This window comes from Callospermophilus lateralis, chromosome 9 (genome assembly GCF_048772815.1).
Source record: "Callospermophilus lateralis isolate mCalLat2 chromosome 9, mCalLat2.hap1, whole genome shotgun sequence".
Taxonomy (NCBI): Eukaryota; Metazoa; Chordata; class Mammalia; order Rodentia; family Sciuridae; genus Callospermophilus; species Callospermophilus lateralis.
Window position 1 is genome coordinate 71,357,405 of NC_135313.1, and position 72,089 is coordinate 71,429,493.

General features: G+C 38.5%; 1 protein-coding gene across 1 annotated transcript; it reads right to left on the minus strand.

Moving 5' to 3' along the window:
* Positions 1 to 4,950: 4,950 nt before the first annotated feature.
* On the minus strand, positions 4,951 to 45,247 carry Upp2 (uridine phosphorylase 2). Its single transcript, XM_077110317.1, is given in 11 exon segments — positions 4,951 to 5,073; positions 5,076 to 5,109; positions 6,382 to 6,424; positions 20,905 to 21,024; positions 22,495 to 22,641; positions 24,886 to 24,908; positions 24,910 to 25,092; positions 27,499 to 27,610; positions 30,218 to 30,380; positions 36,986 to 37,097; positions 45,186 to 45,247. Coding segments are annotated over 11 exon segments (1,122 nt in total).
* Between the last annotated feature and the right edge of the window lie 26,842 nt (positions 45,248 to 72,089).

Genomic DNA, 72,089 nt, shown 5'->3' on the forward strand with positions numbered 1-72,089 from the left:
TTCTCAAGCCTGTCTTCAAACTTGTAATCCTCCTTCCTCAGCCTCCCAAGCGAAGTTTCTGGAGTCACAGGTGTGAGCCACTGCACCCAACATAGATTGTCTTTTGAATTGTACTCATTCATATATTTGTCTTAGTGCCTCAACTTTATTAGGCTATAAATTGCTTAAAGGAAGTGACTTTGTCTTGCTCTCTCACAACACCTAGCCTTGTGAATTACAGAAAATAGATTCTTGTTGGTTGTGGTGATGCACACCTGTTAATCCCAACAACTCAGGAGGCTGAGTCAGGAGGATCACAAGTTCATGGCCTACTTCACTCAGCAATTCAGTGAGGCCTTGAGCAGCTTAATGAAACTCTGTCTCAAAATAAAAGTTAAAAGGGTTTGGGGATACATCTCAGTGGTAAAGTGCCCTTAGGTTCAATTCCCAGTTTTAAAATCAAACAAACAAACAAAAATAAAACATTCTTTCTGAATATTTGTTCCATCATTTCCTTGTTTACTTGTACTAGGTCCGTGTGCTTGCAACCTGAAACCAATTGTGGAATCAGTTCTATACGACATGAGTCCCCTGCCATCCCAAGACAGCCCTGAAGGTACAACCACCCAGTGAAGGCAGCAGGTCTGAGTAGGAAACTGGTGCTCATGACTGATCATTTACCCAAAGTAGAACCTGAGGTCCACTATGTTTCACCTCATCATTTGTTCTTATTAGCTGTAATGTTGGGAGGAAATGTGAATGCAAAGGAACTTAAACAGATAAAAAAAATAAAGTTATTTGGAAATAAAAAGAATGATCTAGATTTTTAAGGATTTATTCTTGTTCTGATGGGTTGAAGAAAAATCAGAAGACCCAGATAATTCCTGCAACTCTGGGACAGAGTTTAAGATGTCAACAATTAAGCTATTATAGAAAGCAATAGATTTTCTAAGAACTTTTAGATATTTAGGAAAATAGACACAATCCTAAATTACTGCCTTTTGGCAAGGTGATTCTAGATCAATACCTTACAGAATATATGATATTGGTTTCTAGGTTGTTTGCCTAATGAATTTTTAACTATACTTACAAGAATAATTATTAAAGCATAATTAAAGTTTCGGGGAAAAGGTGGTTTAATGGTGGGCATTTGTTCTCAAGGGAAAATTGGTATGCTCACTTTTTAGAAAAATAAATGTTAAATTGATTCTGGATTGAATGACGTCTGTTTGGAAGGAATAGAAAAGCACATCAGAAAAGGAGGAAATCATTGTGGACTGAATAATGAAGCAGATTGCAAATTACAAGTTTTTAAAATTAATCATTTTAGGAGACTTTGCATTGCAGTCACTGCTCTCATTTTAAGATTCTTAAAAGATGGAGAAAGTCAGAGAATCAAAGAAGGAAAAAAATAGATCTATTATAGTTCATTTGTTTTTAAAAGAGTTGAAGGGGAACCTTAACAATTAAAGATTAGTTTACTTAGTTCTCACCATGAGATGAAAATTGCAGATCAGATCTTCAAAAAAAATGCACTCGTGGTGTGTCTAGGGGCGTGCAGGAGCCTGAAGTGGAACAGTGTGGCTTTATGAAGCTCAGTATGTGTCAGACAATTCTAATTTCCTTTCATGACAGGATGACAGGACTTATAGCTTGGAGGGAAGCAATAGAGGCCATTTATCTGTCTTTTATTCAAGTTTTCAATTCTATCAAACATGTGATGCCCAGCAGCCAGATAGCAAAATAGGATGAGCATTGGGTTTCTCAAGTTGCAAGCACTGGAAAGTTCATGAGAATTTACAAATACAAGAACACATTCTTGTATAGAAGTCTTCTTCAAGGCATTCTACTTTTTTTTTTTTAATCTCAGAGCACTAACTTATATATGATGATCATTCTAATATTAACATTATATATAAATTATGTACAACCCTACATCTGTATATATAACTATATATGGATATATATACATATACATGGATATATGTCACAGTCCATATGATAATGAGGACAAGTCCTCTTTATCCCATATGATATAGAGTATATTATAGTGAGATATACCAATCCCCCCAGTCTTACTATGTGCTGGGCTCTGTGCAGGCTTCTGGGAACATAAAATGCTGAAGATGCTGTTCCTGGCATTAGGCATAAGAGTGAAGTGAAAGCTCTCCCTCTCTGTAACTATTCCAGTGGAGGGACCATCTGAAGACTTTCATCCAGCTCAGCTGGAAGACCATCTGCTGGATTTATTCTTCTGCATCAGCAGCTCTCAGCCCAGCCTGAGATATATTTTAGAATAGAGCTTCCTAGTCCCACTCCCAGAGGCTCTTGTTGTGTTGGTCTGAGATGAAGCCTCAAAAGATGTTTTTGAAAGCCTTCTCTGGTGATCCCAATGGGCCCCAGTGTTGAGAACCACAGTGCAGTGTTGTGGAGCAAATCCTTGACACCTGCACCCAGCTCATAATGAAGGGAGGTTCACAAGGAAAGTAGGGAAGTGCCCTGAAATATCATTTAAGAAGTATTTACTGAGCATCTAGTATATCACAAACACTGTTTCAGGTTCTTGGGGGAACAGCAGTCAATAAAGCAGGTGCAGTCTTTGCCCTCAAGATCTTTATAGTCTAGGCATCAGGCATTGATTAAATCACGACATAATTCAACCAGGTGCATGAGCTCAGGGGAGGCCCTGCAGGGAGAGTAGATAGCAAAAGACTCTGATATGGGAAGGGGTGTTGACAACTAGTCCTCATTATCCTATATAACATTGCTGGACAAATCAGGAAAAGACCTCTCTCTCCTTGGATGTGGCTGAACCAGTGCTCACAGCTAGATGAACAAGTTCCACTTGTCCCCTTAGCTGAATATTCCCATTTGAGGGTTCTGTGGATAATCCTTTGTGAAGGACTGTGCCTTTTTACTTTTGTGCCTTGAGCACAACTGAGGAGTCAGGGGATGCAAAAAAAAAAAAAAAGAAGAAGAAGAAGGAGGAGGAGGAGGAGAAGGAGGAGGAAGAGGAGAAGAAAGAAGGAGAGGGAGGGGAAGAAGAAGGTGTGAGCATGAGCGCCCAGCTGGGCCCAGCACTGAGCACAGGGCTCATGGGCTATGCTGAGAGCCTTGAATTTCTTGTTAGTCCAGTGTGAAGGCTTTGAAGCAAGATGGTAGATCAACTCAACTTTACAAATGGAGACATAGCTTTCCAGGGTGAGGCCACCTCAGTGGTGTGGGAGAGAGAGCGTTGTGGCTGGACCAGGGCAGGTGCAAGGGAACTGGAAAATGTGGAGAGGCTGGGGAATGACTTAGGAGAACCAGTTTGTAGGACTTGGTGATTGATAGGGAATGAAGAAGAAAGAATTATCAAATGAGTCTCAGGTTTCTACTGAGATACGAGATTGTAATGATTAAAACACACACACACACACACACACACACACACACACACACACACACACCCCTAACGAAGAATTGAAAAGAAAAATATATTTCATGCCTGTCCCTCCCCCCATCTCTCATAGCTTCCCCTTCTCCCAGTAAAGATTTCCCAGGAACAGATGGATAAAAGTTAGATCTTTATATTTGACGGTCAATTGTTTGGATATGGAAAAGTTGGACTCCAAAAGTCTCTACTGCCAAAGGAAGTTCACAAACCAAAGCACCCTTTAGGGGTTTGCTTATTGTTGCTGCTAAAGAGAGAAAACTGTTTCACCTTCAGGATCAGACCAATTCAAACTCCACCAGCCTAGAACCTGTTGACCATCAACAGGGAATCACACTCTATGCCTCCATTCAGCCACAAATGATGGACAATTATTCCCGGAGCCAGATACCATGGTTGGAATTAAGTTTTATTTGAGTCTCAACCATGTAAATATATGTACACAACATTACATTCTATACAAGTTTGCCAGCCATTCCCCACCCATCCGCCACCCATTCTTTCCAGCTCCTCAGTATGTCAAATTCAGAAAGGCCCCAGACAGGATCAATTCACAGAGAGCAAGGTGCAGCCTTTAAGTCTCAATTCATAGAGACCCACAGAACCTCCTAGAGGATCAAGTGGGTTGGAAGTATGTTCAAGGTCTAGAAAAGACCTGCTTCAAAACTACACAAAAGGATTACTTTAACATTTTAAACTCAACTTTAAATTTAGTTGTTAGTAATTTCTAAGGTTCATATTGAAATGAACAAAACACACCACACACACACACACACACACACACATACACACACACACACACAGCCTCCTCAAAGCACATTTCGTTCAAAGAAAAAAAGATTGCTGGAAGGCAATTTAGTCACTTGTGATTTCTGAACAAAAAAGATCTTTCTTTGCATCACCAAGAAGTTTCATTTGAAAATAAATGTGTAACTCAGAGTTGTTCTGTGATAAATCACAAATGCAGGCACATATAGACCTCTAATCCTATTCTGTGGTGCACTGAAATTGTGCGGGGGTTAAAAAAGAAGTATGGTTATATTTCCTTAGGGATAACTCATATGTGTAGACCTACAGTACACTGATACTTTTTTTCTGTAAATATTTTGAATGTGCATGATCAAATTTCTGTCACTGGTCCAACACCTAGAAGTGCCTGACAACTTTCTCACATGAATTTCTGGATTGGATTCAGCAACAGAGTGACTGGTAACTGTATCTACAAATGGCTGATCTATTTTGATGTGAGCTTAATTAATGCTGCATATAAAACTCCAAATGTCACAATCCAGGAATTTTTAAAATTTGAATTATTAGATTGATCTATTTAGCTTATTCTAAAATGGAATTTGAATTTCATTTAATATGGTATTAACTTCTCTCACTATAAATTCATTTTTAAGATAAAGGGATACCATGAAACCTCTCTATTATGATTTTAGTGTGTGAATGAGAACTGTAGGAAAATGCTACAAATAAAACATGGCTTCAAAATCATGATCTACCAACTGCAAGTTGGGGAGGGTTGGACTGGCAATTTATGACATCTGGTCACAAAGTCCAAGTTGCTTTTTGATGAAGTTTGAGATTAGGAGCTGAGGCCGTTGCTGGTATCCCATCAGAACATCATGAGACAAGTTGATCTGGTCACATTCGAGTCGTCACATTCGAGTCGGTCAAGAAGGGTCACACAGACACTTCAGCAGCTAGTAGAGAAAGTAATAGGATTACTGAAGTGAATGATTTGACCTTTTCTACAGGAATATTAGCCTAGCAAGCCACCATCCAGATTATATGGAGTTTGTGTTGTTTTCTCTGTAATTAGACACAATCTGATAAACCCTTTAGTTTTCTATATAATTCATATTTATAGTTCATATTTCTATGGAATCTCACCAAAGAGTTCATTTAAATAAGCTAATTGAAAATATCATGCAAACTCCTCTTTCCGCTTTCCCTCACAGTTAGATAAAGCTCAGGAAAGCTTCAGGTTTAAGCTAAAACAAGGAGAGATCTTTGCCATCTATAAAATAGGCTCTAGTTTTTGAACCTATTTCCAGTTCTTAGAGAAGATTTCTTCTTTGAGGATATACCTGGAGAGCTAGCCCTTATTCCTTAAGAAAATGTTTGATTTTTTTCTCCCTCAGCCCTTACTGGACAGTAAAATAAATAGAGAAGAGATATGGAACATCGACCTATGAAATGTCAATAAAGGTGAGTGTCAAATTCAGAAGGACCGCAAGGGAAGATGAATTCACAGACAGCAAGGTGCAGCCTGTATGCCTTATGAAATTTGAGAAAATCTTATGAAATTTGAAAAATGAAACATTTAAACATAAGAGCTCCATAAAAGAGCAAATATATTAGTATTTAATTTCTAAAGAATGGGAATAAAATTTTATGATAGATAAGAAACTAGGAGAGAAAGAACAAAAAAACTTTCCTAAAAGAACAAAATTCTCATTTTTTGAAAAGTTGCCACAAGAACAGTATCTTTGGTTTGTTTCATTGAAAAGTTAGAAAAAAATGGGAGGCATAAAAATTCCTTACTTCCAGTTTCACATCAAGGAATTCCTTGATTTCAAGGAATGTGGTTACCTACATTGACATCCATGTTAAGCCCTCATAATTGATAACATTGAAATAATTTCTATCTGCCTCTTGCCTCTGATCATTTTTAAAGAATGTCAGCATATATGGGATTAGACATATCTACAATAACAAGTTTTAAGGATATAAAGATACAGTTGGGCATGAGTGTGATATTTATTCCTTACCCTTCTACTACTTAAGACATCTTTGTAAGATTTGATTTGGGGAGAAATATATCAGAATCATAATAGGACATGCTATCTTTTAAATTTTACTTTCATTTGACAAGTCATCATACATATTTAAGGAATGTGATGTGATATCTTGATATATGTATACATCATAGAAAGATTCAATCAAGCTAACATACCCATTACCTCACATACTTATCTCTTTCCATGATGAGAACAGTTAAAATTTCTTTCAGAGATTTTCAAATATATTTTAGTTAACTGCACTCACATGTTGTGCAAGAGATCTCTAAAATGTATTCCTCTAATTGAAACTTCATACCCTTGACCAACAGCTAGCCATTTGCCACCCCTGCCATCAGACTCTTAGCCTCTGATAAGCACCATTCTAATATCCACCACTATGAGTTTGAATATTTAAATTTCCCCTGTAAATGAGATCATGCAGTATTTGTCTTTCTGGGCCTGGCTTATTTCACTTAACATGGTATCTACCAGGTTCATCCATATTGTCCCAAATAACTAAATTTCTTTGTTTACTAAGGCTGAATAGTATTCTATTTTGTATTTTTACCACATTTTTTTTCATCCAGTAGTCTGTTGATGAACAGTTAGGTCAAGTCTCTATCTTGGCAATTGTGAGAGATGCTGCAATGCCTGGGAGTGAAGATGTCTCTTTCACATACTGATTTGAATTATTTTGGTTATATACTCAGGAGTAGTATTGCTAGATCATATGGCAATTTTGTTTTTAGTTTTTTGGGAGAACTTCATGAAGTTTTACAAAATAAGGATGTATTAATTTACATTTTCATCAACAGTATACAAGGGCTTCCCTCTTTCCACATCCTCACAAACTCTTAGCTTTTGTCTTTTTGATAATAGTTATTCTAAAGAGTGTAAAGTGACCTATCTTTGTGGTTTGAATTTGCATTTCCTGGGTGATTAGTAGTGTTGAGCATTTTTTTTTCATCTATTTGCTAGGCATTTGTATAATTTCTTTTGAGAAATATCTATTCAGACCTTTTGCCTATTTTTTTTAATCAGGCTATTTGTTTTGTTGCTATTAAGTTATATGAATTCCTTAAATGTTTTGGATCTTAACCCCTTCTCAAATACATGGTGTGCAGATATTTTCTCCCAATCTCTGTATCTTTTGTTTGGTTCAATTCTTGCTATGCACTGAGTTTTTATTTATCATGTAATTCACTCAGCTGTGCCATGAGCTAGGCAGTATTCTTTCACTCTTTTGACAGATGATGAAATGAGGATTTAGAAAGGTCAGACAAATGACCCATTACAACGCAACTGGTAAATAATTAGCCAATCAGTTCCCAGGTTCCTAAACAGCTGAGAAGAGTTCTCTCCCTTCCATCTACTCCTCTCCTGGATTGGTACAAGGTGAACCATTAGGCAAACCCACGTTGACCTGTCAAACTGACCCTCATGTTCAATGAAGTGAAAAGCAATGAAAATATTCCACTTGAGCTGAGTCAAATATTTGACCGCCCAGGACCCTGTTTATTCAAAACCCACTCAGTTGTAAAGCAACTTGGCTGAACAGGTAAACAAGCAAATGGAAGAGATAGAAACTTCCCCTGGCTTTTCAAGTTAATGATCAGCAAGTCTGTGAAGCCTGACATGGGCTGGCTGTAGCAGAGAAAAGTTGAAAGTCCTGCTTTAATCCTTCACTTGGCAGAAGGATAAAAGGAAACCAGTGCTCTGTGCTTTCCGCAGAGTGGGAGCAGACTTTACTGAATGTCTTTTCTGTATTACAAGGGTAATGCCAATGATGGGAAAGAACAGGTAATAGCCATCTCGGTGGTGTTTTCTTGACCCTGGAGAGCCTGCTAACAAGCAGCATATAATAATCTTGTCACCTAAAATTACTATTTCCATGAGAAATTAAAAGGGACTAATTATTCAAAACAATTTATCAAAATTATTCCTGACAGGTTTGCTATCATAATCCTCAGATTAGGTGTGAAGGGTGTTTCTTGGAGAGAAAGGGACACTTAATGACCCGGCTGTCACCCAGAGGGTTGTCATGTAACTGACCTGAGGATGGAATGTAATAAGAGTACACAGATCTGAACTCAGAGCTTAATGAGCCCTGAGCCCGGCCAGGGATGCCCAGGATGCCCACTTTGGGATTATATATGGCAACTTTGAAACTCCAATTAAAATTGCAATTGGAACCTCTTTCTCCGCACACACACAAAATACTCATATGCCTATACACACATTTGTGTGTATTGTTTCAGGGTATCCGGGGCCCCACAAAAGTCTTAGGAATCATAGAGCCCTATGAACTGCTACTTCCACCCCACTTCTCTGATTCAGAACAAATTTCCAGGAACGTTTTCCCATAAATGATGACCAAAGATAGCAGAGACAGGCACCAATACCAGTGTACACAGCAGAAGCCAAATGAGTTGGACTTGGGAAAATGAGAAAACAGCAATGGTTGACTTGGAGCTCCCAGCCTGGCCTTTCTATCTGCTTCTCTTCTTCCATCTCTCCCCAGGCCCTTCTCACCGGGACAACACACAGACACTTCCTGCTCCTCATGGCTTTGAGTTCTTTACTTCCTGTGTTCCTGGCATAGAAAGCACAGAATCATTGTTGAATCAACAACCCATGGCCTTTGCACTTCCTGGATCTCTCTTGAGACATCATCTCAGGCTGTTGGCTGCTTATCACAAACCAGGTGGAGAAAACTGATACTCAAATGGGCTGGTCAATGCTAAGGACACACCAACAACTCTTCTACATTGGTGTTTTTCAAAATGCAGTCCACTGGGGCTGGAGTTGTGGCTCAGTGGTAGAGCGTTCACCTAGCATGTGTGAGGCACTGGGTTTGATCTTCAGCACCACATAAAAATAAATAAAAGGTATTGTATCCAACTACAACTAAAAAAAAAATATTTTAAAAAATGAAGTCCACTGGCCATCTGCATCAGAACCAGAGATTACTCATCATAGAGATTCCCTCCCAGACATAAATAATCAGAATTAGGGGCTGGGGTTGTGAGGGGACAGTAAATCTACATAAAAAGAAAATCTCCCCAAGATAAATTATTTATACATTGTCATTTTTAAACTACTGCTTTAAAGACTTTAAACTCTAACCCTAAACCAAATCAATTCATCATAAATGTACATACCTGAACCCTAATTCCTTAGGTTCCCAAAGAATCACTGAATTAGTTACAAGCAAAATTTTGCAATTTACTCTATAAAGAATTTTCCTATATTTTTATAAAAGTATTACTAAGGACACTGCCTATTATAATATAGCTGATGATTTCACCGTTTAATATTTTCATAAATTTAACATTTGGATAATATTTTTGTGAGACTTCAAGTGCTTTCTTTATATAATGAAGCATGTGTAACTCAGAATGTTTTCATTTTAACCTTGGCCTTTAGGAAACTCAAAGCTAAATCTAAGTATTTAAGTTTCGTATTGTATTCCTAGGTAGCATCTTTAGTATCAATGCTCCCTCATCTGCTCCCTTAAGTAAATGTCTCTTATTCTTTTTGCCATTGTTTAAATGATTATTATATATTCTTCTTTAATTGAAAATTGCCACTAATGCTTTCTCAGATAAAGGTGGATATCAATCATCTTTCAGTAAATTAATGCTACCTTTTTACACCCGATGGATTAATGGAGGGAGCGACAGAAAAGAGACAAGAGACCTCAGTTCTAGTTCATCTCTGTTACAGTTTAACTGTGTTTCATTAAGAAGTTCAATTACATTCTCTAGGTCTGATCTCATTCTCTGAGAAAGGAGGAGGTTAGGCCTCAGAGGTCTCACACAAGTCCACATACTCTGCTTAATGTACTTCACAACATGTTGCCAGTATGAAGACCATGCTGTCATCTCCAGGAGATCCAGCTGCAACCTTGGCGCCTTGAGTTTCTGCTGGATGCTGGACCTTCAACCAGAGATTGAAGTCTGTTGTGCTAGGGGTGGGGGTGGCCCCTGGCAGGGGGAATCCAGGAAGCCACAAGGGAGTCACAGCAGAGAAGAGGCCAGATACAGGTGAAACCAGCCACGCAGAAGGTTGAAGCAGTGACCATTAAAGGACCTGTAAGCCAGGCACAGTGGTAAACACCTGCAATCCCAACAGATCTGGAGGCTGAGACAGGAGGATTGCAAGTTCAAAGCCAGCCTCAGCAACATAGCAAGGCCCTAAGCAACTCAGTGAGACCCTGTCTCTAAATAAAAATTTTAAAAGGGCTGGAGATGTGGCTCAGTGGTTAAGTGCCCCTGGGTTTAATCCCTGATGCGCTGGCAGCGGTGGGGGAGGGAGGCAAGATATAGCATAGGAGAGTACAATTAAAGTGAATCAAACAAACCATAGACAAGGATGAAAAACACATACAATCTTACAAAACAAGCAGAAGCAAGTTATTTTTCAAATCTCATCTTTATAAAAAGTGATAAGTAAAAAAAATACCTGAACGACAGAATTTTGAATGTGTCACACAAAGAAATATTAAATATCTGAGGTGATGGATATGCTAATTATCCTGATTTGATCATCACACCAACGATACATGCATTGAAACTTCACTTGTATCCCATAATTTGTATAAATATTGGGTGCCAATTAAAAACACAAATAAAGTAATAAGTGAATTACTTATTATTTACACTCGATTTTGCAGATACAGAGACTGATTTTCTTGACAAAGTAATGGTTATACATTCTATTTTGTAAATATCTCTTTGACATTTTGATTCCAACACTAAATCTTGGGATATGCTCAGCCCTAAGGGTCTGCTTGCTGAAGTATCACAAATATCTGCTCAAAACATTTAAAATAGAAAAACTTCCATTGAATTTAATGGTGCACATTTTGGTTCTTCTGTCCAGAGACCACGGACCTTGGGTCTCCTGGGAGGCTGCTGGCAAGAAGAGCACAGCATAGTGCAGAGAGGAGTGAGTCATTGGGGGCAGTGTTCAAATTCCAGTTCAGCTACTTCTCAGCTGTGAGGAGGCTGGGAAGTTATTCAACCTCTCAGGCAGTTTCTCTCTCTCTCGGGAAGGTGAAAAGAGCTGCAGTTGGTTGCCTTGTGGAATGACTTTTCAAAGTCCTGATTTATCTCCATTTTAGGGTTAAAAATGCTCTAGCTCCAAGCTGACTAGAATCTTTAATTTTTGTTCTGATATCTCTTTTTGACTTTATCAATGATCATGGTGCAGTTTCCTGAGCTCAGTACCCTTCACTGCTGGGAACAACAGAAGAATGTAAAAGCAAAATTAAAGTCAAGCTTCTTCTACCTCTTATTGAACAGTTATAAAGTAATATAATGGAGACTGAACATATCCCCCAAAGTTACAAGTATCTGTCAGAAGAAATAACGCTGAATTCTTCTTTTACACTAAAGAAAGCCACTGTGAGTTACAAACAACTGAAGAGATTGAAGAGGATTCAAGCAAAACCCAATCTTAGACAAATATTAGGTTTCATATAATTTTTTTATATGAAACACAAGGAAGTGTCGAAAGGCAGCAATGTCTTTGAAAAACAGATACAAATCATATCTATCTCAAATTCACAAAGCAAAAGGATTATCATCTTTAATCAGAATGTTAGGGGCTTAATTAATGTACATTTTACTTTAAGAGAGGGACCAGATGTGTGCATCTTATTAAATGATAAATGAATATATTTATTCCGCATTATACAGTGTTTCCATTGTACATTCTGACATTATTCTTTAGGGTCAGCCTTCGGATATAGAACATCGGTGATTTACACTATTTCTCTTCACCCAAATCTTTGTTAAGGGAGCACTGGATTCCTAATTCTCTTGTCCAGAATAATGACATCAGTAGGGCAACAGTAACTTACAATGTTAGTAGCCTTATTCCAGGGAGTTTGCTTATCTATCAAGAGACCCCATAGATATGACAAAGGAGGTATTTGTGTAGACTTCATAGAAAGGGGAAACCTTGACCTTTGGGGAAACTAGAAGGCTCTCCTGTTTCAGACAATGCCAAACTACTAATGTATCTGGGCAATGAGGGATCCAGTTTGTTATAGACATTTGGTATGGCCAAGGGCATCTAGCAGCATTTCTTTTCATTCATTCAGCAAAGAGTTTTTGAATGCACATAAGAAAGACATTATTCTAAGTGCTGAGAATATAGCAATGACAAGCAAAGTCCCTGTTCTATGGCACTTACATCCCAATGGAGAGAGATAATAAATACATAGCTTTCTGTATTAATATACGAAAAGCAATGTATAAGTTAATATATAAGCAAATCAGAAATATAGTCAGTAATAGTAAATGTGATGCCCAGAAGTGAAGCAGAATGACAGTGTTAGTGGGTTTGTGCAGTGACGCAAAGCTTCCCAAGGGGGCGAGATCTGACGTTAACTGTATAGAGAAAAAGTGGCAATCCACACACACCTGAGACCTCGCCATGCTGGGTGCAGAAAGATCTTTTTTTCTGCATGGGTCCAAGCTCTGTGAGTGATTCCTCTGAATTAGGACTATGGGTCCCTAGAAGTCCCTTGTTTATATTTAATGTTATTGATAAGCTGAAACTAATAGCATGAACCTTGGTACAAGTTCTGTTTGTTTATGCAGTCATTTGGTCGTATTAAAGAGACAGAAATAAAAAGGTCATCTGAGAAGGCTGAAAGAGGCAGTCTGGGGTGGACCACTGCTAACAGTGGCAAGGAGGAGGTTGTAGGTGGGGACAGGCCTGGGAGGTTAAAGGCAGTCACAGGTTCTGGGCTTTTTTGTGCCAGGTGAAATATCTCTTCCCATGCTGCTTATCATTGCTATATACCCTCCCTAACTTCCTCTGTGTCAGCAGCTGCTTGTGAATGTAAGATTTTCTGACTCACACAGAGTAGGTTGTAAATGGGTTAAAATGAAAAGGTGCCAGGTGCCAGCTCCAAGCTTCACTGCTGTGGGGGAAGGATGTTATGAAGTGGTAATGAAAGATGGGAACATGATTGTAACTTATGCGTGAGGCTTTTGTCTGTGTACTTGATGGCTGATCTTCCAAGGGGCAGCTTACCAGGAATCCACCTTTTAAAACAGTGATGTCTGAGGGAGATAAACAGCCCCTGTCACCAGGAAGAAATTCGGATGGAAATATTGCCAAGAATGACCGAATTACAGAGTTGCAGATGCAACCTTTAGTGGGAATGTTGGCAGCCCAGAGGGGTCTGCTGGATGAAAAGGCAGCAGCAGTGGCCTGGAAGAGAGCTATTTGAGAGGTGAAATCAGCTACCAGCAGCTTCTGTTGCAACAAAAAAGAAAATGCAGCAGGAGGCCAGGAACCACTGAAAGGTAGAGGAAAGTAGCCAGGAGGGCCACCTGCAGGCGGCAGGTGGTAGGGAGAGTGAGGTCACAAAGATTTGCACAAACAAATAACAGAATTTGCAGCAAATCTCATAACAGAATAACTTCTCTCCAGTTTCTGCAACATTCTGAAGAGAAAAAGACTCGTTCCTTGAGTTCACAAGCCCTGAACTCTCCCTAGCTGCCAATAGATGCCTTCTAAGAAAGAACTGATGGTTCTCACCACACTTAGGCCTTGGGCCGCATTTGGTAATTCAGCACTTTATGTTTAACTAAATCAGTTACCAGATTTGGTTCATGTACATATTAGGTTGGAGACAGATGTGACTCTGGTGATCACTTTTTTCTACACTAAAGAAAGCAGAAATATCCAAATACACATGTCCCTGCAGGCTGTGTGCTAATTGAAGTGCAGCTCGGGCAAGATCAAGCTGTTCCACTCTTACCCAAAAAGGGGTATTAACAATGACCTTCCAAAGAGCACAAGGTTGCATTTGCTGTTCTTCACGCAGATAGCACAGGGATTTACATGCACATGTATGCTGAGATAAGAGTAAAATATATTGTTTTACAACTAATCTCTTCTTATGAACCATAACTTAAAGATATATATTCCAAAAATATTATCACACTTTGCATATAATGTCTATATTAAAATTGATAGTCTATATCAGAATTCAAATTCCACTTGTGATAAAATGAAGCATTATTTTGCTGTGATTCTTCACTTCTTCGAAGATTTTATTCTCAGGGGAGTAAAGGCTACGTACACTCTTGTGGTGTGTGAAGGATATGGACAATAGGCCCCAGCAAACTTCCCTTCAACTGCTCCCCTACCCTAAATGAGTCCACCACCAAAACTCTTCCCATGACCTAGCCCTGCTAAACCCTATGAAACCCAGACTCTTTTTGGAGCCCATCACCATCTTCCCCTCGAAAATGTGCCCCTCTGTTGCTTAATAAAGCATCTCTGGTCCACTGAGCTCTGCCTCCCCTTTTCCTTTTTTTTTGTATTCTCTTTCATGTGCTTTCCTTTGGTGCTGAAACACAGGAACCAGAGTTTTGGGGTCTTTACCCATCCCTGTCTTAAGGAAACTCTACCACTTTTTCATATTTCCCTCTCATATATCTCCCTCTCTCTCCCTCCCTCCCTCTCCCTCTCCCTCTGCCACCCCCTCTTCACTTTATACTCAAAGTTAGTAACAGTCATGTTAAAAGGCCTATGAGACCTGGAAAGTGACCACTGATTGTCTGGCACTTCTCTGGCTCTCTGAATCCAGGGAAGCTCCTAGTCATGGCTAGCATGGCTGAATTCTCAGACTGACTTTTTTTTTCTCTCCTTCTCTTTCCACCTTATGCTCAAAGAAGAAGGCCCTTCACGAGTCCTGGGCTAGATTTTTGCTGACTTGCTGCCACGTGGATGGAGCAAGGACCTGTCTCGGGCCCTTTATTGATATTAGAGGCATCCTCCTTCTAACCCTACCCTCTCCAATTCCTTCCTCCTCTTATGTATTCAGACTTCCAGATCAGAGACCCCTTTCTGCCATTTTGTTCCCATATGCAACACCAGCCTTCTCATTCTTTGCAGAGGTAAGATCCCTTCTGGTCTCTTGCAAAGGTAACCTTCCCAAGATGCAGGCCTTTTGGCTTACCCAGACCGTGGGGGGTCCTTCCCCAATGAAACTGAAGGAGGGAACACCTCTCATTCTATTCTGTCTGGTGACAGAAGACATCAAGAGATGCCTTGATCTTGACTGCCAACCCAATCAAACCTATCCAACAAGGGGGCTCCCACAGGACTCCCCCTTAGGTTGTCTCATTGCTCATCTGGACCCCAGGGTTCTCCACCAATCTGGCCACAATCTAAATTAGGCAACCTAAGTCAATGGCCTGAATTTGAAATTCAGGACCTTTGGCCTCCAAATCCTCTAAGACTTAGACAATTTCCTCCGATGAAATGGCAATGGCCTGAGGTTCCTTACCTCCAAGGTTTCTTTTTACCTTTGCTCAAGGCCCTCATTATACCAAACTTGCTCTCCTCTATAATTAATTCTCACACATGCTCCACTCCATGAGCCCCCTAGATCAGGTCCTAACCCTAAGCATCCTTCTTCATTTACCACCCCTGAAATAGCAGATGAACTCCCACCAAAAGTAAGTAAAGCTAGAGGCTATAAAGGAAAGTTTCATAGACAGTGATGCCTGATAACTATCAAAAGAGACTGCCAGAGTCAAAATTTTTTTCTGAGTCAATTTGAGACCCCCAAATCTTCCTAACCTCCTACACAGGCAGACTTGATCTGTGTTTCTGTATCTTCTAGTATGATTATCTAGCACCAATATTTATCCCTCAGAGTGGCCTAAAAGATGTAATGTGGCACATAAAAGACTTAACTAACTTTACTAAGAAAGGCCTGAATAACAGAAATAAAGGAATCTATACTAACCACAGAGATTATGCCAATAAAATGGTATTTTGTAAAAATAAGATGACATTAGATAGCTGAACTATATCTTATGAGGGGGCATCTATGACATTATTAAACTAAGTGCTGTGATAACTCCAGCGATGTTAAAGATTTACATTCGCCAATAACTGTGTTGTCCTCACTGGCCTTGTTTTGGGAACAACTTCTTAGATCTTGCACCTCCTAGTGAGAGATTAATGGTTTCTATTATCTTCATGATATTCATTGACATGTTCCAGATGCTGCAACATTTATTTTGTATTAATTTCATTCAAGTACTTATGTCTTTTTGTTTTTCTCATAGGAGCATTAAAAACTGTTGATAACATTACAAACTGTTCTTTCTGAACCAGACTTTTGCCATGAACCCCTTGACTAACCCAAACATTCCTAAAAGAAAAACCCATATTGCTTGCCTCACATCACCCCCTCCCTGCTTGAAGCAGCCAGAGCGGTTGTGGTCCATTTTCTCTTAAAGTAATATTTCCATTTTCAAAAGGGGGATTGAAGCTGAGGGACAAAAAGACAGTCAATGCTAATAATAAATGGTTGGGTCAGAAAGATGGGGGCTAATTCAGAAGGAAATAAAATGCTAATATATCCAAGGCCCTTCCCCCTCTTCTTTCACCTGTAGCCAAGAATACTTGCCTCCAGGGAATTGTTGTTAATGAAGTACCTCCTGGGTGGCTCCTTTCCTGCCCATTGGACAGACGTGAAAGAACCTCTGGGAAGGTTCTTTCCCACCTTTTGGCCACTAATCACATATGCAGGATGGGGTGAAGAGAGAGACAGGATGTGGGGAGGAGAAAACATGCTAAATGTTATATATAATGAGTCTATCAAATAAGCCCACTGTGTTGACCCCCATATGCTTTCTTTTAAAAGAAGCAATTTACCTGCAGCCTTGTCTGGTCTCTGAGGTCAGGATATGTCACATTCCTTAACAAACTACCTGTTTACTGCAGAAAAAAAGCAGACCCAAAATAATGTTGCTAAGAGGAATCCAAGTTTCCCTAAAGGAGGAGGCTTTTGTGACTAGATCCTGAGACTGGGAGATTCTCAAGATAGAGCTCCCCTAGCTTTAAAATTAGACTGCCTTTTCTAGACTCTCATAAAGCACATTTTCTTCTGTATTCCCCTCATCTGGCAGGAACAAGACCAGAAAATCTGTCTCAGGTAATTAAAGTAAAACTACCCCTCATCTATCCTACTTCAGGAATCCAAATGATTCATTTTCTCTAGTGGAGACATCACAAGAGCACTAATAGCCTTGCCTTCCACTTCAAATTGAGGAGCATCATATGAAATCATGGTCCTGTGTGTATGAGAAACCAAAGGGAAAAACGGAATATGTAAGAAAATTTAAGGGCAAAACTAGCTGACAAATGTCCTCCCTTAAATTAAAATAGTTATCAAAAAGTTGGTATCCTCCATTCTGAGTGAAGCCCCAGCCAGAGGTCAAGGAAGGAAAGGTAGAAACTGAAGAAAAAACAAAAGTGTCACTTTTAAATCCAGGCCACTTGTGGGACCCAAATGGCTGGCTGTCTTACCATGATGCTTCCTTAACAAGTTCCTACCTAAACATGACCACACATTGAAGCAAAATAAAATGGTCAAGTCTTCTTTACCTTGAGACTGTTTACCTACGTATTTCAGGGCGCTCTCATCTTTCCAATATCTAAACTAACTCTAATCTGAGACAAAAACTGAATCCTGATCTTATAACAGCTGTCTCTTTCTCTCTCTCTCTCTTTAAAATCTCTTATTTTTAAAAATTGTATATTTTTGAGCTCATGATTTTATGGTGAATTCACATTTGATCCTGTATGCCTAAATTAATATATATTTTCTGATCAGTCTTATTTTATCTAACTATAGAGGATTTTGCCCAGAGGACAATTTTCAAGGATCAGCTCTCAAATAACATTGGGAAAATTTCATCTTACAACAAACAGCTACAAGATCTCTATCTCCTGTCTATTGTGTCTATATATGCACACTTGTGTGTTGTATTGTTTTGTCTACATATATGCTTGTGTCCACATATCATGTACATGGTATCAAAATTGCTATAGAAAAATGAGCACTCAGAAATTATAATTTAAATGAGAAATGGATCCAGATATCTTTGAGTTCACATGGCTTAAAAAGTTCAATTTAAATTAGGTAAACAGATAAAAATAAAGATGTCTTTAAAATTAGTAATACAAGTCTTTACGAAGTTAAAGTGCTAACTGCTAAATATAAAATCAAGTGCTCTTCTTAAATTTTATAAGATGATATATTGAAACTTTATGTATGTTTTCATAAATTGGTAAATAGAAAAATGTTTAAGATTGCTTTGTCTTCTTCACCGAAAACAAGGTTTCTAAGAGTTAAGATTCAGTCAGTTGGGCTTCAATTAAAGTACCATAAAAACAAAGTATTTCACCTTATTAAAGTGGAATAATTTGTCTAAATTTAGAAATTTCATAAGGGTTGTTTCAGAGTGTGAATTAAGAAAAGGGTAAACAAGCTAGGAAATAGATACAAGAATGTTCTAGGCTTGGAAATATATTTTAATATAGAAAGTAGAAGGAAAAATTAATGTTTCTGGATAAGAAAGTCTTTGTGTGGTAAAGTAAAAAGTTGTAAAATGTCTAAGTAAGTTGCAGAAGGTTTGTGGAGGGTAAATTTCAAAAAGTTTGTGTAACTATGTTAGATATGTATAATTAGCACAAAGTCACTTAAGGCTTTTTCCTAAGGTCAATTATTAATGTACTGATATAAACCAAAGTTTGATCCTCTATGGTTTAAAGTAACAAAAACATTAATCTGCTATTATCTATCAAGATAATTTCTTGTGTCATCCTCTATGGGTTAAAGTAACAAAGATTTTATAAAATATTAATCTGCTATTACCTATCAAGATAATTGCTTATGTTTGTTAAGTTTTATTCATTAGAGCAACTGGCTTTAAAGGAATTAGGGTTTGTAAAACTCTGGCTAAACAAAAACTGTTATTTTAGAGTATTATATTACATTACAGATTATGGATATTTCTTTAAAAGCTAAACTTGGTCAATATAAAAACATAAGTGTTATTATGCTGCTATTACTGGCCTCTGTATATTAAATGTATTCATATATTCCAAGTACACAAGTATATAAAGTATAAAATTTAGACGAGCATTTTACTGAGCTGCTCTTCTTTGAACTAAGGTTTAAAGTAAAGGTTTGGGATTATAAAAATTATGTTTCTTAGTTCATAGCTATTATACAAACTCAATATGTTTTTATTCTTGTTAATTTCATTTTGTATTTTTCTTGTAAACTTTTAACTGTTGTCCTTTAGTGCCTTACATAAATACAACTTTCAATATAACAATCTTAGTTAATTTGAGATAGCAGGCCATCATCTATAGATAAACAGGATGAAAGGCTAACTTTCAGTACTAATACTGACCCCAAATTAAATAAAAGGGTTCAATGACTGTAAAGTTATAGATATTAAAATTAAAACCCAGTACTCTTACTTTAAGACTGCTGAAACTGGCTTGATGGATGTTTAAGAATAAGGCTTGGAGATTCAAGTTAAGAAAGTAAAAAGGCCAAGAAAGAAGAAAAAATAACCAATATTTGGCTCTTGCCCTCTGAGTCAGCTTGAATCCAGAGAACAAGGGAACTTCTCTAAGGGCCCTTCAACTCTGAATCACGTGACCTCCTGATCAGGGGATCCATGAGACTCTGGAGAACAGAAAGCCAACCAGTGCACATACTGCAGACAGGAGGGTCATTGGAAAAGGGAGATCTTGCTAATGCTTCCACGTGGTCAAGGAAACCCTGATGTAACCTGACAGATGGTACTAAAGTTGCTAAGGGGCTACTCACAAGTTCCCAAGAGTGACCCCCTGAGGGAACTCAGCTGACTCTTAACAAGAGATAGCAACAAGGTCAATTTGATCAGCTTGGTCTTAAACACCTAGGAAAAATAGTTATAACCAAAGTATAGCCATATCTGGGCATTTAAAAGAAAAGATAATGGTCTTTTGTAATAGAACTTAAGACATACACTTGTGTCAGCCCCACAGCCCTGGTGCCATTCAAATACTGAGGAGTTTCTTTATGAGGCTCATTTTTACCCCTGCCTACCAAAATTCAGACTGGCCTCTGCATATTGGTCTTCCTTACTCCTCAAACTGATGTTTTACCTAACAACCAAAGTTTGCCTATCCTGATAACAGTGCACACCAGACACAAGAGAGCCCTTCCATTTATTCCCTTACTCAAAGGGCTACAGATATCTGCCGGGCTTGGCACAGGAGCAGCAGGATTAGGAACTTCTATTTACTACTATAAAAAACTGTCAATACAGGTTATTGAAGACATTCAACAGGTTGCTTATTTGATACTGACTTTACAAAATCAATTGGATTTCTTGGCATCTGTGGTCATGCAGAATCATCATCGGAGTCTAGATCTCATTACTGCTGAGTGAGGTATCCTCTGCCTCTTCCTTGAGGAAAAATGTTGCTTCCATGTCAACCATCAGCACTGGTAAGAAATAAAGTTAAGCAACTCCAGGATCAGTTGGAACAACAGAGATGAGAAGAAGCCAATGCCTAAAACAGTGAACATCCTGGCTTCTCTCTCTTTTTAAACCTGTTAGAACTCATTTTTCTTGTAATAACTTTTTCCCCTGCTTTGTTAACTTAACAGAGAAGCAGCTTCTTGATAAGGTGACCTGTCTAGCCCAGACCACCTCCCAACAACATGCAGAAGCCAATCTCCTCCTTCACTCACAATGTGATTCTCCTGAGCCCCATAATGAAGGAGTCACCCACAACAATGTCGAAGTTCCCTCCCTCTACACTCCCCTTAAGTCACAACCACCAGGACTGTATAGGAGCCTAACATACCTCCCACCTCCTTGTCCTCTTCTAGATCTCTGATGGGCGGATCTCCTACTCTGCCTCTTCTCAGCAGGAAGTAGCCATATATTATAATGTCACCCCAACTCATTATATCCCTATCAGAGTCTGGAATAAAAGATATAGATAATAGCCCCCAGAAAATTTCCCTTATCCACAACTGTTCCCCTGCCTGCCCTCCTGCCCCACCTTAAATGAGCCCACCACCAAAACTCCTCCCATGAATGGCCCTGCTAAACCCTATAAAATACAGACTCTTGTTGGAGCCTGTCACCATTTTCCCCTTGAAGATATGCCTCTCTGTTGCTTAATAAAGCATCACTGGTCCGTTGAGGTCAGCTTCCATTTTCTTTTTCTTATTGTATTCTCTTTTATGTGCTTTCAATGTACTGCCAACATTATGGACACTCCCCAGATAATTTCTAATGTTCTAATAGAGACTCCCCCTCTCAGCTGTGTCTGCAGTCATTCTCCTTGTCATCTCATCCATTGCATGGCTTTAAGTGCCACTTATATGCTGTCTGTCAACTTGTACTTTTATTCCTCCAGTCAAACCCCTCACCTGAACATTAGATTCACAGGTACCCCTGCTTACTTGGCCTCCATTTAGATGTCACTACTCCCACATCTTCACCTCAATTTTCTTTCCCAATTATAGTAACTTTGTCCATAGTTTATAGCCTAGTGTTTAGGTCATAAACCTAGGGGACATTCTTGGTTCTTGCCTTTCTCCCAAAATTTGCATCAAATTATCAACAAGTCTTATTGGATTTATCTTCAAAATGTTTCCAAAACCTAACTGCATCTTCCCTGCTCTACAGCTTTCATCCTGGCCTGTCACCTTTCACTAGCCTGTAGCATCAGTCTTCTCATTCCTGTCCCTGCTCTGTGCTGGGTCCTGGTATGTCTTTATCTCAGCTGCCAGGGTGACCCTTCTAAAACACAGGTCAGATCTGGTCACTCCTGTATTCAAAGTCCTCCAGTGGCTCCAGTTTCACTCATAGTGAACACTACCACTCACTCTCCATGATCTCACCCCTCCAGGCCCTCTGGTCTCCAATTTGTTCCTCCAGCATGCTCTGCCTGCTCCTTATGATCTTAGATTTACATTTACCAGAATGTGCTTCCCATGTGAGGTCCACGTGACATTTTCTAAAGTGTCACTTTCTCCTACCCTTCCCTGACTATGCTAATTAAAATTATGATGGATGGATTATTTTAGGAATACCTTATTTGCATTCTGTCTCAATAGATTCAATTGTAATAGGAAACAGCATCCACCTCCAAGACTAAAAAAAAATGTCTGAACTTACTGTCAAAACTTCTGCTTTATCACCAATGAGCTGATGCCTTGGGCAACTTGGTTTTTTTTTTTGACCCTTGAGGTTGTTTCCTCAGATGCATAATCAGATTAATGTCCTGGGCACTCACAAAACATTCTGATTTAAGTTACAAACAATTATAGGGCATGCTTTCAACCCAAAATAATATATGGCTGGATCCCTGTTTCTTCTTCTGAAGAATGAGAATAGCTTTAGTAAAAAAGATTGGGACCCTCAGTATTAATGAAAAGTTTACCTTTTAGACCACATAGACCACACATGGCTGCAAACACTGTAGATTCCATTTCAATGTTCCTCACACCAGCTTTGTATGCTCTTTTCAAGTAATCTAACTTCTTTTCTTTAGAAAAGGAGCACAATGCTCCATCTAGTCGACCTTGGCCTGAAAGAGAATGGAGAACATTTAGTTCTCCATAGCCCAGCAGAGCAGTAATATGACCCGGAGGTTTGGTGTTGGCCACAGCATCTTCAGGTATCTCCACCCCTTGAGCCTGCTCCCCAGGTGAGATAAACCTGGCTGCTGAGTCTTCCCAGCAGAAGACACCATGGAGCACGGCTGTGTCTGACTCAAGAGTCTCATATGAAGAGCACAGCATCTCTAGCTATGCCTTGTTCTGGGGCCAGTAACCACTGAGTGACCCAGCACCCAGCATCGGGCCTAGAGACTTCAGAAACTGGGGTCTTGCTGAGAGAGCTACCCTTCCAGAGAAGTCTCAGGCTGCCCCAGTGATGGGGAGATGGCCAGGTAGAAGAGCTGGGAGAGAAGAGGCTTCATGCCTCAGTGAGACTCCTAAGGACCTGGGTGGGATTTGGATACTGCAGCACTCCATATGGCCATTGGGACAGCAGCAGCCAGATGGAGGCAATTAGGGGTCCACTTTCCTCCCTTCACACTCCCCTTGGGTTGCATGCCACCCCTCTACATTCACTTTTTCTGCTCCAGATTGCTCTCAGTGTTCATGAACCGCTTTGTTTCACTGGGTCAACTAGTGGGAACAGAAGGAAGTGGATACACCCCCCAAATAGAGCTCTTCTCCCCTCCACACTCCTCAGGAGGCCTAGCTTAATAATATTTTGTCATCATCTGTCATTTGCACAGTCTTCTTTTGGGCTCCCTTTGCTTTCTTTTACCCCCTCTCTTCTCTCTCTTTCATGTCGCTTTCACTCTGGAAGTCTGTTTCTCCCTGTTCTCTTCTCTTTAGCACTGCTGACAACACTTCTAACAGCATGATTTAAGCTGATTCAGACTCACGCATCACAAAAGCCAGGCAGGTAATGTCGATGAGACGGTTTGCCTAGTCCGAAAGCAGAAGTGCCACCAGTCCATGTGGTCCCAGATGTGGGCCAGGGCTTGCTTGGGCTGCCATGCATATAATATTTTCTATATTTTATATTACCTTATATTATTTCTTTTTTAAATTTTTTTCTTAGTTGTAGTTGTACACAATACCTTTATTTTATTTATTTATTTTTATGTGGTGCTGAGGATTGAACCCAGTGCCTTGTACATGCCAGGTGAGTACTCTACTGCTGAGCCACAATCCCAGCCCCACCTTATGTTATTTCAAAAAGCTAAACATCTGGATTCTCATATAAAATCTCTAGAAAGAAGAAATGTTGGAAAAATAATTCATACTTTTAAAAATACTGCATGGCATTCCCCCGCCCCGAAAAAAAACAACATTGACTCCAACAGGCCACAATTTGCAAGCTCTGTCTTTAAACACATAGCTGGATAACCCTTCAGATGAAGGGTTGTGAGCCAGAGGCTTAGGATAGATTCAATATCACTCCTATTTATAACCAATATGTAGTGAAACACCTTTAATAACCTGAAGAAAAATGTATAAACAATGCAACCTATGTCCATTCATGATTTTGAAAAATTCAGTAGGAATTCTAATCCAGAAGGAAAAGTAGTTCAGAATGAAATCATAAGATGTTGATACAAATTTAACTATACTGCAAGATTTCCTGAATGCTTTCCACATCATGGTACCAACCCTGTAGATTCCTTCTTCTGTAATGAACAAAGTCTGTCCTTGAAGGACTTCTGCCTAACCCTTCACCCCTTAGACCAAGAGCTGCTACTTAGCATTGACCTTCAATTTGTCTCTAAACTTGGTGAGAGAACCCTTTACTCATGGCTGAGAGATAAAGGCACCACTCTGAGACCACCCCATCCCTGTAAGATTTGTTCCCTAAGACATTTCTTTCCATTTCTTGGTCCCCACTCTTGCCTAGATACCAGATCCCTTTTGAGATAAGGGTGAAAGGCAGAAACATAGAAGCAGCGTATCTCCCTTCTCCTAGAGGCACCAATTTAACTTAAAGACATGAACAAGAGATAAGATTCTGTGAACATCACTAATTGCATTTTAGTATTCAATTTGTTCTTGGAGGATTAAACCCACTCTCAGTATAAATTAATTCTGCGTGTTTCTCTGCTGCTTATTAGGCCCTTATGTTGCTATGCTTTGGTAAGTTAAAAGGCTGTTTTTGTTCCTTTTTTAATCCACAGCTATTAATTTTATAAAGTTGGATTTTTAATATAAATTATGGACTTGAATAACAAAGAGTTGCTAACATTTTCCTGTTGCCTTCACAGTTTATAAATTCTTCTCACCTTTATAAAAATCATGTACGCATTGTATGTCCAATGAGGGTTGGGAAGTTGGGAATTTCTTTGCTATGGTTGAACAGTTCTTCAGCCAGTTCCTTGTCAAGTTCAGTACTCCGAGTGACAACATTGTCCAAGATAACCTGCTCAAACTGGGGGTGGAAGAAGGAATCTACAGTTGTATCTGTTATGACAACAGACCCTGGTGCAATCCTTGCAATATGGGAATAAATAAGTGATCACAGAAGAATATCATTTTGCTTTTACTTTTGTGACACATACTATGTAACCTATTCTGTCAACATTAATTAATGTTGGTGGCTAATGATCCTCCCTGTTTTCATCTTTAAAATTATTTTCTTTTCCAAATGCAATTAAGTAACATCCAGAATAGGCATTTCCATTTGCTGTCTTTCCAGATTCACATTTACAATGTGATGGGGTTTAGATTTCAAGACAAACATGACTCTTGGACATGCAAATTAGTACCAGCCTTCAGGCTCAAATTTGAATAAATTAGGTCAGGAATAAACTAAATGAGACTGCCAGCAAGTAGCTTTCATAAAGTGATGTGACTACTTGATATTTAATCTCCTCTGCAACTCCTTGATTACTATAATTTCTTGGCATCTCCCTCCTCTTTTCCTTCTGATTCTCATCACATTCGCTCCCTCTCCTCCCTGACTCCATGTAAATTAGGCCGCTTGGCTGACCTTCCATTGCTACAATCTGGCTTGTTCAGGGGACTTGGGCTTACTGCAGGAACCGTTTCTGCCAGCCACTGCTCTCCCTGCATTCATGTCCTCCCTGACACCTTTTCACCACACTGACACCAATTCATCCTTCAGGTGGCAGCTTCAGTCACTTCCTTCAACAGGTCTGAATCCATGCAGGGAAATAAAAAAATATAAACAACTAAGAGGCAACACTATAGGTTACATTGAATTTCCCAGGCCCAGATGTGACGGAGCTCTTGATTCATTCTGATTGCTATTTAGAGCCTGAATAAGGAGACATCTTGAGACTGCCCTAGACTCTCTCTGTCTTAACACTCATCACATTTTTACAGCTACTTGTTTATCTGTTTCTCTGATAGAACATAAAGTCTATAAAGACAAGAATAATATCGGATCATTGCTGTCCCCCAGATCTCACACTGAATTTATCACACTATTGGTACTCAGTAGAAATTTATTGCATGAGTAAATGCTTCCATAGAGATGTTATAGAGCACAGGGTCTGCAAACTCTAGTCTACAGGCCGAATCCTACCTGTCTTTGTAAATAAAGTGTTGTTGCAACATGGTCAGACCCATTCATTTACATAATGGCCTCCACTGTTTTCAAGCTATTACATGGATCACAGAAGTTGCAATAGAAACCACTCTGTGTGGAAAGTCTGAAATATTTATTACCTAGACATTTATAGGAAAAATTTTCCAGTCCCTACTATGAAGCATAGCCTGGTCCTGGGTGGTATAAATTCCACATCAATCAAAGTAGAATTAATTATAGAACACTGTAGCAATCACAGCTACAAACCCAAGGTGGCCTCTGAAGATAGAGTTTTCATGGGTCAGATCCTTTTTAAATAAGACAAACAAGTGGTTTTTTAATTTGTTTACAATGTCCTAAGAATAGGAAAGCAGTTGAGAAGGAGGTTGAAATGTGTACACCCAAAATGATGTTATTCACATGCCATCTCAATGCTTAGATGCATTAAAATATCTATGTCATGGTAAAAGTCTCTAGAAGGTAAAAAATACTATTTAACAAAGTACTTTTTCTTTACTAAGGTGTGTTCACCCACTTAAGGAGTGATCATGTCAGCAAAGGGATAAGCTATATCTCTTTCATCTCCAAATGCAATGTTGCCTAAAATAAAACAAACAAATAGATCTTATTTATAATCTAAAAGTGCTTAATGAGGATATAACTCCCAAATGAAGGCGTTCACACCAATGCACTGATTTAATTTGACAGCATTCATAAACCTTCATTGAGATTTTGGTAATGTCTGCAGTACATGTCATGTTGCCATGGAACAAATGACCATGATTATGAGCTGGATGGTCACCAGAGTGTCTTGTCCAAGACAGACACTCATTAATATCAAGCAGTAACTGCAATAGTCAGGATGGTATAATGCAGACAGATCCTTGTATCCCACAAGAATTATGAGCAACCTTAGGAACAATGTTATCCCAGATGCATTGTTCCCTACTGCTTACTTAGCTGATAAAACAGGCATATCTTTGAAATTTTTTAAATGGAGAACACTTATTTCTGTCACTTAGAAAATTTCTGAGCCAGTTTCAAAACTTGCTCTCTACCCTCAATACATATTGTGAGCTATTCTTCCATTCTTTCCCATATGAACATCAGAGATCATTTTGGCAGTGAACAATGGGATCTCTCTTTCCAGGTTTCCATGGAGAAAAAAAAGAAAGAAAGAAAGAAAAATGCAATAAATTTCCTTCAATTACCTCAAGTCCAGTCTCCTGACACTTTTTGTCCCACCTGGGTTTCTGTTGGGATCTGAGTATGTGGGTGTATTTTGAATGAATTGGAGAATGTACATAAAAGTCTCTCAGTTTTAATGGTAAAAAATCAATCCAACTCACCTATTCCCCCTGATGTACCAATTCTGATAATGATGACATCACAGCACCATGCATGATGTAATAATTTGATGAATTCATGAAGCATAATAGAAATGGAGGGATGCCATGCTGTTAAAAGAAAAGAGGAAGTCGTTATACATCTCACAATTGGATACGTGAACAGGACATATTTTCTTCCTTCATTACAAGTTAACAGCCCTCAGATAAATTTACATAATCATTAAGACTTTGCCAATGCTAAAGAAAATGTAAGTCATCTCTGACGCCTACATGACATGCTGATGGATGTGTCCATCTGTGAGGATCAGAGAGAGGCATCTTGTTGCCAGTTAAACTGAGCTCAGTCCTGCTTGTCAAGAGCAGAAGTGGGAAATGGTGTGGTGTACAGGTGTGTCAAGGCATTGTAATTTCTCGTCTCCCCCTTGAGTGCTTTCTGATAAGCCTACGTAAGGAGCTTTTTGCACAATTGACTTAATATAGAAGAAACATAATTTGGGTTCATGCCCTTCTCCACCACAGTAAGTGAAATAGGAAATCCATTTCATGGTTCTCATGTGGCCTCGTTTACTTGGCACAATTCTGTTTGAGTTCTGAGGGGTTCCTGGGGAGAGCTGTGAATTTAATTCCCACCTAAGAATCTGAAACTTATTATGAACATGTGGGTGAGCTTAAATTGCAGTAGATCATGACCAAAGCCCTGGTTTTCTTCAGTATTTAGAGGGGTAGAATTAATGTCACTAGAATAAAGGTTAACACAGTGTAGAGGATTTAGTGGCTCTTGATGGTTATACTGTGCTCTAATAACTCCCCAGAAAGATTTTCCATTTAGTAATTTGTAGAAACTGAAACAGTTGTATTTTGATGGCTACTTTATTCCTGACATAACAGCAGAGAGTCAAATGTATTCCTCTATGTATTCTACTCTGAGGTACAAAGACTTTGGAAAACCAATGAAGCTAGGTCTATGGTGTTTTCACCTGACTTCCTTCCTTCTCACCATCAAGAATATTAAACTATGGAAAGTTTGAACCTCTGGGTTCACCATTTTTTGTTATCCACCCAATATGCCCCCAACTTCAAAATGCTTATAAGCCTCCTAGGATGGATCAGGAATCAACCCTGTACCAATTTGAATATTCAAGATTAACACGTTGGAGGTTTTGTCACTAATAAATAAATTGTCTAAATATCATCTTCCTCAAAAATAAATTATGAAGATAAATTGTTGTTTGATCTCTTAGTTTCCTTCTAAATCCAGCACTTGGTAAGTTTATAATTATCACTTATTTTGCAACATGGTGATAAAATGACAAATGTACTTATGTGTTTCTCTTAAAATTGTACTCTCACTCTCTCTCTCTCTCTCTCTCTCTCACACACACACACACACACACACACACACACACACACACACTCCTCAACAGCTACTGGAAAGGAGGAATTTTCAAAGGGGTCCCTATTGAAAATCCCCTGCCTGCCTAGTAAGACTCATTTCTAATTGGCTGACCTTGGTGCGATACATATTTCAGATCTTTTTCTTTGACAGGCAAGCAGGGTTCGTCTCTTGCTATTTTCATGTTTTATTCTGAAGCTTTATTGCCATTTTTAAATAAACCTTACTTTTTTGTCCTTCCCCATTTACTGTACCAGAAAAGAACAGTTTTGATCTAAAAGACCAGCAAAAATTAGCAAGATGAGATTTGCCAAGATTAAAGGATATTTGGCTTTCTTTGAATGCAGATATTCTATGATTGTCTATTGAATGAACAAGTGAATAAATGAATGGATTCTGCCATTTGAGCCTGAAGCAGGTTTCAGGCACTATTGCCTACAGGGAAGATCAACTTGGCTGCCCCTTTCTCATTAAATACTTATTTGTTACCCCAGACTTCCATTCATGATCACCCACACTGCACCAACGAGTACTTTGAGTGATAATGGATGTGACTGTCCCCTGGTGCAGACATGTTTACAATTCAGCTCCTTAGAACTGACATACCTCTGCATAACTCTCCCTCTACTCCCTGGACCGCCTTCTTTCCTCTAAGGAGGACTTCAATGTTCAGTTAAGTGATGAACTCAGCTCTATGGGGAGAGACTAGTTGAGAAAAGTAGGCTGGGTGCCCATGTAGAGCCACCCACCTAAGTATGGGCCACTTAGGGGAAATGATCTGTGTATCCCCTAAAACTTCAAATCATTCCACTTTCATGTTGTCTTAGGACATTGTGTTTGTCCAGATCTGTTAACATATTCTAAATGAGCGGACAGCATCACAAGAGCTCGGTGGAAATTCAACAGCAGTTTTTCAGCAAACTTACTATAGCATGAAGCGGCCCTGCTTTAGCAATCCTGAAAATTGGCTCCTATGCACTGAAAACTCAACATTTGCAAAGCTGGAAAAGGAATAGAGGAGAAAAAAAATCGATGGGGAGGGGAGGGTATTAGTTAGTTACAAAATAGAGGAGGTGAATATGTGCTTTGAGGGGTTTTTTCCTCCCTTAACTTCATTAACTAATAATATAATTATAAACTGAAGTGATACTAAATGCTCTGTTCTGCCCTGAGGACTTTTTCCAAGGCAGAAGAGAATGTTATACCTGGACATCTGGCTGATTGTGCAATACTGCAAAGCTGAGGGCAAAGAACTACATTCAGAAAGTTCCTACATTGTTCTCTAGCCTGTGAAGACCTGGTGTCAGGCAGCCACTGCACACTCAGGCTGATGGAGAGCACAGGACCAGTTTTGAACATGCCATATCTGTCTGTTCTAGCGCAGATGTCTTTAATGTCTTCTCCATCTCCCTCCAGTCTGAGCTCCTTGTGCATAAACATTGCAAATGCTCTCATCCTGTTGGGGCTTCCACCAACGCAGTCAAACTGTTAATAAAAATAAATACTTGCCATAGTAACTGGGATAAGAACCAGGGGTTCTTTCAACTCTAATGTTTTAAATTTATTGTTTAGTTAATTTACTTAAAAGTATGTGTAGATGTCATGGGTTATGCTTATGAATTAATTTGTGTCATTAACCTGTAAAGAAGGCAATCAGATGCAAAGTTTTATGTACTAAATTAAAGAAAATTAAAGTAAGTGTTGATATTATTTAAGGAGGTATTTCCTGGTGTTTTTGTTTAGAGTAACATCAACATGCATGTTGGGTTTATGCAAACATTCTAGTGACGAACATTAGCATGATTTATGCTTATTAGGTAAGTACTGTTGACATGAAATACAAGTAATAAAAGGGCAAAGAGAACTACCAGTTTTACATTTGTTTTCTGATTCCACATCCCCATTCATAAGCCTTTATTATAAAATATACTATGATAACTTAAAGCTTTAAACAAATCATGTCAAGACTTTTCAACTTCTCATTGAGAAGGAGTTATGATGGAATAAGCTTTCTTATTATAAATTACTGCAGTATCTCATCTGCCCTAGTGATATGATTCTGTTTTTGTTTTGTTTACTTTTCAGTCTCTCAATTAGGTAGGTGTTGAAACTGAAGGTGTCACATCTAGTAAAATATGCTAACAAAATCATAAGTAGATGCTAATTCATAATGTGGGGAGGGTTGAGTGGAAGAACTTTAGATTGGCCAAAGGGGAGGGAGGAGGGAAGTGGGAATGGGGGTAGGAAAGATGGTGGAATGAAACAGACAAAATTACCCTAGGTACATGTATGATTGCATAAATGGTGTGACCCTACTCTGTGTACAACCAGAAAGGTGAAAATTTATGCTTCATTTGTGTACAATGGATTGAAGAGCATCCTGTTGTCATGTATAACTGATTGGAACAAATAAATTTTAAAAAATGAAAAAAATAGAACATTATGAGAAAGCATCATCTAGTAATCAGGAAGTGGGCTATCACTAGATACTGAATTTGCCAGCACCTTAATCTTGAATTTTTAGGTTCCAGAGCTGTGCAAAATAAATTTGTTGTTTCTAAGCCAAATACCAAAAAATAAGAAATCTTCAGTTACTTCTGAAATAACCTGTTAGAAATACTTCAGCCTGAGGGATGGGAGCAGTAGATGCCAGAGAGGGAAGCAGAGTAGCTTGCTGCTGGTGGTATGGATGAACAGCTGACTGAGTCAGTACCAGGGTCAGCTATAGAGAGGACTGGCAAAAGCAGAGAACCATAGAGGTCATCAGGCACACGGTCACTCAGGAACTCTCAGTGGTGCAGTGTTGAGAAACTTGAACACAAGGAAAGCAACATGGTGGTCAAAGCCCTGCTCTTCAAGGTTAGGTAAGCCCAGTTTTGAACCACAGCCCATCACTGATTAAATAACTTGGACAATGTCACCTATGTATTCTCTCTGTGCTTTAGACCATCACCAAAATAGGAAAGACAGTACCTCTCACAGGACTGTCAGGATAAAATGGGATTGCATATGGCAAAGGACACTGCACAAATCCAGGCACCTTCTCAGTGTTCCACAAATGCTCACTAGTATTTTTTTTATCATATAATAATTTCCTAGACCTCCTTTTAAGCTTGTTCATTGTTTCTGTATTGCAGAGTTTAGTACAAATGAAGCTATTTCAAGTTCTCTAGTGAAGAAAAAGCAGTTGGTGATGTCTGACTGATGTGGGCAGCATTGGGCAGAGGAACTGAAGAAGGGCTGGGGAGATCCATTCCAGGGATAAAGAAGATCTGTCTAATGAAGTACCTAACTGAGGTTATGCAGTGGGCACCGCCTGTAGAAACAACTGTCTATAACTATTGGGTGGTCTGATTACATGATGTATTCTGTTTGCATTTAGCAATAATTCCTGGGCCACATACACTCATTTTCAATTACAGGATGTAATTATCCTTTTATTTAAGCCCTCTGTTTCTTATCTATACTTATTGTCTTTTCTGTGGCTTCTCAGTAGTTTTTCAGATGGGGCCTTTAGCTAGTAATGAACTTCAATGGAAGTCAGCCATTAGGACCGTGTAGCATGAGGATAAAAACCAGTGTTTAAGTTTTTTTTTTTTCAATTATTATTGATTATTCATGGATTTTGTCCTCTGTTGGTATGGGTAGTTAAGACTTGGCTCAACATCTAAGTATAAGAAGACTCATTAAATTTTTTTTTAAAAAGAAGAAGAAGAAGATACAGTAGTTTGAAAATAACTTCATTGTGTGGTGCCTGTGAATGTAAATTACAGTTATTCAGATTGACCATAAAACTGAAACAGATGTTAGAATAGCTTGTGGTTTGAGCTCTTCTTTGAACTGTAGATACTGCTGTAATCAACAGGGATTTCTGAATATTTCTGGAGACATAAAGATGATACGCATAGACAGAAGCAGCTTAGTTCTTGAAGACTTACTCCTAAATCAGACTTACTAAACATTACCTCTAGACACAATTTTCAGACTGTCTGCTTTAATGAGAAGTAAAATGTGGCTGAAGACCACCAACATTGACCTTCAGTGATTTATGTTATAAACAAAATGATTTTGTCCTGGTTTTATCAAAGAAGATAGAAATGCATTGCAAATCAGAGGCATTGCAAAAGTATGTCAAGTACTTTGCCTGATGACTGCCAGGACAAACCCACTTTCAAATATCCCCACTATCTTAATTTTGCCATGTTGTATTAATCTAGTACATAAATGTAGTTTATATATTCTGTATGTTAACAAAGGGCTATAAAACCCCTTCAAAATGCATATTTCAGAGTCTTATAAAATAAAGATTTACCACATTACTTGAAATTTCTAGGGCTACAGTGAAGGATGCCAATTAGTGGTTTTATAAAAGACATTTGCAAAGACATTATAAAATATATATTTGGATGTTAAGTTTGAAAAATAACTTCTAAGTTCCCCACATCACATTTTTCAATTGTTTATTTCCAGGGAGTATGGTAGAAACTAAAAAAGCTATCACCAAAACTGTTTTCTGATTTTAACTTTTTAGGCTCTTTTCCAATTAGAAGCTGCCTGAGTTCCAGGCACTAGGATATGAATAGAAGTGATAAGTGTCACTTCCAGCTCCAGCCCATAGAAATCCTACAGGTGATGCTACACATCACCTCCTGACATCTGCCTGATGGGAGTTGACACCCAGGGAGGCTTCAAGCCACCCCTTGAAGATGACAGAGCAACAGATGGGTGGAGGAGCCTGGGTCCCAGAATCACTAGTTTGAGAAAGGCCATCCAACAGCCAGGAGCACCATAATGTGGGTGAGAAGTAAGCTTAATTGTGCCAGGTGAGATTGTGGACTATCAGACCGGCAAACCTTCAGAAAAAAAAAAGAAAAGAAAAGAAAGTGGGGTGCGGTGGTGCACACCTATAATCCCAGTGGCTCAGGAGGCTGAGGCAGGAGGATCTCAAGTTCAAAGCTAGCCTCAGCAAAAGCAAGGTGCTAAGTAACTCAGAGAGACCCTGTCTCTAAATAAAATACAAAATAGGTTTGGGGATGTGGCTCAGTGGTTGAGTGCTCCTGAGTTCAATCCCTGGTACCAAAAAATATCTATATATCTATATATCTATATATTCTCTCTCTCTCTCTCTCTCTCTCTCTCTCTCTCTCTCTCTCTCTCTCTCCATATATATATATAGTGAGGTTAGGAAAGAAGTAGGTAGGGTGATTGTCAGAGTCTTTTGTTTAAACTTTACACACCCAGAGTTCTCCTTTCCTTTAAAGACAATGTTATTAATAATTATTATCATCTTTGTGAGGACAAGGCTGAGTTTCCAGGTACTGATGGATTATTCTCAGCCAAGATTGCTTCCCTGGGACCTAAGAGAGTTAAGAAATTGAACTCAGGATGTCCTCATTTAAAGATAAGAATATAGCTGGTAGAAGGCAAGTTCCTGAGAAAAGCATCCTTGGAAATAAATCAGACTTCACCTGCTGCTTCTCAAAATTCCGGTTTCAGTTAAATAGCAAGTTTTGATCATTAGAACTGTTTCCTGCTCCTCAATATACCCCAAACACATATGCATACACACACACACACACACACACACACACACACACGTATGCACATGCATGCCTCCTATCCGTTAAAATGGCCCAATTGGTAGAGTTGCCCTCACTAGGGACAAATCAGATTCTGAAAAGAGCATGTATTTTATCCAAAAAAGCATCTATAGAAGGTTCATCAATCAGGTGGATGGAGAGATGTAAGGCTGGATGGTAGTTGTGACAGTATGAGAATAGGTACTGATGAGAACCCAGTCAGCTACTGAGCTTGAGAAGTGAAGGCCTGATGCCTGGGATTGTGTCAGAGATGAGACTTCATTTGCCTGTCTGAGCACATGCATGTCAATGTGTGGTAGTCTCCTTATTTTCATGTCTAAAATAAGACTGTGTCTCCCACTGATTTTCTAGAAACTAACAGAATAGTGCTTTAAAAAGTATGGGAAGAACAATTCCTTTTTTATGAGAGAAACCTAGGATTTAATCCAGCTCTTTTCACTCACCAGCTGTGCTGTGCCTATTACAGACAGATCAATATAATTAGGAATAACACTACAAAGATGCTTGGGCCCCAGTTTCTTCATCTGTAAGATGGAAACTATAATTACCTCGGTTGCTGTGAGCACTGGATGGCATACCATTTGTATATCTGTGCAGAGTTGGAGACACAGAAGGCACTCCAGCAGCGATAGAGCAGAGACGGAACCTGTGCATGTACATATAGATCACTCTGTCTCAAAAACATACCCTAAGTCTCTTGAATTTCCTAAACAGATGTGTGCCTTAGTTTATTAATTATGATGAGCTTTCTATTCATCAGTCATCCCTCGATAAGCACCTGGGACAACAATTGTGAAGCACAGACCTTAAACCTAACATTTAAATTCAGGTAAAATGCAGCTATGGAGGACCAAAGGCAGCCTCGATCAGTGACTCTTAAAGCATGAACATCAGAAACCACCATAGGAAAAGAGAGTACATTGAAAAGATGAAGCAGAAGATGAACAGAGGCCATGCAAAGGCTAGGAACAGCAGTCTAGAGGGGAATGGAGAAAGGGCTGGTCAAGTCCCTGCCAATAAATCAACCCACATGCTCACATCTTGCTCCCTAGCAGAAATGAAGGGAGGAAGCTACTTAGCATCTACTGATAACAAGCATAGTAATTCTGGGCCTTCCCTTCTTTTATTCTTTCCTTTCTTCACAGTTTTCCTTCCCGCCTCCTCCTCCTCTGTTTCTTCTGCTACCCAACCTCCTCCTCTTCTTACTCTCCTTCCTCCAGATCCAGTGAATGGACTTCTCTGATTTACTGTAACTTAAGAAGTCCTCCTGGTGTGATGAGCAAGAACCCCGGAAGCAGGACCTAGAAGAAGCTGGTCCATAGTCTAACTTTAACCTCCTCTGAACCCTCTGCACTCAATTACTTTGTTCTATAAAGCTAGTTAGTAACTGCAAACCCTGTCTCGAAGAGCTAATGTGAAGATTTAGTGAGACAGAGGATGTGAAAACTCTTATTTTTATTGCTCTAACTTCTAAAAGAGTGGAAAACAAATCAGATGACAGCTACAAAATTCTCTGCTGGTGGACCATTAAATGTTCTTTTAAAGTTGATTCCCTTTGACCATTTCTGTGACTCATTCTAAACAATCTTAAGTGTGAAAAATTCTTAGGAACAAAAATATCCATTTGGATCCTTTTTATAATGGAAAATAATATAGAAGTTATGTAATTTGTGGCACAGCCACTTCACCTCCATGAACAACGTGTTTCAAAGAAAATGTAATAAGGGAAAACATTAATGACAAAATTAAATAAAAATTGTAGGATGCAAGGTTATGTCATTACAACTATACTCATTAAAAAGCATTGGAAGAAAAGAAAATGGGTTGATGGTTTCTGTATTGAGGTAATAGGACTATGAACAGTCCTACTACCTTAATATTTTTTAAAAATCATTTTTTACACTTTCTAATTTAAAATAATAAACATGAATTGCTTTATAATTAAAATATACATAAGGTAAAACAAATACTTCAGAAATATATTTTTTTCTGGCAGTAGTATATGAAAAACTTTATTATGAAATAATAAAAATCTTAATATAAAATATTGAGTAATGATTATTTTCATGAAGTGGAGTAATACAGTACTGTTAGTTTTTGTGAGTTCCTTTTCAATTTAATAAAATAAGAATTAGTGAGGTTCACCAATAAATGTAGACATTAAGAAGTGAACTGACTCCTTTAAAACATAATGAATTCAAAACACCCAACAGTATTATCAATAAAATTGTATTTATCTCCAGAGACCAGAGCAGCCAAATAGTCATGTTTTCATTAAATTGGGTTTGAAAATCTTTATGTCTTATTGGGGTGGAAATTATTATTCATGATGTTCACATTCTGAACTGTTTTAGAGAATCAGTGCAGATTTGGTTCCTATTGGGACCTCTGACATTTCTCTAGCTAAGGGGATAAAGTTTATTTTGGTAAAGCAACAAAAATTAGCAGAGGAAACTCAATCATTTTTTCTGGAATTAGAAATATGTTTACCTTTACATCCCCACACATTGCTGGTGGATTGTGTGTTTTTGTTCCTAAATCCAGGTGATAGAGAATGCCTTCATCCATAGAATCCAGGTAAGAATTCTTAATTCTTTTTTTTCTGTAAGAAAAAAAAGCACATATATACAAAGAGGATGTAAAACAAATTGGTGAGAAAAGCACACAAAGAAAGAAGGATTTCAGACTAGATCTAAGATTGCTGCTAGCCCAAATGCTGGACCCAGACTTTCTTTTATAATAAAATGTGGTATAATAATATTAATAACAATGACTAGTATTTGCCTTACACTTACTGTGTGCCAGGCATAGAACTTAGTGTTAAAATTGTACAATGGCATGAAGACTGCCTATAAGAGATGAGTTAACTCATTTAATCCTATAACTACTCTGTAGGTAAGTGAATTACTAATTAGATTTACAAATGAAGAAGCCAAGACTTACAGATGATGAGATAATTGTGGAAGTTGACACACCCGGTGAATTATGAAACAATCATCTCTGCTCCATTCACTCTGACCCTCTAGGTCTTCTTTCTCTCTGGGGAATTATGTCACATAAGCTACTGGGCTCTGGAATCAGATTGCCTGGGTCCCGGTACCAGCTCAACCTTGAATATACTAATTGTGTAAACTTGGGTAAGTTATCTTTGTCCTTTCAATATCTCATCCATGAAATGGGTAGTGAAAATTACTGCTTTGTAAGCTTAATGTGAGCCCTGAATTAAATATTTGCAACACAGCTGATAGGCATGAACATAGCTTTCAGTTTTAAACCTCTCACCTTGAGAACCTAAAACGTAGCAGCTTTAGGGAGAACTATCAGAAAAAGTGTAGCAAAGAATGCTATGCATTTGTGAAACCCCAATTCTTTTTCCTTCTGGAAACAGAAGAAAATTAGATTATAGTCTCAGTTTCCAAGATAAGTTACCAGACTGTTCTGACCTAGGAAATGTGTGTGGATGTGACTTCCCTACTTCCAGGCCTGGCTCAGGTGGAAATCATGGGTCTCTCAATAGCCATGTGGAATAGACACCCCTCTTTACCCCATTAACCTGTTTCATTTTATTTATTCATTGGTGCTGGGTGATTGAACCCAGGGCCTTGGGCATGCCAGGCAAGGTCCCTACCACTGAGCTATATCCCCAGTTGCTACTCCATCAACTTGTTCTGGATTAAGAAAGAAGCTACTGATCTCCAAGCAGCATTAAGCTGCCTGACCCATGAGAGGTTATTAATTTGGGTCAATGTATTTTGCCCATTAGACAATTTAAGAGAGAATGATGGGTGGAAGCAGAGATGAATAGGCTCCTGGAGAGACTGAACACGGATGTAAAAGAAAGAATGCCTAGGCACATAACTCTGAAAAAAAATAGGGCTTAGAGTTGACTGAGAAAAGAATATTCAGGATAAGCATGAAGGAGAAGAAGTGTGGCTAAAGTGCTTGAAGAAATAGGAGTGAAAAAGTAAAATACCGAGTTTTAAACCCCAAAAGAATATAAAACTATTGTAAGAAGGTAAATGAAACTTTAAAACAAAAGGTAAGACAAGAAGAACATTTCAATGTAGAAATTCAATTTGTCCAGTAGCATTTTCCCAAAAAAAAAAGAGTATGGGAGAGGGTACAAAAGAGCCATTGGGAAGGCAAGCTTGCCATAAAAAAAGGACCATTGCAGGAAGAACCGATACTGGAGGGCCTGGTGTCCACCAATCATTCCACTACTGGGCGTGGCTCAGTGGCTACTTATTCACTTCCACTACTCCTAGTGTGACACCCCAGCCTCAGCCTTGCCTACACCATCCTTCCTAGCCAGCTGTGGCTGCCAGTCCCCTGCTTCTTCCCTGTGTATGATTATTACCCCATTCCACATTGGCCAGCAACCTGTGCTCCCACGGCCACCTTTCTATCTTCCCTGATGAGGGCTGATCCTTACTGCTATGTCTCTAACCTCTGCACCCTTCTTTGCCTCCTTCTCAACTCTCCATGGAGTTTGTGTATGTCTGGGTCTGAGTATATTTAGGTATGTAAGCTATGAATCTCGTAGCCTATTTCAGCTCCATATACCAGTACTTCTAAAAATTTAACATGCCTAAAAATCACCTCTTTCAGAAATTCATGGCAGTACATTTGGGATGTATGCGTAATTTCTAACAAGTACCTTGTTGGCGCTTGTGTTCCTGGTCTGCAGGACAACCCTGAATATCTCTGTCACTGAGGACCCCACTGACCATGCTGAGGACCCCACTGACCATGCTGAGGACATCCATTCCTTTCCAACCAAGGCCATCCTCAGGCCAGGTCCCCAACACAAAAGTCCCTCCCCTATCACACTAATCCTTCCTCTTTTGTTTGGTAAAAAACACAGGATGCCAGACAGTAGCTGCTGCTATGGGAAGAACCTTAATTCAATCTAATTCATACTTACAAAGCACACTGTCCACAGTCTTTGGTTATTTGGGTAATAATTGCATACCACTCTAATTATTCATGATGAATTATCTACCTAATATCAAGACATTTTGCCAAGAATTAACTGAGACTTCTCTGGTTTTCCCTTCCATTTCTCTCCAAATATTTTTAAAATACCTTAACAAGTCTTACAACTTTACACACCTCCAGAGACGCTTACCCTGATTGCACATTAAAAGCACCAATAAGGTTTTTTAAAAAATCACTGCTCACAAGGTGAAATTAATTTAAATGATCTGAAAGTATTTTTAAGTCTTGCCAGATGATGGGATATAGACTCATCCTGTAAGTCTTGCTTCCTGAAACATCCTATTCCCTTCCCTTCCATTTTTCACTTATCAAAATATTAATCAGGGGCTGGGGTTGTGGCTCAGTGGTAGAGCAGCGCTCACCTTGCATGTGCAAGACCCTGGGTTCCATCCTCAGCACCACATAAAAATAAATAAGTGAAATAAAGGTATTGTGTCCAACTAAAAAATTACTGATAATTCTTCAAACTCCAATTGAAATATCATATCTTCCATGAAGGCTTTTCCAAGTATCTTCCCTCCCCAATCAACAGTATTTTATTCCCTTGATGTGCTATTAAAGCTTTTGCTTATTCTAATGCTGTTAGATAACATTTCATGTTGTAATAGTTAATTTTTTATCTTCCCAGAAAGATTCTAAATTCCTTGATACAAGTGATGTTATATGTCTCTCTTTAACCCCAAGTCTCAACAAATCCTATTTATTAATTTAAATTTAACTGTTCAGGAAGTGAAACAAAATACTATTAATTTTCTCCTCAAGAAGTTAGAAGTAACAGATTCCTAAGTAGTTACTGGGTCAATCCTTGTTTGAAAAATGAAGTATTCCAAGATATTGCTATACTACTTCAGGACAAACCTGTAATCTCAAAGCAGGACACCTCTTTTCTTCTAAGAGGCAACAACAACAACAAAAAAAACCCATTTACCCAGTCCCTCCTCATGGCAAGTGTGTTCTACAAAGCAGAGGGGCAGCATGTGAGAAACGTAAAAGCTCAGATTCCACCCTAGACCTACTCAATCAAAATCTGCATTTTAACAAACTCTAGTTATTCACATGCACATTAAAACTTGAGAAACTCTGCCATCCACTTTCTCTTCCAAATTCCACTATACTTTCTATTTCACTCCGCCAAAACTATTTTCATGATCTAGAGATTTTCTTTTGGATTCCCAGATGAATCTACAAATCATTACTCGCATTCATCTACCCTAGTGCTTCTAAATTCTAGCTACTTTTCAGAATCACTGGGACAACTTCAAGGAATACTGACATCTGAACACCATCTCTAGAATCTTTGACTCCGTTGATCAAAGAGAACTGGGCTTTTGTGTTTTAAAAGATACATGACCTACTCCATATTTCCTTTTTCAAGAAGAAATTTTCAAGCCAGCACAGTTATTAATGATATTCTCTTATACTAAGTATAATGCTCTTGTTCATTCATTTAGATATTCTTTTAGTTTCTTTGATGATTGGTCCCAACATTTAATTGTAAGAAAAGAACCAAATGAAGGGAATAGAAAGGGAAGGCAGCTCAACAGTAACACAGGTTTATTTGGGACAAACCCATGGAGGGGGACCCAGTGGAGAATGGGCCTGGAGTAGATATAGGGCAATTACTAAGGGCTGTTAGAAAAGGGTCCTTGTGGTGTGACCTTCATAAGGAACCAGGTGTTTTTCATAATTTCAGTCCCCAGAAAACAATTTCCTTTCTTATAATGTTGTTTGGGGTTTAGGTCAGGCTGAGTCAGAGGACCCTTGTTCCAAGATGGAGAATATGTTTCAAAATAGTGTTGCTATGTCAAGTTCTTCCTAACAGTAATAACTCCTCAATCAAAAAATATGGTGGCAGGTGAGGCAAGAGTGGGGGAGTCCTATGGAAGATATTTTTTGTTATTGTTCCATTTGCTCATGGAAAAGCACTTCTAAGATGATCAATCACTCTATCAGCAAAAAAAAAGGAAAGACTTGTTGACTATTTGGTGTCTTCTGATTACAGGTGAATTTTAGGATGGTTGGTTATATTTCAGTGAAAAATGACATTGAAAATTTGATAGGAATCACACTGAATCTGTAGATTACTTTGGGTAGTATGGACATTTCAACACTATTAATTCTTCCAACCCACAAACGTGGGATATCTTCCATGTATTTGTTTCTTCTTCAAGTTCTTTCTTTGATATTGTTTTCAGTGTACAGATCTTTCACATCCTGGTTAAATTTATTCCTAATTATTTTATTTGTTTTGATAGAATCATAAATAGGATAATTTTCCTCTATTTTTTTCAGATAGATCTTTAGTGTGTAGAAACACTTCTGATTTTGTTAGGTAGCCAGTCAGCCATGAATGGCTGAGCAGGGAAAGGACAGTGGAGGACTGAAAACCACAGGGAGCCTATCTAACAGAAATCACCTAGAAGATGGAGGTTTGCTATGTTAAAGCCTCCCCAGCCATAATCACCTCCTCCTGAGAAAAACTACTGTTTCAAGATGATGTCACACCTTATAGGTAGCATGAACAATCTCCAATCATCCTGGCCACTAAAACATCAAGACCCTCACAAGAAAGCTTGCTGAGAGCTACTCAAACAAGTTAAGGGAGCAGAATATTGAGGCAAAACCAAGGGGGACACAATTTCCTAAAAATTCCTAACTCTGAGCACCAAACCATCCTCTCTTGGAGGTGATCCACAGAGTTTCAGTACTATCAGTTAAAAGTCAAGAGGTGGACCAGGTGAACCTGGGTGAGACTCTGGAAACTTTTCTGGGACCCCCAATAAACCTGGACATCAGGAGACATTTACCAAAGAGATACAAATGGCCAACAAACCACTAATCATCAGGGAAATACAAAGTCAAGTCACAACAAGATATTGCTTCACACCTGTTAGAATTCTGGCTATCTTCCAAAAGAGCAAAGATAACAAGTTTTGGAAAGGATGTGGAGGAAAGGGTACCCTTACACACTGTTGGTGGGAATGTAAATTAGTATAGTCATTGTGGAAAACAGTATGGGAGGGGTGCCTCAAAAAAAAAAAAAAAATAGAACTACCATATGATCCAGCAATCACACTACTGAGTGTATGTCTAAAGGAAATGAATTTAATATATCAAAGAGATACCTGTATACTCATATTCATTTCAGCATTATTCACAACCACCAAATTAGAGAATCTTCCTAAGTGTTCTTTGGTGGATGCATGGATAAAGAAAATATAGTATATACACACGTACCCTCAAAGACTAGTCAGCCTTTAAGAAGAAGGGAATTCTGTCATAAGTGACAACATGGATGAAAATGGAGGACAGACACAGGAAAACAAATACTATCTGATCTCTCTTACATGTGGAATCTAAAAATTTTTAACTCATAGAAACAGAGAGGAAACGATGGTTACCAGAGACTGGAGGGTAGGGAGGAGGATGATAAAAGGAAAAATATTGATCCATGGGAACAAAGTTTCAGAATGGTGTAATAAGTTTTAGTAATCTACTGAACTGCATGGTAATCAGAGCTCATAATAATGTATATATTAAAATTGCTTTTAAAATATATTTTTAGCATTCAACGGCAAAGTTGGTGAATATGTTAACTACAATATACAATTTGAGTTTTTCTACAATATACAAATCAAAACTTTACGGGGGCTGGGGTTGTGGCTCAGTGGTGTGTTTGCCTAGCATGTGTGAGGCACTAGGTTCGATCCTCAGCACCATATAAAACATAAATAAAATAAAGGCAGTCTGTCCATCTACAACTTCAAAAGAAAAACCTTTTTAAACTTCACATTGAACTCCATAACTTTATATAATTATTATTTATTTGTTAATTAAAAATAAATTTTAAAACATTTTTAAAAGAAAGAGTTGTTTGGGATTTCATGTCAAATTCAACCCAGTATAAATCTGGCTTTGGAATACTTTAGAATATATAATTGTTACTAAGTACACTTACATGTACTATTTCCTCTTCATTTTTTTTTCTTTTCTTTTCTTATTTTTGGTTGTTGCTGTCATAACACATGAAACTAGCAAACCATGGCAAGCACACAGCATGGTCAGTATTAAATATTGTTCACCAAAGAAAAATGCTAGCTGGGAAGAAATTTTCCATTTTCTGTTACCTTCATCTTCCTAATTTTTCCTTTTCTCTCTCTCCGTGGCTTCCCTGAGGAAATAAAGATGGCAGGAGGAGCTGTTTGGGCTAAGTAGATTGTTTTCTGAAATGCCGACATGATGGCAAAACATTGCACACAACTCTCAGCAAATCAGAGGGAACTTGCAAAAATTCCTTAAGCCTCATGAAGATTAATGCTCTATTATGTTCTGTTAACCTGGGGCAGAAATTGGTGCTAAATTTGCAGGCAGCTTTGGCAGATTTATGTCTACCCTTGAGATGAATAACATCCATGGTATTTTAGAGGTGAATTCTATGTAAAGTCCATCACAAAGCACATGAAATCACTTCATAATGTGCTGCCACACAGTTAAATCACCCTTAGGCACAGGGAGGCCCCTTTAATTATTTCTCAGATCCAGCCCATGGTCCTGGAATTAAAGGCTGAACTCTGTAGTGAATTCTAGGCAGAACTTAGAATTCGTTCACACATGAATATTTTCTGTAACTTCTTCCTCCCCACTTTCTCTTTCTTTTTCTCCCTCCCTCCCCACCCTTCTCTCTCCTTTTTTATGTCTACCTAGTTTATTCTGGTATTCATAAGGCTATGGCTTTTGCATGGGTAAGAAAAACATTATAATGAAAATTTCAGGTAAAAGAGAAGATATGATGATTTAGAATTACCTTCTAATATTCATACATGAGCTGGGCCCTGTGCCATAAGCCTATAATCCTAGCAAGTCAGATGGCTGAGAAAGGAGGATCACAAGTGAGAAGCCCCAAGCAACCTGCCTCAAAAAATAGAAAGGGCTGGGGATGTAGCTCAGTGGTAAAACACCCCAGGTTCAATCAAAGCATCATCAGTCCATGAATCATATGTGGGTATATATGGACACCCCAAATCTTGGCAACAGGAGGAAGCATCTACTCTTCCTACCACTGTGATGGCTGAGGTTATAGAATCTGTCTATGGAGTAGGAGTGAGAAAGTTATTGCAAAAGTCTAATTTGATTAGCAGTTCTTGCTCTCCCTCCAAAATGCCTCCTTTAAGTGTCTTCGTGAGTCTTAGAAACATAACTGCAGTATCCCCAAGTCAAAGCCACTGCCTGGTTTCAAAACCAAGGTGCCCCATGGGAAAGTTTTTGAGCGCAGTGACTGCCTATGACAGCATGTACTTATATTTTTCATTTATGACCTGCGTTTCTCTGTCCATCTAGACCTAAATTTTCCAAGGCAACTTTTCGAGTTCTGTTGTTTTGCATCCTCCTCCTAGCATTCCTCACTGTTACCCCACTTCTTAATGAACCAGTGCTCCCTCCTCACAACCAAGAACCAAGGAATGAAAATGTCACTGTGAGGAACATTTACATTGTTTTTATTTAGATTTGTATTATGAACTGTATTCCAACTATATATTGCCTAAACTTAAGAAATGAATATAATTATATATTTGTATAATTTACATAATTATATATTTATAGTTATATAATTATAATTAGTATAATTCATCATCTGAGCATTTAATAGGAACATCCCTCTGATCAAAATAAGTAGAAAATAAAAATTACTTACCCATTATATGTATTCCTGTCAGGTCTCATGGATCTACTGGAAGCAGGTAAAATGGAAGCCATACTGTGTATTATATGGATATCAGGAAAGAGAAAGAGTGTGATTTGCTTTTAAATTATAGGTCTAATGATAATTATTCAGCTCCAAGTAAGGATAATGTCGTTCCTTAAAACTTATGTTTCTTCTGAAATTGTTGATGAGTTCTTCCCTTAGAATTTTACTCTCTTACTAATTAAAAAATAACCTCCCTAACACAGCCTTTTATACTATAGTCCAGTTCTTAGAATATCACTTCCTCAAGAAGATAGGCTCCCTTTGAAGCTTTGGCATCCTTATCTTTTTGGTTAGTTTGTTAACTATTGACCAGAGCACCTTTCCATTACATCTGACCTTGGTCTCTAAACGGGTCTGGGATAGTATACAGACTTATTTACTTTGAGATAACTGTATATAGATACAAGTCCTCTTTCAGTTTTCATGAAAATCCCACCACATTATCTTAAAAATGTGTCCAGTGCACGTGAGAACTTTCAGTTCTCAAGCATTTCATTTTCCCATCCCCATCCCACCCCTTGCCAGTGTGTTTTCATTCTTTGTGATCACAGGGAAAACATTCAAGGTTGGGACCTCAGAATCTCCCTTTTTCTGAACTTTGCCCACTCAAGTTCACACAGAAGTTCTGATAATTAAACAAAACTTGCTTCTCAGCTACTCCTCACTTATTTAAATCCTAGGTTGTCTCTAAAATCCACTAAACCATCTCTCTGACAATCCAGGCAAATAAATTATAGCCTAATATTTTCAGAAAAGAGTTTCTGTTAAGAAACCTATGAATTAACTACCTCTGTTGATGCTTCTCGCTTTTCCTTGGGATGAGGGAATCTGGAAGACTATAGAAGAACTCCATCCTGATATTTTTTTCTCTTGGCTCCCATGGCTGTCAGCTCAAGTTCTGTGCTAGTGAGAGCTTCAAGAACACAGGTCTCTTGGCTATCAAACAAATCAAAACCTAAAATGTTTATAAATGCCAAATAGCAGTAGGTATGAGGCATTTCATAATATGCCTGGATTTCTCTTGAAGAATGCCCATAGCATCCTAGAGCCGAATGCTTGTACCCTAACTGGGATCTCCAGTTATATGTTGCTCCACTCCCTGATAACAATCCTTCTTAGCAAACTCCTCCAGTTCTGTGGTGGCCTATTTCAGTCCATCTTGGCTAGCCAACAAAGTTTTCAGAATGGGAAGGAAAGAGAATAGAGAAGTGTATGTTGGGGAATAATGAATGTAGCCTAAATCTTGCCACTGCCATTACCAAATTGACATTTTTAACTTTGCCCTGGGTATCCAAAAGTCCCTAAGGAAAGCTGTCTTGGAAAAGGAAATGACAAACACAAGGGAAATGAAGCCTGAACATGTGTCTTGCCTTTGTAGCGTGGACAGTTATTCCTGTTTGTCATTTATAATAATACCTGTCTCTTACTTCAGGACCACCTCAAGCTGGTCTACCTGCTGCTCTTTCCCAACAATCGCTGGCAATTTTGTGCCCACTGACTATCACTGGGACCTGTACACTTTCATTTGTATTCCAGGATACATCTCTGCAGTTATTTTTAGGGCAAGGAGGAAGACCACCAAATTCCAATTTGGCATTTTGCCTCTGCCTCTGACAGGTGAAAACGTTAGATAATTAGGTAAGTGTTAAGTAATTAATTACCCCAGTGAACTAATTAGACTAATTAACATGTCTGTTTCCAGTGCAGATTCTGTTGGCTGATAACCTTGGTCACTGACAGTGCCACGTAATGCTCTATCTAAGATGTGTAGACTGTCCCGGACCTGAAAGTGGTCATCATTTGAAAGACCTTCACAACAATCTTGCAGAATCTATAAAAGTAGAGTATTAATGTCTTCTGAGTCTAAAAGTATTCTCTTTAACCTTCTTACCTTTCTTTGCTTTCTTTCTTTCTTTTTTTTTTTTTAGGGAGGGTCTAAATTGCTGAGGCTGGCCTCAAATTTGCAGTCCTCCTGCCTTATCCTTTGACTGAGATTACAGGGTGTGCCACTGCACCCAGCTCTGTTCCCAATCTTCTGAAGAGTCAATCTTACTCTTGTGGCATTTTGTTTCTTGACATTTTTTTTTAATTGACTCTATTGCAAAAGGCCTGTCACCCTAATGGGAATGGTGAAAGATTTTATTTTCAGAAAGAATGCACGGAAGAGTGCACAAGGCCAATGCAGGTCCAGCCTCTGGGTATTTTGCAAACAAACAGCCTTATGCCAGCAGAGGCCCGTGACTCAAAACAGCCCTGTGATCAGAAGGGTCCTGCATCAGCCCCATGTGACCCATGTTCAGCTGTAACTGGCCTGTGATGAAACACTTCACTTACCACCTCCGTCCACAGTGCCGGCATGTTCATATTCTTGCTCCATGACAATTTTCTATCTAACTTAGTTCTACCTCTGACTCTCAGAGGAGTCCTGGTGTGTGAGGTCTGTCCTCAGGTGGTATCATTTCTGCTGAGCCAGTGAGACTTACACGTGTGGACTTAGAACTGTACCTACCCCCTAAAAAAATGATCCTACCACTCTGGGGAGGGACAGAACTAGGAATATGAACCTCCCAGAACATTGATATTAGGGCCTGGGCATCTGCCATGTGACAAACTGTGCCAACCCTGGGATAAGAGGAGGTGGGTGGTGTCTGCTCTAAAGGAATTTACATTCTATTAAGAAAGAAAGATGAGCCGTAAAGAATATAGCAGGCACAGTGAACTCTCAGAGCCACCAAGGCAAGACTGGGGATTCAGGAGGCTTCTAGGAAGGAGTGACACCTGGGGTGTATATTGAGGAAAGATGTAAACTGTTGCTCACGAGCATGGGAGACCCATGCTCCTGGCCCAGGGAACAATGTGTAAAATACAGAGAGTTGACAGAAATTATTGCATTTAGGGAATGATTAGTAGCTCAGTATGGTTTATGTTCCCCAGTATTTGTACCAGAACAACTCAGATGGAACCTTGGTAGCTTTCAGATTTTGAGATTTCTAGTATTAAAGTAAAAGTAAAAAAGGCCCAAACAGGATTCCACTAGTTATTATGCATTTAAAAGTTTTACATTTCATGAATAGATATCTTAACTCTTTTTAACAATGTAGTTTAACTGTGCTACCCATGAGACATTGCTGAGTTTATTTTTTAAATCCTTAGTTCATCACACATGGTAAGTTGTTAATGGAACACAAGTTTAAAGGTGACTTCATGATTCCCCCTTCATTTAGCCCACTCAGTGAGTGTATGCACTTAAGCATATAAAGTCTAGTTCTAGACTAAATGTCAATCACCCTCTTCTTCAGCCCATGGGATAGGACTGTCTCCTGGAAACTAGGTCTTAGGGATATTTCTCTTTCTCCCAGACCAACATGTTCTTCTCTGGGACCAGAGTCTCAACTCTTGGGCCACCTCTCCATAAGGCTCCCAGCAAAGACTGTACTGATTCACCTGAGGATGCAGCAAGCATCCCTACCCAGGAAACAGTCTCTCTCTCTCTCTCTCTCTCTCTCTCTCTCTCTCTCTCTCTCTCTCTCTCTCATACACACACACACACACACACACACACACACACACACACTCACTCCAACCTCAAAATCCATAGGACCACAGTAGCAATGCACTCTAGTTTTCAGGATGGATGGAGAAACAAAGGGTCCTACCCCTTCCACAGCAGAGTCCCCTGATTAGCCATCTCACCCACGGTACTATGAAAAACAGCTCTAAAAATGTCTCAGGCTATCCATTCTGATATTATGCAGTTTATTTATGATTTCATTTATTCATCCAATAAATATTACCTGATCATACACTATACTCCAGGAAGTATAAGAAATGCTAGGGATAAAGGCATAAATAAGACAGTTTTCACTTCTCTGGTTTCTTCTGCAGACGCATTGGTATTCCTTGGACGGAGAAGATACAAGTTGCCACGCCTACCACATTGACCTTCCGGTTGAAACCGAAGCATTAGGCATGTCTAGTACTCTCTTCTTCACGTCAAATAACTAAAACTTTTTGAGGCTTTTCTCTTTCCTTAAGTGTTTGTTTTCTGATACACAGATTGAAACTGCCTCAAATCCTTTATGGAAGAGGAGAACTACTAAAAAATACACAATTCTTTCCTTTATGGTGCAGACATGTTTCAATTTGACATTATTACACACAAGTGTAAAGAAAATGTATCTCATTTTCTATTACTTATTTAATCTTTCTCACTATTGGATGTCGAGGCAGAGGGTGGTAGCTTTAAATTTTCTAATTCATAGCATCTTTGTACTTGATTGAATAGTCTCACCAGACCACTCATTTTCTTTTAGACACATGCTCAGTCTATCCAATTTCCTGTTTCAGTCCACTACTCCCCTCTGAGTGACATGTACTGAATGGAGTGGGAAAGGAGGGCTTCCTTGATTTCCTGGTAATGACAAAGAGGAGGGCTTCTGAGTCCTTGAGTCCTTGAACTCAGTTCCTTTGCCATCCTTTGGCTCTGTTGTGAGGCAGCAGCTGAGGAATTGTCCACTGTATTTTGTGAGTGATTTGTGGCTCTCTGGGCATGGTCTATGGGTTTCTGAATGGCCCCTCTGAGAAGTAGTTAGACCCATCTAGTCTTAATGGAGCATAATACTGGCACTCCCTCCTCACAGCCACCATGCTGGATGTGGGCCAGAGGTGAACATGGAGCTCTCTTAGAAATTCAGCCTCTCCTGGGCTGCATGGAAGGCTACAGCCACTAGCTCCTGTGTTCTCATCTAAACCACTCCCTTGAATTCACCTCCCAAGGTGGATGGTGACCAAAGCCTTGGCTTACTTCTCCCTAGTCCTCCTGCTCCCTCACTCACACAGCTAGAAGGTGAGATCCTCTTTGTACTTTTCCTCCTGCCTTACATGAACTTCCCTTATATCATATTCTGAATTCTCTATGCCTTCTAACAATCTGCATGTTCAAATCTACCAGAGACCTAGGTTTTGACAGAAGCATAAACTTGTTTAAAATCTTTATATTTTTTTCATATTGCCTCATGAGGGACTAAAAATTCCTATTCAAAGAATCCAAATTCCTATTCAAAGAATCCTAATTCCTGATTCCCACTCCCATCCCCCAGCAGTAGGTAGGAATATGGACTATGAAAAAGGCCAAGTATACAGAAAGAAAAAGAAGTTTAGTAATATATTTCAAAAGCATTATGTCCATCATTACTATTATAAGCAATAAAGAATTGTACCCTTGGTACAAACATTATGACACAGTGTTTGTATTGTTCTTTGGGTACTTTTTCATCCATGATTCTATTAAAATGCAATGCTCTGTCAGACTGTTGAACAGGGTCATGCAGAGGGTCAGCAGATGGAGCTTTTGCCATGAGTGAATTCCTTCAAGGGTTGGTCTAGGGGAGGCTAACTCACCCTGAGGCCACGGAGAAGACTCCAGCATCCCCCAATCCTCACACAGGACTGATACCTTTGGTTTTAGTCCCAAGGGATATGAGAGACACTGTAATCATGTTGCAAAAGTTTTTATAACTGTGTGTAAGATTCAAAAATACAAAGCAATGACATTTTTTCCCACGACACACTGTCATTTGAAATCTTTATAATCTGGAAATTTGCTTTAGGAAAATAACTACTTGATTTACAAAATTTTACTTATTTTTTTCCTGAATTCTATTTTTTAAAATCTAAAGTATATATAACCAGGAATTTTTCTCTGGACATTGGTTGAAAATAAAAGAACAAGTTACCAATTGTGTGAAAATGTATTTATAGGGAGTCTTGACTATTGTCAACCCCTGCAGGAGTCTGTTTCCAGACAGACTCCACATGGGAGGCACCATACATTTCACTCAGTGATTGTTAAGCATCTGCTAATTGCCAAATGTTAATGCTCAGAGTTGAGTAATGACATGAACAGTCTGTATTCTCACATTTGTTCTTCTGGCAACATCCAAATGAAAAGAACTTAACTTAAAACTACCCTGGCCTCTGGCAGCTCTTCTTACTGCAAATGAGACTCCATAGTGTGACCAAAGCTTAAGTTTACTCTTCCCTAATGACTGATCTTAACACCAACATCAGTGATTCAAAGAGTCAGCAGACAACTTTGAGATACCAGTAATGATCAGTAGGGCCTCAAGTGGCCTGGTCAACAGAGAAGCTTAAGAAAAGAAATGCTGGACTTCTGAGTATACTTGACTTCAATTTTGAGAATTTTTCTGTCCTTGCTGTGTAGTGAAAGGAAATATTAGGTATAGGGTAGCAAACAAAATTTCAAGAAAAGCTACTTTATTGGTAATAAAGCATGATATTTTAAATCAATACCAGTAGGGAATAAAAATTAAAGACATTCATATAAGTTTGAAACCATATAAACATATCCAACTTAGAATAAAAAATCTGAACAACAAATCTCATCATTATATAAACAATAATGCACCAAATTAAAAAAAAAAACGGAGAAAAAAGAAATCTGAAGGAAAAATAAAAGTAATTGAAAGAGCGAGAAGAATGTCAGTAACATAAGTGATCAATTCACAATTACTCTGAGCCAGACTCTGGACTGAGCAGTACACATACTGTATCTCATTTAATCTTCACAACAACCCTGCAAGATGAGTGTTATTATTTTTATGATTTCCAGATGATGATATTGAAGTCTGGAGAGATTAAATGAAGTGCCTGAGATCTTGCAATGAGAATGGAATACAGATTCAGGTGTGCCTAGCTACAAAGCCATGACAATTTTTCCCACTTCACCACTGCTACCGCTGGTGAATATTAGAGTCTGATAAAGAAGACAAGAATCCAAGAGGAATGGCGTCCACAAGAGAAGGGAATTTGATCTGGGTTTGGAAGGCGAAGTAGTATCCCAGGTAAAGGAGCATCGCTCTGCAACATTTTACCTGGTGATTTAATCCATTTATGGGAAAAGAGGGCATGGCTGTGCCACAGTGGGGGGTGTGTTCTCTGGCAATAAATAAAATGGTTCATTAAAAAACAGTCCAGTCCTCAAACTGATTTCAAGGACATCTTGTTGCCAAATTTTAAGGTGACCTTTAAAATGTGCCTTACACACACATTCTGATTAATTCCTGCCAGGCTTACCACTTCTCTATAATTTTACCCAAAACACTGGATCCAATTCAACATGCTACCTGTAGGAAGATGTGACTGCTCCTGGGCAGTCCCCGCAAAGAGAGTGGAAAGGCACAGGGCTGGAGGCTGCGTCTGCAGGCCTCACCTGGCTTCCTCACGGCCTACGACTCACCCTCCAGTGACCTCAGGCATGCTGATGGAAGCCCCTGTTTGACTGAAGCCCAGCACAAGGTGCAAGTGCCCCAGTCAGAATATGAAGTACACTGGGAGATCCGTCTCCACTGTTGGAAAGAAGCACTGTGAGTCTGCAAACCCCACACTGAAAGGAGAGGGGGCAGATTTTCTTAGAACTCAAGGAGTGTTCAGTCCTAACCTTTCACAATCAACCCGGATTATTACTGCTGCCCAAGAGGGGCTTAGAAGTACAACTAATGCTTCGTGGAGGTGGTGAATTCTGGGCCCCAAGATCATGAAATTTCAAAGCTGATTGAGTCTAATTTTTGTTTAGCTGAGTGAAAGAGAACAGTGTGTTTTATGGCGCTCTCTTACCACTACGAAGTATAATATGTTGGTTAAACATTAATTTCTTTCTAAAGAAGCAGGAAACCTTGGTTATACAGTCGGGGCTACTTTCACATTCCTGTTCATGCTTCACCTGAATTATGTCATGACTCTTCATCAGTGTGATTCTTCTGAATTCTTCTTGGGTTTGCATTTTATTTTCTGTTGTTTGGGCTCATTGTTGGTGTCCATGCCTCTGATTTCTTTTTGTTAGTTGTTATATTTTAAATGTTTAATTATTAAATACTTCAAACAAAGAAATGTACAGATATAGTTGGTGTTTAAGTAGTAGCCACACAAATTTAGCAATTGTTAACTACATTTAATACAGATTTTTTTTTGTAAAGAAAGATTTCATTAAAGTCCTGTAGACCTTCCTTACCTTAGATTACCTTTACTTTGTCCCTGAAGCAAATCACTGTTTTGAAAGTAGAAATTTAGTAGGTGTCTTTCTGAGGCACATTTTAAAATATTTACTTATAATTACCTACTTATAATTCATAAACAGATTTAGGAATATAACATTATATATTAAATATAGCATTACATATAATATTATGATAATACATAACATACATTAAATAAAACATACGTACATGTCATACTATAGATTGATTATTGCTTGTTCAAAATGTACAAGAATCACTTCAGATTATGGAATATTTGGGATATCTTGGGTATGACACCCAAGGATGAACAAAAAACTTATTTATATTTCATATGCACCTAGCCTGAAAGGAATTTTATACCATATTCTTAATAAAAAGTATGTGTAGCTTGAACCATCAGAGGTCAGGTGTAGAGTTTTCCATTTGCGGACTGTTGTATCAGTGCTCAAAAAGGTTCAGACTTTGAACACGTCAAATTTCAGATTTTTAACTAGATATACTTGATATGTATGTGAGTGTGTGTGGGATCTTTTAAAACTTGCCTTTTAAATGTTGTTTATAGTTTTTTTGTTCTTATAAATTTCGTTATGTATATCGCCTTGTGTATGGACATGAGTTTGTCTAACATATGGTCAGACATTTAAATGTAATCAATTTTATGAGGTATTATTACAATACCCTACAAAATAATTTACCAAGTTACTCTTGTGCCAACAGCACCCGACATGCTATTTTCCCATATTCTTGCCAATAGATCTAGCATTATTATCTGTATAATTATTTTGTCAATGTGGTAGCTGCAAAATGGTACATCTTTGCCTTATTTTACATATCCCTGATTACTAATGGGATATTTTACATTTCCCTGATTACTAGTGAAATTTTTACATCTGTTTAGTAGTTTTTCAGGTTACTTCTCCTGATTTACATATTCCTATTCTTTGTCCATTTTTCCTTTTTATCTTTCATCTTTATCTTGCTCATTTACGTATGAAATATGCTGGATATTGATCCTTCATTGGTTGAATATATTGTTCTTTTCCTCCAAATTTTCCATTTGCTATGTTTCAGGTAAACAATATATGTGGATTTTTAAAAACCTGTCTTTTATCTGCATTTAAATATATTTATAAATAATGTGATTATATAGTATATTTTTACTCATTTCTACTTATTTTACTTCTTTTCACTTCTTTCCTACCTTCTACAAAAATGATTATGTTCTATATAGACCCCATTTCCCCTTGTTATTTTAGATATTATATATTCTATTTTTATTCTTTTGATGGTTACCCTTATATTTTTAACAAGCATACTTGATTTAAAATTTAAGGTCAATTAGTATCTATACTCTTCTCCTGCATAACAAAAGGAGTTTGGAACACTTGAAACTCTATCCTGTTTTAATGCTTCCTTCCATTAGTTGTTATGGTTATTGTTTTGTTTACAGTTAATAATAATTTTATTTGTCTACATCTGCCAGTATGTTTGATTAGCATTGTTTCTCAAATCTCCTTCTTTCCTCCTGGGTTTAACTTCTTTCTTGCTAAAACATATCATTTCATAATTCTTTAGCATGAAACTAAAATTTCTCTAAAATTTGTCTTTTTTTTTTTTTTTTTTTTTTTTTTGAATGGTTATTTGGCATGGTATAGAGTTCTGGATTGACAACTATTTTCTCTCACTCCTCATGTTCGTTCCTTGACTTCTGGTACCTATTCTTACTGATGAAAAGCTTGCTTTAATTTACCTGTATGTATTGTAGTAAATAATCTGCCTTCTACCCCTAGTAGCTTTTAGATTTTCTCTTCATATTCTGAAATTGTACTTAAGTATGTTTAGGTGTGAACTTTTAAAAAAAACATAGAGTCTTTTTAGGAATCTTTGTGACTCCACAATATGAGAAATCATGTCTGTTGTTAATTCTGGAAAACTCTGTTTCTTCCTTAAATATGCCATCCTCTTCTGGCACTTCTCTTAGATGTTTGTCAGGCTACTTCAGACCATCTTTTCAATGTCTCCACTTCTCTTTCATATATTTTATCTGACTCTTTGCTACAAACTAAGACATTTTCCAAGATCCTTTTCCACCCTTTTTCTAGGTGTGATTATCACCCCCTTAACTAATATGTGGTAAATTACAGTAATGTCCTCACTCTTCACTCTTCTCTGTATCCATGTCTTATTCCATATAACTATGCAATGGAACAAGACCCTATGGTCATAAATTGGGTAACCTGTCCAACCCCTTCTGTCTGGCTTAGCCATGTTATTATTTTGATCAAGAAAATGAGACAGATGTGACTATGTTGCCTGTTGTTCATGCCCTTGCACTTTGTGTTAGTCAGCTTTTCATTAGCTTTGATAAAATACCAGAGATCAACAACTTAAAAGGAGGAAAAATTTACTTTGGCCCACAGTTTCAGAGGTTTCAGTCTATGGGTGCTTGGCCCCATGCCTTGCGCTTGCTGGACAGAACACTATGTCAAGGAGCACACAGCAGATAAAGCTGCTTACCTCGTGGCAGCTGGGAAGCAAATAGAAAGGAAGGGACCAGGGTCCCAATACTTCAAGGCCATGCCCCCTCCTCTAAGCCCCACCTCCTAATGTTTCTACTTCCTCTCAGTAGAGCCACAGCCGGAGGACCAAGCCTTTAACACATGATACTTTGGGGGAGACTCCATATTCAAATGCTTCAACTGTCATCATAATAATGTGCCCAGGCCAGTCTGCTGAAGAATGAGAAACATCTAAAACAGAGTCGAGTACTAGAGTCACACCAGCTGAAACCAGCCTAGATCAACCAACAACCATCAGAGCCCCAATAAGGGAGCAAGCCCAGCCAAGGACAGCAAATCCATCTAGCCATCTGCAGCTGACTCTGGGCATGTGGGTTAGAAATGCTTGGGGTCCTATGGAAGCAGCACTATAGTAACAATAGAAACATATACAAGGGGGACTAGAGCTATGGCTCAGCAGTAGAGTGCTGGTCTAGCACATGCGGGGCACTAGGTTCAATCCTCAGCACCACATTAAAAAAAATGAATAAATAAAATAAAAGTATTTTTAAAAAAAGAAACTTATACAAGAGAAGTTGTTGAACTTATGACCATGTTTTCCCAAACTCAGCATTTCATATACTTCTGCTATATTCTGTGATTTAATTTATGAGAATGTGTCTATTCTTTTATTTTGCTGATAACTCTTCAATCTTACATCTATAACTCATCTGGTTATGTAACAACACTTTGAGATTTTTATTTCAATAATGTTTTTTTCTCATTTTTAGATATGTTGTCAATTTCTCAAATGTGCATATTCTTTTTAAGTTGTGCCCTATTTCTTGTACATGTTTCTATTCCATCTTCTATTATCATCATAAACATAAATATTTTATAACTTTTTTCAAGATTGGTTAGTTATGCCAAGTTCTTGGGGTTGCTAGTCTTCCTGTTTCTTCTAATTTTTCTCATTAGGAATGCTTTCCTTATTTTACCTATACTTTGATTTTCAAGCTCATATAAGTTTGTATAGCTAGTATACACTGGTTTATAAAACTGTCCCTAGTCAGTGCTTTTATATTTGCTTCTGCCAGAGGCTCCAAGTATATCTGCAAGTATAGGACCAGCTTTGCACTGACATCTTGTCCTCAACTTTTCATCACCGTGTGGGCAGCAAAACTTGTCATTTTACAACCACACATGACACTTTATATCAGTTACTCACTAGAAACTGTTATTCTACCCACATTGCCTGATGAAACCAGATTTTCTTTGTACTTTAAGACTAGTCATTGAGATAGTTAATCCTCTTTCATTGAAGGTACAGAATTTCCAAGGTCCTAGCTTAAGGCAGGGATTTAAAGTTCAACCACCACCTTCTGCAGGCCAGAGTCATGTGTACATGTCTTGCAAAACCCTAGCACCTTGGCCGGAAGGCCTAGTCCAAGTCTGATCCCCTTCAGATTGCGATAACATTGACTCATGAATGTACAGTCATCATTTCTGAAACCTGCTCTCCTTTCATTCCTTAAAGCTCACATATATTGATCTTTACAAAATACTCCTTCTGCTTGTTAGGAAAGTTGTCCATGTGGCTCAATGTGCATGTTGCTGGCAAGTGCTCTGTTTAATAAGCAAAAATAATACTACAAAAAAGTTAGAAAGGGAATATTTTAAACTGACCTGGTTCTGAGAGAAAAGAATAATATTCAATACAAAGAATATGGTCTGGGGCACAAAATCTTCTTGAAAATAGCCTTGAATTTTGTTAAGCATTAAAAATAGCCTATTTCTTGGTTAAGCCCTAAAGCATTGACAAGAGCAGTTTTTGAACTTATGATCATGTTTTTCCAAACTCAGCATTTCATATGTTTCTGCTATATTCTGTGATTTAATTTATGAGAATGTGTCTATTCTTTTATTTGCTGATAACTCTTGAATCTTATGTCTGTAACTCATCTGGTTATGTAACAACACTGCAGATCACCATTTAGAATCAGACACAGGCTTGACACACTACAATTTTAAACATTAAATTTTATTTTACAATATCCTAACATAATTGTCATCAAATGAATTCTTTTCAAATGCTACAATATTTTCTTTTTTAAAAATATGAATTTTTGGACATCTCCCCCCCCTTCAGAGTCAGTTGGGGTGACAAGAGGTCAGGGGAACAAGGAATAGAGATGTTCCAAACTAATTCTAATCCTCTACTTTTGCCTTAATCCTTTCTTCATTCCCACACTAATGAGGGCACAGTCTGATGGGCAAAATGGAGAGGCTGGTTTTTTGGTAAAAGTCATAATTCTGTTTCTTGAAAGAAAAACTATTTTCAAAGTTTAGCCAGTTCTGAGCTGAGCTGAGCTATCTAACAAAGAGAAGTATGGCTTTAATAAGTTTTAATAAGAGAGTAGAGCATCAAGATAGAAAGATAGGCCAACAATACAGCAAATGATGCATTGTTCTGGAGTGTAATCAGCATGTGGAGAAATGGAAAGTAGCTGTGTTCAGAGAAAGGCCATATTCCTGGCTCTGGAAGCAGTAGGAAACAGTAAGCACAATTCTACCATAGAATGGGAATGCTGTTTTGTTTCAAAATGGCATACTAACAAATCACACTTAAAAGCAGCAATGTGTTTTAAGCCAACCAGACCATGTATCGTTGGGCTACCTCATCATCTTTACACACTTTAATTTTGTTTTTGTTTTTTTTCATGTAAAGTGAAAATAACCTTAATTTCTGCTAAGGAGGGTTGGGAAGATAAAATAAGACAATATATATTAACTACCTGGTTTATAAATATACAATAAAGGATGTCAATTATTATCTTAATATTATTTATTATCTTTTCACACTTCATGAAACATGCAAATAAATAAATGTGAAACGCTGTGTAACTAAGGTTCATTGAACCCAAATCTCTTAATCCAATAATAGAGTTCTAAAAGGGAGATTCCCGGAGAGTTGATGGACTAAAGCCAGGGACATTCACATGGCTGTGTGGATCTAAGCCCCAGGGATTCAGACTTTAATCACAGGAGATGACTGTATGTCCCTGTGCCAGCGGTGCCTACAGACAGGAAAATGGGCTCTTGTGATATGTTCCGAGTACATCTAGCTTTCCATCTGTCCACATTGGTAATGTGATCTAAGAATGAATAAGATAGCATGGAAGTCACCCTCTCTTGATGACTGATTCACTCGAACTCATTCTACATTACTCTGCAAAACCCAGACTTGCTGGTGGAAAATAGAAGTAGTGAGAGGTAAGGAAAAAAATACTGGGTGAGGGTGGGGAGATCTTTAAAAACAAACAAACAAAAAAAAGCAAAATGAACCAAAAAAAACCACAACTTTTTTCTTAAAATGTGTATGGCAGGAATATGTGAGTGGGGGGAAATAATTGAGTGAAATCAAGTAGATTTGATGTGATTCAATAACCTTTTGGTCTTATTCCCCTAGTCTACCTAATGATGATAGAATCTTCATGTATGTGATCCTGTTTCTTCTTCAGGACAACCCTATAATGTAGATATTTTAATTTTACAATGTTAGTCCATTTAACCCAACTAACCCAGTTTGTAAATAGTCCATATCTCTCTGATGTTGAATTCCACATTTTCCCCAACCCCTGCTCACTCTACCTGAGAAGCAAACCTGAGGTCAAATTTTTATATTTAGAGTACCTTGTAAGGCCATATCTGAATAATTGCTTAATTATTTTAGTAAATAATGTCAATGTGGCAGAGAAGAAAGAAGTCTGGACTGGGGGTCAGGATACCATGGTTCTGGTTCCAGATCCATAATTAACCCGTTGTTCAATCCTGAGGAAACCATGTGACATTTTGTGTTCCCAGGTATCACGTTTATTCAGTGAAGGTGAAAAAACATATATTATAAAATTTGTGTGATTTCTGAGTAAGGGTGGGTAGAGATGGCTTATCTGAAATGGGTTGGGGATGTTCCATCTAAATGACACCAACATAAATGAGGAAAGCTCCAGGATAATTCATTTTGAATCCATTCATGAGACAGAACCCACATGGTGATTTGAATAAGAAAAAGTTTAATAATAGTGAGTTGTTAACTATAAGAATAGATTTGAGTAACAAGGAATTGGCTAGCAAGAAATGAAGAGAACTCTAAATATAGAAATAGCAATATAAGAATATAGCCACTCCTCCTTAGGCTGACAGAGCATTTGAGACAGAGCTCCTTCCCCCAAACTGAGATCAAGACATTGTTTGGAGGGCCTTTGGGAGGTAATTAGGTAATAAAAGTGGAATCATCATGATTGAGATTAATCCCCCAAAAGCTCTCCAACTCTTTTTTTTTCCCTGTGAGGATGCAGTGCTCAACCTGGAAGAGGGCCCTTACCAGAATCCTATCTTGCAGGCACCCTGATCTTGACTTCTAGCCTCCAGAATTGTGAGAAATAAATTTCTGTTGATTATAAGTCAGCGTGTCTAGGGTACTTATTTATAGCAGCCTGAACTAACTAAGACATTGTTGGAGGGTATGGCTCTGGCTTACAGAATGACAAAGAAGTCACTAATGCCTGTCAGTGGACTTGTTGGAAATCTTTTGTGTAGGGTGTCAGGGAAAGCTATGCAAAGGGAGATAGCTCAAGAGAGAATTCTCCTACGTAGGTGTCCCAAGAGTTCCAGGGAAGCTGCTGGCCACAGTGCACTGTAAGAGCTAGGCACTAGTCAAACTGGGCACATGGTGGGAGCTGGATGTTTCAGAAGTCACCCATGTCGTAGGAGCTGGATGCTGGAAAAGCTGGTCACTTATAGGAGCTAAGCACTACAGAAACTGCTCATACTGCAAGAACTCCCTCAAATCAGAGAACAAACCCCTTTCTCCTTCAATGTCTCCACATCACCCTCTACTGGCTTGGATTAACATTGTGTCAACTGGCAAAGGAAAAGTAAAGGGCCCAGCTTAATTTTCCCAGAGCAAACAAAAAGGGTAAACTTGGAGTTGAGAGGCACTAAATCAATACCTTGCACAGATGGACATCAAAAGCAGTTCCCTAAAAGAAAAGATCTGGATTCGTGGACTGTGTCTAATCATATCTTGACAATCATTCATTCCAGAGACAGAAAACCAGAGGTCTACTGACCAATCCCGTGACAGCAAATAATTGGAAAATTTTGAATGTGAATCTTTAAGGAAAGCCATGCATATTCTAGTTTACCACGGTCCTCAATAACTCTTTATCTTAGAAGTCAAGCTTCACCTAAACAGATTCCAGGCCACTGAAAGCACCTGACCATCTCTCAGCTGCATTTTACAGATGATGAAACTAAGGCTCCAAGAAATTGAACAACATGCTTTGACTGGCCATCTCTGCCACCTAATCTCATCTCTGTTATATTCAAACAAAATATAAAGTGGAAGTAACTTTATTACTATCTTTAATGCTGATTTCTCACCAAATTTGTTTTAGATTTGGGCTCTTGGTATTGCAGAGACTTAACTCATTTACATAAAATCAGGAGCTTGTTGAAAAAAAAATGTGTCCCAGGTAATTCTCTGTGGCAAGAAAATAACAAGGAACTTATCAAGACTTGTTTGTCCTTGGACTAACTACCCTGACATTAAGTATGCCCTCATGTAAAATGCCATTCAAATACTCTTAAACAAAACCAGCACCTCACAATCTGTAATTACTACAGCAGGAACAGTTTAATTGATTCCTCTTTTTTTCCCTTCTCCTGCATTTTCAAAGCCATTACTTTCTATCTGATGAGGTTGTAGAGATTCCTATCACTTCAACAGAATGGGAAATCTATGCTATTTTCATTAAGTAACTAAATGTTAGGCCATTTCCAATTCTTAAATAGTTTTTACACAATTGGCAAAGGTAAGAAAGAAAACTTTATTTCAAGGATTCTATAGATTGCTGCTGTTGGTAACAATGCTTTACAAATGCAGAATATATGATGGCTTATGATACATATAGTATTTATAATGCATAAAATTCTTTATAATATATATTATTTATAGTATTATTGTATATAATATATAATTTATGTAAAATTTATTATATGTAGTATAATATTTTATATTATGTATATTATGTATAATATATAGTATAATAAAATATTATCTAGTATTTTATTTACGTCCAGTGATTTTATTTGCTAGCCCCTTTTTATTTTCTAAAACAGAAGACCAATTTAAGACACATTACAACTTAAAGTTGCTAATGTGCATAATAATTTGAAAACATTCCAGCTAATTCCAAATATAAATATAAGCTTAATTATGTTATTTAAAAATGAAAATCACATTAACTAGACACTTCTCAAAAGAGGAAATTCAAATAGCCAACAAATACATGAAAAAAATGTTCAACATCTTTAGCAATTAGGAAAATGCAAATCAAAACTACACTGCAATTTCATCTCACACAAATCAGAATGGCAATCATCAAGAATATAAATAATAATAAATGCTGGAGATAATGTGGAAAAAAAGGAACACTTTTACACTGTTGATGGGATGTAAATTAGTGTAACGACTATAGAAATCGGTATGGAGGCTTCTCAAAAGACTAGACATGGAACCACCACAGGACCCCGCTATACGACTCCTCAGTATTTATCCTAAAGAATACAGTGATATATGCATACTCATGGTTATAGCAGCACAATTCTCAAAAGCCAAACTATGGAACCAGCGTAGGTGTCCATCAGTGGATCAATGGCTAGAGAAAATGTGGTATACACACACAATGGAGTTTTGTTCAGCCATAAAGAAAAATGGAATTATGGCATTTGCAGGAAAATGGATAGAACTAGAGACCATTATGTTAAGCAAAATAAGACAAACTCAGGTCAGGGTTGAATGTTTTCTCTCATATGCGGAAGCTAGAGAGGAAAGGGGGAAAGAAAGGTGGAGGCAGATCTCATGAAAATCAAAGGCAGTTAAGTATTAAGTCGCCAAGGGATGGGAGGTAAAAAGGGAGGAGGGAAGTGCTGGGGAGTGATATTGGTGAAATTGTAGAGTTAGATGATATGAAAGAACAAATATGCAACAACAGATCCCAGCATTATAACAACTAAAGTGCACCAATTTAAAAACGTGAAAAAATTAAATAATAAAATAAAAGACACCACCATAAGTTTGATAACTACTGAAATTTTAATACATACATGTTTCAGAAATTAACCTGAGTCCCAGCATTTTTTTTTTTTTTTTTGAGAGAGAGAGAGAGAGAGAGAGAGAGAGAGAGAGAATTTTTTTTTAATATTTATTTTTTAGTTTTCGGCGGACACAACATCTTTGTTTGTATGTGGTGCTGAGAATCGAACCGGGCCAGGCAAGCGCCCTACCGCACGCATGCCAGGCAAGCGCCCTACCGCTCGAGCCACATCCCCAGCCCCAAGTTCCAGCATTTTTAATCAAGTAAAAAAAAAATGGTACAGTAAGCTAGATATGGTGGTGCCTGGAGTGTCACTTCTTTGGGAGGCTGAAGTAAGAAGATCACTTGAGCCTAGGAGTTTGAGTGCCAGCCTGGGCAACATAGCATGAAAAAAATTACTTGGAATTTGGAATCAGAGTACAAGTTTATATATCTTGTCTTCTAAGAGTAGATTATCATTCTCAAAGTTCTGGTTTCTCAATCCATGATACTGATCAGATTCCCTGCTCCTTTTCAACTCCCTACCCTGACAAAGGCAGTAAGGAGGGGTTCTCCACATCTCCACTTCTTCATTTCATCTGTCCTTCTCCATCTTCACCAATAAGGAAGATTGGTTTGTTTCTAAACACCAAAATTATTCTGTGAGGTGTATTTCTGATTCTCTCATTCATTCAAAAATATCAAGTACCTACATTTTGTCAAGTGCTCTTTGGTATACCAAGAATACAGTAGTGAAGCAAGGAGGGAATTCCTGCTCTTGTATTCTGAAGGGGAGACAGGAAATTAATTAATCAAATAATTATGAAGTTTGGCGATAAAGTCTATAGAGAAAAATGAAGCAGGGAACAAGAATGGGGTACTGCAAGAATGGGGTGAGTGAGGGAAGTAGGTCTAAATGAGGTGATAAGGAAAGGCTTTCCAGAAAAGGTAATAGTTCAAAAAATGTAAATTATTCAAGAAAAGACTGTGCTTCTGTTGCAAGTTTTCCCTCTACAACTGCAGAAAGAGGATTCAAGTTGATTGTGAAACTGTATTTCTAACCTTGGTCAGGGGGAGGGGCAGAAAATAGGGGAGAAGCAGACTAGGTCCTTTCTAGCAATGAACTGAGAGCACTTGAAACATATCTGGCACTCAACAAATGTGCATTGAATCTGAAAATAGTCAAGCTTTTAACCACACATAAATCGAGTTAATGTAGCAATCCTATCAAGAACAGTATTTTGGAATGTCAATATGATGGACCTCCCTTCTAGTTAAGCTGGTTTCTATCTCTGCACCTCATCCATCTGATAGTCCTTGGAAGGGAAAAAAAAATCGATGTTATCTCAGGAGGGAGGAAAAATAGCATATTATAAAAGAAGTCTCAGCTACACGAGAAAGGAGGAAATGTCTGCCAGTTCAAACCCAAGGAAATGTGGGAAAAGGAAGAATGGCACAGAGTTTGCTCTTTGCATCCTATCCCTGCATCAAACCTTGGGATAAAAAAACATCTAATGGAAATGGAAGAATCTGGAATATCAGGAAGTAATAGCATGTTTCCCCCAGTCTTTATGAGAAAAGTTGCATACCTCTGATACAAAACCTTGCATGCAGACAATATGTCCCAGGAGCCAAAATATAGAACTCAATGGAAGAAGCCAGAGAAAAGATACTAAGGTAGAATTCCCGGTTTCCCAAGTCTTGTTCAGAATGCATAGAGCTGCACTGCCCATTAGGGTAGCTATAAACACTATAGCTACTTAAGTTAAAATTTAAAGTAATCAAAATTAAATAAAATTTAATATTTCATTCCTTAGTTGCAATAGGCACAATTCAGGCACTCAGTAACTATATGTGGCTGGTGGCCACCGTATTGTACAGTTCAGAAGCTCTGTTGGACACTGCTGGTTTAGAGTTATGGTCGCAAACTTTTTCTGTAAAGGATTGATAATAAATATTTTTGGCTTTGAGGACCAGAAAATCTGTGTAACAGTGATTCATACCCTTGTTGTAGCATGAAAGCAGCCATAGTTTATATATAAGTGAACATGCATGGCCATGTTCCAATAAAACCTTATATGCAAAAACAACCATTGGCCCAAAAGCTGTACTGTGCCCATCCCCAGAGAAGAGGATCCAGAAGTTCCCAATTCCTCAGTGAAGGGACAGGAGCTACTAAAACTGAAAGAATTGGTGGACTAACAGAGGCCTGGGCTAGAGCAGATTACCTGAGTTGTGCACCCAAAGCAGAGACGGATCCAGGCAGAGCTCAGCATACACAGCTCAAGAGCCAGATTTGGCAATACAGGGCAGCACACAAACTTGACACACAGACTCAAGGCCATTTTGAGAAGGATGGGGAAGACAGGAAAGAAATGAAAAAGAACAACTCCACATAAACCAAGCGATCTAAGAGACCATCTAAATGGGAGAGACAGTAAATGCTGTCTGTTGGCAACATAGGTGACTCTAACCCACCCACTTTGCTGGGGGAGCAGAGCTCAAGGGGAAGTTCAGGTCCATTATAAAAAATAAGTCAAGTAACAATGGAAACAAGTTAATGCTGCTACACAATGTTTTCTCACATGTAAACAAAAATAGTTTAGGAAAGGATATTTAGGCATTCTTTCTTTAAGCTCTGGTTTGGGCTAGCTAATTCATCTCCACAGTTCCACCAACCCTGTGACTGAGGGTGTGCACTGAGGTGTTGTGTGATGAGAACACCGGCCAAAGAAGGGAAACCTTGGCTTCAGCTAAGTGGCTTACGCTAAAACTCTGAACCACTCAGGACCCCAGTGACCTCACCAGCCATATGGGACGATAAATCGAATGACTCCTGCATTCTTATCCAGCTCAGAGATGATAATTGTATGACTCATCCAAAAGACATCTGGCTCGGATTATAGCCTGTGACTATAATTAATACAGTGAACTCAATCACATGTCAATGAATAAAGTATCAGCCTTATTAGAAAGTTTCTTATAATTCACTCAAAAATTCTGACATTTGATAACTTTAGTTGTAAGACTATCTTGTTGATCAAACTGACTGCTGACTGTCTGACTACTGTAACAAAATGCCACAGACGAGGTGATTTTTTTTAATTTTTTTTTATTATTAGTTGTTCAAAACATTACAAAGCTCTTGACATATCATATTTCATACATTTGATTCAAGAGGATTATGAACTCTCATTTTTACCCCATATACAGATTGCAGAATCCCATTGGTTACACATCCACTTTTTTACATACTGCCATACTAATGTATGTTGTATTCAGTTGCCTTTCCTATCCTCTACTATCCCCCCTCCCCTCCCTTCCCCTCCCCTCCCATCTTCTCTCTCTACCCCATCTACTGTAATTCATTTCTCTCTCTTGTTTTTCCCCCTTTCCCCTCACTTCCTCTTATATGTAATTTTGTATAACAATGAGGGTCTCCTTCCTTTACCATGCAATTTCCCTTCTCTCTCCCTTTCCTTCCCACCTCTCGTCCCTGTTTAATGGTGATCTTCTTCTCATGCTCTTCCTCCCTGCTCTGTTCTTAGTTGCATTTTAAATGTATTATTTTCCTATAGTTCTGGAAGCTGAAACTCCAAGATCAGAGTGGCAGCATGGTTGATTTCTGGTGTGGAATCTCTTCCTGGCTTCCAGACAGACACATTCCCACTGTGTGCTCATATGGCAGAGGACAGCTCTGGAGTCTCATCTTTTAAAAGGCATTAATTCCATCAAGGGGTCCCACATTTTCAACCTTATGATACTATCATATTGTGGGTTAGGGCTTAAACTTTTTTTTTTCCAAGTGCTGAGAATTGAACCCATGTCCTCACATGTGCTAGGCAAGTGCTCTACCACTGAGCTATATCCCAGCCCTTTTTTATTTAGTCAGGCTCTCACTCAAGCTGGCCTAAAACTTGGGATCTTTCTTTTTCCTAAGTAGCATCAATTACAGCATGACCTACTATAACTGGCTAAACATATGAAATTTGAAGGGACATAATTGAGTCCATAGCACAAACCTTCAAATTACTTTATACTATGATATTGAGTTCTTAGAATGATGCTTCTGTTCTTGGACAACACACACACAAAAATACTGTTCTCATCAGTAAGAAATTTTGGAGAAAAGAGTGTCACATTGTGTCCCAACTTTTTTGATATTTGAAGGGCAGGTGGGGTGGGAGAGTAACTGCCTGAATCATCCACCATCATGATATCTACCTTTTTAAGGCAACTTACTGTGCATCAGACACTCATCAAAGTACTTTACATGTATCATCTCATGTCCTGTACAACAATCTGAAGTGGTAGCTCTCATTATTAAGCTCATTTTAGAGATAAGAACACTAACACTTTGAAAGCCTAAATGATTTGGAATAAAGTCACATATGTAGTACAGATATAAAACCCGGAAGACTAATCCCAGAGCCTATCCTCCTAATCACCTTGATCTTTATAGCTTCTCAGGTTGGACATAAGGTATGGAGAGGGTGCCTACACACACACACACACACACACACACACGCACACACCCCTAAATAGGGATGTTCTTGAACAAAATAAAGTGTATTTAATGTGTCAATAATATGTAATGAGTAATATATTAATTTCTATAAGCTATTCACAATTTATTATGGATTTTTTTATCCATCTAAGAAAATGTGTTCGTCTCACATCTGATGAGATGAAAATCTCAGAAAATAGTTTTGATGCATGAAGACCAAGAAGATATTTCGGATTGCAGCCCTTGAAGGTTGGAAGACCTGGATAGAAAGCTAAGTTTAAGAGCCACATACATCTAGGAAATGAGGAAAAGGGTAAAGAGAAAGAGAAAGTGAGAAGTAAGAGGGCAAATAGAGAAGTCAGGACACACTCTCCAGAGCTCTGAGAGTCAAGCATCCTACTAAGGACTTTCACAAATGAATTCCAGTTCCCCACAATGGTATACTCTGTATATAACCACTATGCTTATTTTTATTTTTTTGCCCAATATGGTCAAGTCAGTCCCTAAAATCTTTCCTTGTGCCAAACAGGTACTCAAGGTTGTCATTCCTGACTGCCAAGATATAATATGAGTTAAGTTTGTTAAGGCACTATTTTAAAATCCCACTAAAATACCAAGTCTTTTTGAAGCAAAGACAAAGGTGTTATTCTGGCTTGGGCCAAGGGAGCAGAAAGTGGACAGTTCTGTAGCCCAAGACACTGAATGTGGGTGGGGGCCACTTAAAAATAGAAAAACCACAAAGAAGGCAGATGGGAGAGGCAAGTATAATTGTAAGACACATTTCATAAAGTGTCACCAAGTTCTCATAATTGGAGGTTCAGTACTTACTATGGAAGTAAGCTAGCACCAGCTCCATAGTTTAAAGACATGGTGGTCAGGGTGCAAGTGGGTGAGGGTGGAGATGTCAGCTTCTATATGAGTGGGCTCATGAGGAAAGGGGGGCCAATCCTGCATAGGATGAGATGTCTGAGCAGAACTGGATCCACTTAACTTTTAAATCAGCCCATAACAGGTTAAGGTATAACTTTACATGGAATAACACTCAGAAGAAGCTCAAAAATTTCAATGGGACAGTTCAAATTTAATAGCCCAGTTTAATGACAGAACAGATGGAGATCCAGTCTTTCTGACCATCACTACCAGTGGCCACATAATTGAAATGTTAATACTCATTATGTTCAATATGAAGCCAGCTGACAGTACTAACTTGATTTCTTGATAGTCAAGTTCACTAGATGGCTAGAGCAAGGCAGCAATGCCTAGGTGCTATCATGTTTTTCCTTTTTGATTGATTGATTAATTGATTGATTTTGGTGCCAGGGATTGAACACAGGTGTGCTTAACCACTGAGCCACATCCTCAGCCTATTTTTATGTTTTAATTAGAGACAGGCTCTTGCTAAATTGCTTAGAGCTTTGCTAAGTTGCTGAGTCCGGCTTTGAACTTGTGATCCTCCTGCCTCAGCCTCCCAACCTGCTGGGATTACAGGTATGTGCCACTTCCCCTGGTTTTCCATCTTGTTTGGACTTTTTGAGGGAATCTATGCTTTCACAAGATTCTGAAGTCATAACCAAGTAGACAGTTATTCTTTAAAAGTGGGGAAAGGAATGGACTGTTGATATCTTTAATCAATTATTAAAGAGCTTCTCAATGACTGACAATCACTGACTCAACTAATATCAGAGCTCTTTTCTTTGATGCCTCTCAGCAGATTTTGGACCCTCTGTGCTTGTCCTCTTCATTTACATCCCACCTCTCTTCTCTCCCCATCATCACCCTTATCGCTAACCAGGAAATTCTTCTTTTCCTGTCAATTCTCTTCCTCCCTTTTCCATGGACACTGTGCCTAGAATTCTGTTCTCCCTGTTTTCTGAGCTATTCACCTTCTTCATCTAGAATCCTTCTCATGGTCCAGATCTCTTTTCTAGTATCTTCCTCCAATAAAATTAGCCAGGAATCCTTGAAGAAATGGTGAATTCTAGAACTAGGGCAATAAAATATGAAATATGAGCTTGGTGTATCTTATAGTGCCAAAAAATAAGGAAGTGTTCACAAAGAAAAAATAAATGAGCTATATTAGTCTTCTATAAATACCATAACAAAATTCCATAATCTTGGTGACTTAAACAACAGAGATTTATTTCTTCAGAGTTCAGGAGGCTTGAAGTCCAAGATCATGGTGCTTTTGAGATTGGTTTCTGGAAAGGCCTCTCTTCCCAGCTTGTAGACAGATATCGTATGTTTTCACATGCCTTTTCTCTTGACACATGAACACACTCACTCACACACACACACACACACACTTGGGGTGGGTGGGAGAGGACCCTATCTTTCCTTTTCTACTTATTTATTTATTTATAGTACTGGGGAGGGAACCCAGGACCACACATATGCGAGGCAAGCACTATAATTACTGAGCTACAGCCACAGCCCTCTTCCTCTTCTCTATAAAATAAAAATCCATGAGTTCATATTAAATAAATAAATGGTTGTATAAATTAATAAATGGAGCATAAGAGACACATCTTTCCTGCAAATAATTCCAAATAATCTATGCACATAATCCACCCTCAAGAAACAGGGGCCTAACTCCCACTCCTTAGGTGTCTGCTGGGCATAGTGACTTCCTTCCAAAATGTACAATGTGGAAAGAGAGAAAAAGAGCAACTTTACAGTACTGATATCTACAGTGACAATTAAGTTAATAGTATAAGATGTGATGAAAATATACACCTGTGTTCTTCCTTCCAGTAAAACACAACTCTAGTCTTAAGAGCAAAGCATCGATAATTCCAATTATGGGGCATCCTACAAAACACCTAGCTAGTATTCCTCAAAAGTGTTGAGTCACAGAAATACAGGGAAAGTCTGAGAAATTGGCATAGGCAGGAATATCCTAAGGAGACATGACAGTTAAACATAATGTAGTATCTTGGTGAGATCTGTTACACATTGAAGTATGTCTTCTATCAAAAAAGAGATGCTGAGGTTGTAACCTTTGATCCTCCAGAATATGACCTTAATAGGGAAAGAGGGTCATTACAATGTAATTAGTTAAGATAAAGTCATAGTGGAGTCGGGTTCCCTTAACTGATTAACTAATTAGTTAGTTAAGCAGAGGTTGTACAAGAGTAGGGTAGATCCCTAATCCAGTATGACTGGTGTCCTTTTTAAGATGGACATGTGGAGTTACATGGGCAATGCAGTTGAACAGTGAAGGAAGGAATGTAGCTATGGCTGCAAGCTAAAAACACCAAAGATAGCCAGAGAAGCATCGGAAGCTAAGAAGAGAAAAGGAAGGATTCCCCACAGGCTTCTGAGGGAGCCCCACCTTACTGCCACCTTCACTTCAGGCTTCTGGGCTCTAGAACTGTGAGACAGTAAATTTCTGGAATCTTTAGCCACCCAAGTCTGTGAATTATTTTGTTTAGTTTTTTTAATAGAAGCCATAGAAAACTAATACAGGGTCATGGAACAACAACAACAAAATGACATTAGGTTACAAAACTAAGAAAATCTAAATAAATTGTGGATTATAGTTAATTAAAATATATCATTGTTGGTTCATTAATTGTAACAAATGTACCATAAAGTAATGTAAGATGTTAATAATGGGAAAACTCAGTGTGAGGCATATGGGAACTCTGTATTATCTCCTCAATTTTTTAACAATTGTTGTGTAGCAATGTAAAACTATTCTAAAAATAAAGTTTTTAAAAAATCTTTTTCATATTTCCGTTGAAAAAAAAAGTCTCTTAATTTCTCCAAGTTTTGACTTTGAAGCCATCTGCCTTTATTTCGTTTATATCAAAAGCATCCTAATTTTAAAGAATTAGGAGTCTCTCTGCAGAAAGCCATCCTAGAGACATCATGCCTCCCAATTTAGTCTCATCTCCTCCCTCTCCTCTCCTCACACACAGATCTTTTGGGTCTTTTCATCCATCCATTCATTCCCACTGTGCCAGGAAATGTGCCAGGTCCGTAAGGGTAGAAATTGACCTCGCCATTCAGGGAAGGAGACAGACATTAGAAACATCTTCACACAAACAAATGTCAAATCTCCCTGTGAGCTTTTGAGCTGGGGTCTCTGGCTACGAGGGATATGTAACCTTTGCTGTAGGCAGAAAGCTTAGCTAAGAAATAAGCCAACAAAAGGGATAGACAGGTCCTGGAACACTGTTGGAGCCCCTGGAGTCCCAGCTCACTGCCCTCCTTTGACATGATAGTTACATGGCCTAGTAAATGCCCATTTTAAACTTAAAATTGCGGTTTTTATAAATCTGTAAGAGAACAGTTCATCGTACTGTGGAACACTTTTAGAGGGTTATCGCTTAGTTACAGAAATCAAGGAAGACAGTTCCTTCCAAGGAGGTAAAACCTGAACTGAGATATGAAGAAAGTGTGTTAATGAGGCAAAGAATGTGGGGGGCGAGAGCCCGGGTAGGGAGAAGCACACGTGCAAAGCCATTTTGTTGGGAGGGAACATGTGGAGCACCAGAGGCTGACAGGTTAGTAGGGCTGATAGGTTGGTTAAGCGAGGGAAGGTGAGTGAGTATGGTGTGGCAGATGCTGGAAGAGACACCAGATCTCATAGCACCTGGAAGCCAGGTGGAAGACTTTCTTTCCCTCATGGGAATGAGAAAAACAAAAATTTAAATAAGAGATTGGGA